Source organism: Sceloporus occidentalis, unplaced genomic scaffold (genome assembly GCF_023333645.1).
Source record: "Sceloporus occidentalis isolate IW3139 unplaced genomic scaffold, rSceOcc1.0.p SCAF_2, whole genome shotgun sequence".
NCBI classification, from domain to species: domain Eukaryota; kingdom Metazoa; phylum Chordata; class Lepidosauria; order Squamata; family Phrynosomatidae; genus Sceloporus; species Sceloporus occidentalis.
In genome coordinates, this window is record NW_028316982.1 from 112173793 (window position 1) to 112243323 (window position 69531).

A 69531-nucleotide genomic window follows, 5' to 3' on the forward strand; every position below is an offset into this window, starting at 1 on the left:
CACACAGTTTCTAAATTGGTCAAATCCTCTCGGTGCATTACAAGTTACCTCAAGAAAGCAGGTCAATGTTAATGAACAGGGCTTGAAAGTTATAACATATGCAGGAAATGATTTTGCAGTCCCAATAGAGGGGCTGTATGGGCTTCAAAATTGGTTTCAGGAAAAAAGGCTCCTTGAATGAACTGTCAAATACTCTTTCCCATTGGTCTGCTCCTCTTCCACTGCTAGAGTCTTTTTCTGTATTCAGTGCTTAGAAAAGCTGTTCATGCAGCTCCCAGAACCCACCAGTCAGTATAACAACCACGCTGATGCATATTTGTATAAAAAATAAACATTACAAGCACATCGTAAGTCTCCCATGTTCTCCAGGGCCTCTCCAATACATTGGCAACCATGTATGGAATAAACATTGGCACATAAGATGGCATTGATAATTAAAAATTTCTTTCAACATATGTGATGGAACAGCATCCTTCATTACAGTCAAGGACAATAGGCTACCTTAAGAGGTAAAGGGCAGGCCATGAATTACACACAGCTCTGCCCTTCAACACTGCATCACTGCTCCTTACCCCTCAACATCTCCGGCTTGAGACAGCCACTTCATAGTGCTTAAAAGAAAATCTCAGTGGTCAAAAGGAAACTCAAGTTGATAGTGTTGCACTTAGAAAAATATGATGCTCTGGGAAGTGAGGATATACATATTATATTGTTACTCACTCTCTTAGACAAGTACCATTTCCCAAGAAGCAAAATGTTGAGGAGCAACATGAATTGGCTTTTATTTTAATTAAACACTGATTTCAAAGGGAATGGAAATTACAGTTACCTCCATATCTGCATAAGAAGAAGAAAAGACTTGGATTCAGCATAATCATGCTTAGACAGACTGATATCCAGTGAGCCATGATGGAATGAAGTCTCATTGTTTTCAATGAATCTAAGCATGAGTAAGCCTAGAGCCAATTCTATGTCCTCTCCTTCAAAACTGCCTGAACAAAGAATGATATGCCATACTGGTGAGCTGGTGAGGATATGAGGATATGAGGTAGGGCTTTCTCAGCCAAATATTCCACAAGGGTAAAATAGTCTTACACTTTCAGCATTCCACTCTTAATTGAAATCTTATTCTAGTGATATGATTTTGCTCAAAGAAATAGTATTCTGTTATATGTTTCAGACTACAACTCCCATAATCTCTTACTGTTAGCCATGTTGGCTGGGTATTCTAGGAGGGGAAATCCATATTTGGAGAGTCCATGTCTCCATGCACAGAATATTCACAGGGGCTTTTCTCAATAGGTATGAACAAGCGAGACATGTTGTAAACATTATAGGAAAATGATCTACCAATGTACTTATCTTTCTAAACATAATTATATCAGAAAATAACTTAGCCTTATGTAGACAGGAGATTCTTTACTGTTACATTCCCAGAAGCATTCACTCCTCCAAAATGGTTTTCTGATTAAAGGTGAGTACATACTTCTCTGGCTTCCTGGGTAATGATACCTATTGAATTTAATAAACATGTAATCCCTCCCCTGACATTATTCCTGATCCAAAGACACAATACAGATTCAGGACTCAGAGCTGGTCAGTCTCAGTTTATAATCCTGTATGTTCTTGTTTTGAATTGGCTGCTGTACGTCTACTGAGCCATTCTGTGTATTGTCCTCCTAATCCTTTTCTGAATATATAAGAGGCTTAAAGTATAGGGGGGGGGGGGAGATAAAGAAAGCGTTGTTTTATGCTGACCCTTGACTACATGGCTTTAATCGTATTTACATTTATACAATTCCTCATCGGCTACGGAGATTCCCTCCACCCCATTTTGAGATACAGCAACCATGGGCTGCTTTTCTCTTTACTTCCTCCCACCCACTCTAGCATGGCAAGGCAGTAATAGTGTCCCCAACAGGATTAGTTTCCCTCCATTTTCTATTATTAATCCCATTGCAAAGCCAACTTCATAGGCCTCTCATGACCTGCAGCCTGAGAGACTGTGGCCTAGTTCTTGGTGTGGTGGCAAGCTTGTGTGTGTGTGAGTGTGTGTGCAAATCTTACAAACAACTCTCTTCAGTTGGAAAACTAGGATGGGACAGAGAAGGCCAAGGCAGAACCCTTCTCTCTGCTGTTCATATGTTGTACTCACTGCATGGACAGGTTATATTCTGGTTTTCATTCTGGAAAGATTTTCCTTTTGGATGGAAGGGTATTCAAACATGCCAGTTTAGAGATGGGCTAGAAATTTTTACATTTCAGTCTCACACTTTTGAACTGCTATGCAGATAGAAATTCACTTTCCTTTTATATTTACACTTGTCTGCATTTGCAAGTGAATTTTCCAACCAAAATACGCATATGAAAATTACATTCAAAATGGGTATACTAATGAAAAAGAATGTTAAAAAATGCTATTTTAGGCAAACTACTTAGAATATTTTAGCCCACCTTGCATAAAATGCATAGTTGTACAATGATGCATATAACTTTCCAAATTAACTTCCACTTTAAAAAAGTTACCAGGGATAAATTCAATGTTAATCCAAACTAGAATAACTTCTTTGAAATTAGTGTGATTTGTGATTACCAAGGCCCATTCATTTCAATGGATTTACTCTAGTTGGGACTAACATTTGCTTTAGCCCTGAAAGCTCAAGATGAACTGAATTTAAGATTGAGAAAATTGCTACAGTTTGAGAAGAACTAAGCTTAAGATATAATAATAATAATAATAATAATAATAATAATAAAAAACCCAAGAGAAAAGAATTCCATCAATTCCTATGTCAGGTCCACCTGTCTGAAATGGTATAGCCTAGCCATAGGTTTAAGACCTCATGCTTATACACTAGGAGTGGCAATTGTGTGGATCTTCAGGTGTTGTTGTGAATTCCAGGTAATGTTCAGCTAGAATCTAAGCTCAGCCGGTCTCTTTTCAAAACCAGGAAGCTCCTGGCTTTACAAATCGGATGGCTGAGCTTGGATTCTAGCTGGATGTTACCCGGGATTCACCCGGTCGGTGGCATCAGTGGCAAAACATATGTGATAATATCACAATACATCCCGAATTAGAACTGAATTTGTCAGCAGTAAATTGCTTTTTTTAGCTGTATGCTAAACTCCTTAGTGACATGATTACTATCTGCTGGACCACAGTGATATAATCTGCATCATAGGCTTTCCATACTGTCCACAGTATGAACAGCAAATCTTCACTTGACTCATCTTCACTTAGCTCAGAATCCTGCAGCTCTGTAACCCCCAAAAGGAATATTACCAAGCTGTGGGAAAGACCTGAGGTGATGGGTGACATATCTCCCAACATCTGACACCAGCTTGAAAACATGAAAACAAAGTGGCTTAGTACAGCATCAGACTTCATTAAAATAGTAAAATCTTCAGGGAGACTACTAGACTGAGACATCTTAAATCTGTGTAAGACATGATATAATATACACTTATTTGATGGTGTTGGCTTCTGAAATATCCAGTTCAGCATCAGATGTCAGTGGAAATAAATGGTACACACCAAGGAGCAGCATGTCTCAGAGAGAAATTCCTGCTTTAACAAACATCCATTTATGCAAATAGAAAACACAGACACAAGCATATGGCATAACAATACTGGATAACTCCTTTAATCTCTCAATAACCCAGAAATACCATATGTACACATCAAATAGAAATCCTTTCTATCAGTCCTTACTGGAGTCCCTTGGTGTTTCATTTTCTACCGTTTGTTTTCTGACATTTGCCCAATTTGTCTACCCTCCTCCTGCCAAAGGCGCTTCACAAGTTCCAATTTATTTGCGGTGACATAGAAAATGAGTCTGACATGGGCTCACAGAGGGTGGAGGCAGCTCATTTGACAAATAACACATGACAGGTTGAAAGATAACTGCAACGGTTATATCTGCATGGCATCCTTTCAACACTACAGTAATTGCTGGCAGACAATGCAAAGGGAAAAAATGTTTCCAGTGTGGAACCACAATCAATTAAGTTACAGAAAATGCACATGCTTTCTGCTACTGGTTGCTTTTGGCTGTGTTATGCCTGACTTAATTGAGAGCTATTTCACCCATTACACAGCAACAAACCTGAATTCAATACTGTGTGCACACTCTGTAGGAAGCTGCGCTCAATGCCAGTTGTATGCTAAATGCATCTGTAAGATATCACCATTAAAAATACCCATTCACATGTTATCTTTTAAAGTGTACACAGAAAAACCCCCAGACACAACTAAAATTAATGAATGTCATGTGCGAAGAGGCTCTTAGCTGAATGTTGCCACAAGTTACTTAGTTTTGTTATCAACTTCAGCTTTCTCGATCTTCTGTCCTGTGAGGAATTGCCATATTCCCCCTCGGTAGTTTTCATTCCCTAGGGCATAGATTAAGGCATTCACTGCTGGTGAAGTCTTGGCAATTACAGCAGGAATCTGTTAGGAAGTACATTTGTTAGCATAAGATTAGTAAAGGCTCATGCTTCCACAGTGAGAATTTCAGCAAAGAATGAAATGCATTAGGTTTGGATGTCATTCTGACCTGCAACTGTTTTTTTTTAATATGAGTCACATTCCTAAATGAGCATGGTCTGATAAGCCAGCAATAATAATAATAATAATAATAATAATAATAATAATAATAATAATAACTTTATTACAGCCATTTGGCCAGCATAAGCCAGCAATATTGGCTTTGCCCATTGCCCTACATGAGCTGAATCACAATTAAAAGGCCAGTTGAACTACTTTATTTTCAGTGTAAACAACAACCCTTCATTTAAAATAGAATCCCCAAACATGGTACCCTTTATGCAAGTGGCATAATTGTCACTTGCTATTTGATGTTCTCTTGTTGCCTGTTTTATTGAATCATTTCCTGTTTTGCTATGTATTTTATATGTATTATCCTACTAGAAAGGCCTCTTCCCCACCACCACTCCCTTTGTGTCGTGTCTTTTCAGATTGTAAGCCTGAGGGCAGGGAACCGTCCAATTAAAAAGATTGTATGTACAGCGCTGTGTAAATTTACAGCGCTTTATAAATAAAGGTTAATAATAATAATAATAATAATAATAATAATAATTTAGAAGTGTTGGACTACACTTTCCATGATCCCAGACCAGCACGGTCATATATCCAATTTACACAGTTTTTGGGAACAGTTTCCCACAATATATGATTTTTTAAATTTTCTCTCTAATCTTCTTTGTAATGATTTTCTCTGAATGATTCCCAACCTAAAGTACTCAGATGTTATTGGGCTTCAACTCAAGGAAAACCCTAGCCAACATGACCAGTGGTTCGGAATGCTGGGAACTGTAGTCCAACAGCATTGGAGGTCCCAAGTTTGTAAATGTATATCATCTTTTTATCCTTTTGTGGGACATAATATTGAGCAAAATGTGAATCATGAAGGATAATTGAGTTTTGCTTTTGTATATTTGTTCAGAAACTGCAAGGTAGGCAGGTTAGCATTAAAGTGAGTGAAATGAATGTTACTAACACTCCTGACTATGACTGGTGTTGGAACAAAATTCATCTTCCACTTTTTTTAAAAAAGTAATCTTGTTCAATTTGACAGAAAAGAACTTTCCTCTGAAACAAATTTAAAAGTGGAATTTTTTTTGATGAAGTTCTTTGCTGACAGGGTGTTTGGTTTTTGTGCTTAACATAGTTATGAAGTAGCTGATGGCTGCTCATGAGCCTTTCTTCTTTCACCGTTGAATCATGTCTCCAGTGGTCTGCAGTCTCCAGCTTGCCACACTTCAATAAAAGTATAGGGGATGATAGTATGAAGTGATTTCTCCAATGGGGCTTAATCAGATTGGAAAGTGTGGGCAGCTAGTGAGGCTGAAGAGCAATGAAGAGATAGAAAGAAAGCTCCTAGCTCCTTTGGCTGCTTTAGAATAAAAAAGTAAGCTGACAAATGCCGCCAAAAGACATTCTAAAATACTGCTAGAAGGAGGCAGAAAAACAGAAGTGAAGTTTGGGGGAAGGGGGGAAAGCTTTTTTTTTTTTTGAGAACGCAAAGGACAGGAAGAGTACTACATCAGACTATTTTTACATACCATTAAGATTTTGGGTGAGATGAAAGCCACACTTTCAACTGCAGCATAGAAGCATAAAAGTGAGTAAGGTCCCCAGCAAATGACCAAAGATTTCACTGGCAAACCAGTGTTAAACTGGAAAAATAAAAATAAAGAATAGGTTAGTATCCTATTTATAATTCATATAAAATGTCAGGAAAGATACAATCATCAAATCTTTGGGGGTTTTTTGGGGGGAGGGATACAACATTTTGGACTTTTTCAGATGGGCAAAAGGGATAAGAGCAGAGTGGGATGCTCCCTTCAGTGTCGTGCAATTCGGTGAAGATTTTCAGATGACGTTGTGCAATGTTGCGATAATCCCATTATTATTCCGTGAACAAAGATGAGTTTTTCGGCTGCTTTTCATTCATGGGACTTTCCCGTGCATAAAAAGCAGTTGTAAAACTTTATTCCCAGGATAACAACGAGTTTATTGCGGCATCACACAACATCTGAAAATCTTTGCCCAATTGCGCGATTCTGACAGGAACATCCTGCTATGCTCCCATCCCTTTTGCCCATCTGGAAATCTCCTTTGTTGTTGTTGCATGCCTTCAAGTAATTTCTGACTTATGGCAATCCTATCACAGATTTTTCTTGGCAAGATATGTTCAGAGGAGGTTTGTCATTGCTTTCTCCTGAGGCCGAGAGCATTTGATTTGTCCAAGGTCACCCTGTGGGTTCAATAGCTAAGGGGAGAATCAAACCCTGATCTCTGGAGTCATAGTCCCACATTCAAACCACTATGCCACACTGGCTCCCTTAGCCAGTAAGATTTAGGAAAAGGAAATCCCACCTTTGCTACATTTTTTGTTGATTTTTATTTGTTTTCAAAGAATCCCTCTCAGCATGGGTTTTCCGAAAGTGAGGTTTTTCCCATTTCTTTTTGGAAAACCAGTTTGTTCCTGGGTCCCAGCAAATGTGAACTTGTACCCAGTCATGATCAGGGGGAGGGATAAAGGTCAGAGAGTAGGCAGTGGGCAGAACATGCCTCCCCTCTCACACCGGTTGCTTTGCAAGCAGCATTTTTTGTGTGTATAATTTTTATTTTGTGACAGATTATGTGAATGCCTGTGCTACACTGATAATGTGTATGCTTGTGCTACATATGTTTTCCTTTCAGCAAACTGATAGAAATGTGTGAATGCTTGTGCTACATTTCCCTTTCGCTTGTTCTTCCACAAGTTACCCCCCTCCCATGCTCCAGGGAGGGAATGGTGGCTGTCTTGGGGCTCCTGAACCCCTCAGCTCCCTCTCCAGGCTCCCGGCTCTCATCTGCCCTTGGTAGCCTCATTGGCAGGGAGCCTGGCCAGAGCGCTCCTGAGTCCTCCTCTGCCTCCTCCTTCCTCCAGCTGAGAGAGTGTGACTTGGCCAGAGTGTGTGCCTTGAACCAGTGTGGCACGGTGCGGTGGCACTCCGTTTCCACCCCCCTTGCCGGCTCTCTTCCTTGCCCGGGCCTCCGTTTTCCCTCCCCTCCTCCTTGGTCTGGCCCTGATTCAGCTCCAGGAGGGGGAAGAAAGCAATGGAGAGGGAGGGAGAGGAGTCAGGAAGGTCCTCTGGGGATCTCTTGCTAGCTGCTCTCCTCTCTCCCTCCCTCCTCCTAGAGCTGAAGTGGGGCCAGAGCAAGGAGACCCCAGGCCTGGATAAGGAAGAGAGACAGCAGGGGAAGGAGGAGGAAATGGAGCACTGTACCAGTTCAAGGCACACGCTCTAGGCAAGTCACAGCCGGAGGGAGGAAGAGGAGGAGAAGGAGGCCAGGCTCCCCACCATCACATCTGCATTGACCCTGACCCTGGGATGAACTTCCAGTTTTCCCCATGTCACTTTTTGCTGGGATGCTGGTGTTTGTTTGTTTTTTTTTTTTTTTAAATTGCACACATTTACAGAATATGCGAACGTTCCCACTAAATTTGTTTTAAAAAAGGAGAAGGCAAAACACCCATGCTGTTGACGAATGGCTGCAGCAGATACATGACACATCACCATTGACGACAGCAGAAGTGAATATGCAATTCATTTGACTGACAACAGGGAGGCTCCATCTTAAATTGCTACTTTTGTGAGGTATCAACATCAGTGGGGTAAACTGAACTGGGGAGGTTTGATCGGGGTAAAGGTAGTGGGAACTTCTTTCCAGAGAGATTCAGTATGGGGATTACCGGCTCTGCCCAGATCTACCCAGGGCAAAAGGGCTAGTGGGAATGGAGCCGAAAAGTAGGAGAGTGTCAGTTTCCCCATCTGAGTCCTTTCCAGGGTAGTCTGAGGCTTGTTACAGACAGGCCAAAATAAAGCTGCTTCGAGTCACTTTGGAGGTATGGTATTTCAATGATGCATGCGTCCTAAGAGTCCAAAAGCTGCACCAAAGCTGCACTCCAGTCCTTAGAACTGGAGTGTGGCTTTGGTGCGGCTTTTGGACTCTTAGGACACATGCATAATTGAAATACCATACCTCCAAAGTGACTCGAAGCAGCTTTATTTTGGCTTGTCTGTAACAGGCCTGAATTCTCTTGTGTTCAAACATTCACCTTCTACTGCCTCTTGGGTTGTGGGAGGCTCATCACTCTAAATCAATAATCTCCCTAACAAAATGAGATCTGGTACAGAGTACATGATTGACCAGTTCTTTCTCCTCTCAGTTTAAATTCATGTTCTCTTCAAGCTGTGTGTATTTTTAAAAATGATGACAAATGATGTAAGTCACATTGTCTTATTTCAGCATAATATACAACCAAGCTCTCTGAGATTCCTTCACGAACAGGCAAGGTAGTAGCATTCAAAGCTTTGCTCAGAAACTCTAAAAGAATTTGCTTTGGAGGGTTTTCTTACCTTCAACTGTCCAGTTTTCTTGAATTTGTGATCAATAGATTGGTAGGCTGTTAGCATGATGAAAACTGGTATCACAAAATTGAAAAGGGCCAGAGGAATAAGGTATGTGATATAGTTTCTAAGGAGCAAAGAGATATAGAGATGCATTATTCTGTGTAGTAACTGTATATGTTTGACATGGAAAAAAACCACTCCTCATAATAGAAATAATACACTGAATTAGATTTAGCAAAATGGCTTAAAGACTACCATTCTGGGTAATACTGTAACTTTCAGAAGTTTTGCCCATTTGTCTGTATGCTGGGGGTGGTGGTGGCAGAGAAAGATTGTTGAGTTAGTACAGGGTGGGGGCACTTTAGTTTCTGGGCCACAAGAAGAGAGGTGATATGAGCAAAGTAGAAAGCAAAGGACTGTACTACAAAACAGTGGCATCTCCCAGTGTGGCAACCACAGACTTCTCTACAATAGCATTAGCAAAAGGCTAATTTAGGATCTCCCATGGAATTAGCAGAATAATAATAATAATAATAATAATAATAATAATAATAATAATTTATGGTATTTATACCCCACCCTTCAGTCCTAAAGGCTCTCATGTTATGACATGCCAGCCACAGAGGCACAGAAGCAAGGTGCTACCTGGTCCTTTCTGCCACTGTCTTGTAGAAGGCCTGGTTGTGCTTCCTTGGCAAATAACAACAAACAAAAACACTAATTAGGGTTGCCAGAATGAAAACTGAAGAAAGATCCTATACATTTAATGGTTGTGGACAAGAGGGAAAATCAGCAAATGTCGCTGTGAAAAATGGGAGTCCCTCAATTTGATCAGAGCCTTCTTCCCAGATAACACACAGGAAAGACTGTGGTGGTAATGAGTAGAGTCAATGGCATGACACCATCACTGAACTGCAACAAGAGGCTAACACACAGAAGAAGAAACACTACCAATGAAGACTCTAGAACGACCCAGAGAAGAAACAGCAACGTATTCCAGTGCCAGCACTGGCCATGGGAACAGAGACTGGGAAGATGCTTGTTGATGTGCCCAGAGGAAAGGAGGAACAACTTCAGACACCAGCAAGGATTGTTTCTGCACCTGAGCAGATATCACTTTCCATCACGATGCAGCAAGAGTCTCAAGCAAGTCCTTCACTCCAGGACAAGCAGCTGGTTCCACTGGAGTTTCAACAGTTCCAGAAAGAGCAGAAAGGAGACCAGAGTCTACAAGCTATATGGAAGATGGTCTCCTGAACTGTTAAGTAGTCCGTATTTGTGATAGATACAGGTCACCTAGACCACAGGCATGGTTGAAAAACTTCTCACCACAGAAGGCTCATTCCATCTGGCTCCTGTGAATATCCTGGGGCTTTCCCCCTGAAAGACCACTAAGAAGAACAACTGGATCATTATGCGATTGTTTTCCAACACATCAGTAATGCTGGACTGACAATCAAGGACAAAATTTGGTGATCTGTTTTACATGTGTGATGTGTGACAGTACAGTTAACTTGTAGTGTTGTGTGCTACATGTCTGTCTAACTTTTCTTTCCTAGGTCACAGGATGAAATCATAGTCAGTGTGGTTCCAGCTTCTAGCTGTTCCCAGAACAGCTGAAATGTGTGTGTGTTTGTGTGATAATGCATGTTGGTTTCTCCCTCTCTCTCTCTCTTTCTTTCCTAGGCTGGAGGACAAGATGGTTCTTCATGTAAGAGATAACCTTTTGCTATAGAATTTCCTTACTTAGAATAAAACTTTTTTCTTTTAAAGCACTCTATCTCTCCTGCACTTCTTTCCATGTGCCTTGGTTTGGCCCTGTTCTTCTCTACAGTTGGCAAGAGAAGTGCCAGTGGAATTCCCAGCAATGTCCCAGTGTGTTGCTAAAGTGGAAGGAGTCAGTCATTGAGTGGTGGCAATGAGTTCTTCAGACAAAAAGTGACCTCCAGAGGTCCTGTCCAGCTCAGGCAGGAAAAGGAAGGGGGACCCAGAGAATACTCACACTTGCTGGTTATCTAGGTGCATGACAAGCAACACATGCTGAAATTCACTCTTCTACACAACCATTACAGTTAGAGGAGTCTTTTGCAGTTTTCATCCTGGCAACCCTAAAAGGCATCATTACATCATATGTAATGAATAAACAATTTTAACAATTTTTTTAAAAATAGTTGCTGGGTATCCATGATCTGCCCTGGAGATTTTTGATATAGGATATAATATATGTGTAAATAAAAAAAAGTATTCTAGCTCAGAGGTAGGTAACCTTTGGCTTGTGGGCTTAATCTGGTCCACAGAGGATCTGAATCTAACCTATGCAGGTGCCCAGATCATCCCTCTCTTCTGATCCCTTCCGCCTCAAAACCCCAGCCCCTGTTACGCCAGATTTCCCTCACCTGTCTCCTTTTGTATAGTCCAATGTACAGCAGGTTCTCAGAGGCTCATAATCATATTCGCCCCAACCCAGCAGCGGCATTGCAGCCCAAAAGGCAGAAAAAAGCCATAGAAATATTGCCATGGAGATCACAGAACCCCACTGCAGCTTACTTCCTGCAAATGAGAGAAACATCCTCTAAAGTTGGAAGCAGAATGAACAAAAAAGGGAAATGGGAAGGATATATCCATGCAATTTGGAATGACTAGGGATTTCTATAGGGTATGTAATTATTGCTTAGAGAAGAGAATGGGTACTTGTGAAATTTCTGTTTAACTAGGAGTTTCCTGTTTAAAGTGTATGCTGGGAGGAGAGAGAAAAAAAGAGAAATTATTTGAGGTATAGCTAATATTTGGATGTAAACCCCAATAAGGAGTGCTTCACAATAACTCCAGCTAGGTATTTGGAACAGCTACTTGGCTCTTATTATATACATTCATGACCGCCAGCTGAATCCATTTTAATGTAGAGATTACAACACTGTCCTCCTTCAGGACCACTGGTCAATGACAGGGGTGGGAAGAGTTTGCCTTACAGTCTATATGCAGCCAACCAAGCTGTTTTTGTGGTCCTAACACCCCCATTCTATTTTTGGGGAGATAGAAAATGCCCCCACCTATGAGCAGCATTTCCGCACTGAGTGTCACCCAGTGTACGTGGGGGGGGGGGGACTTGTGGGGGTGAGGCTTTCAGAAGGTGGGACTTCCAGTTGTGGGAGTTCTGGGGGCTTCTGGTGGGTAGGGCTTCTGGTGAGTTCTAGGGGCAGGGCTTCCATTGGACGGTGCGCGCTTCCTGTCCCTGTGCTGGAAAATGATGGGATCTGGAGGCAGCAGCATTCCTGCATGGGGTATTTGACCCCTGCCTATGCTGCTCAATCTCCTCACGTGCTGCTTTGTGCCCCCCTGCACAGATTGCTTTATGTGCTGCATGCACTCCATCCGTCATGTGCAATCCTGTCCTTTTCCTCATCAGGAAAAGGACCGGACTACATGTGGGGGACAGAGTGCATGGGAGACATGGAACTGTGCACATGGGGGGGGGTACAGGGCAGCACGTGGGGAGATTGAATAGTGTGCATGAGAGAAGGAGCATAGGGATGGTATGGGGGGCTGACTAGATGTCACCCTCTTCTCGGGTGTCACCTGGTGCAGCCTGAACCCTCTGCACCCCACAGTGACACTACTGCCTCCTAGTAATGACTAATAGATCCTAGAGTCTAGGAATGCAAATGTAGTTTGCACTCAGTTGACTCAGAAGAGAGGAGAGGAGAGGAGAGGAGAAGAGAGGAGGGGTAAACCCTTGCCCTTTCCAGTTGGATCAGGCAAAAGCAAATTGCTTTTGCTTCTGTGAGCTTGCATGTTCTTCCCCATTAATAATTTTTGCCATCTTGATCACACTCCAGTGTTATCTGGCCACAAGATGTCATGGTTTCCATCCATGAAATCTTGGAGGTTATTCTGTCATCTTGTGTATTGTGTCCAGTTTGCTTCTTCATTTGGGATGGAGAAGCTGGGGAGGACATCATGTCTTTCACCCCAGTAAGCAAACATCTAGAGCCAATCCCAGTACACTGGTATTTCCAGTACACTCTGCAACATCATTGTATCAGACGTTCTTATTATTTCCCACAATAGTCAAGATTATCATATATATCAATAACCAGTTGTCTGAGTGTCAGTACACATTATAGCCAGAAAAGCTTCAATAAAAGGAAAGCATTTATCAACTTTGGGGAACCCTATGTATAGATGCAAAAATATTTAGGAACAGAAAATTAGAGGAGGAAAAGACCTTTCCCTGTAAAAGGCCAGTGAGAATCATAGAATCATAGAATCATAGAGTTGGAAGAGACCGCAAGGGCCATCCAGTCCAACCCGCTGCCATGCAGGAAATCACAATCAAAGCATCCCCGACAGATAGCCATCCAGCCTCCGTTTGAAGACCTCCAAGGAGGGAGACTCCACTATACTCCGAGGGAGTTTGTTCCACTGTCGAACAGCCCTTACTGTCAGGAAGTTCCTCCTAATGTTGAGGTGGAATCTCTTTTCCTGCAGCTTGCATCCATTGCTCCGGGTCCTAGTGAGGGTGATAACTGACTATTGTGTGGGAAGAAGAGCTTATTGTAAGTTTCTTTTTTGAATCAGAGATACCACGATACCCCAGGCAGCATGGACATGTGTAATTGTGGAACTTATTGTTTGAAAAATAAACTTGTGCAAGCTCTGGGGAAAATAATTGAAAGCATGAGAGCAGGATGGAACTTAGTGTCAGGAGTACTTCTACACTTGTGCAGTCTGATCTTCAGCTGCTTGGCAATAATTATCCGTGGGTTTGACCTTACCATGAGGGTAGGTATACAAAAATGATAAATATTTGAAAACAGTCAGCAGTTTCCAGGAAAAAACACACACTAATGACTGTACATTTCTTATATTGAAATAATCTTGGGTCACAAGCTGCTAAAGCAGCTTTGCTTCAGTGAAAGCACTACTGTTGCTTTTTCTTTTAAAAAGAAAAAGAAAAGCAAAAAGCAAAAGGAAAAACTGTTAGTGCCTGAATGGATAGGATGACTTTAGCTGTTTTCCATAAGTACTGGGGAGCCACTTTGTCTGAGAGAAACAAGTGGGAAAGAACTCAGTGATCTGATCCTACTCACACGGTTAGGTTGCTTATAGATCATTCTGTAGTCTTTCACAGAAAAGGGGCTCTGAGATAAGAAGGGTAATGTTTAAAACAGGGCTGGGGCACCATAAGAGCTTCAGATTTTTGGACCAAGACTTTAACAATTCTTTAGCACTGGTTGTGCTAGGTGGGGCTGAAGTAGGCCAAGATGGCTATAGAGCCCTTGGGTTCCTCTTCAAGTTTCCCATCCTCATTTGAAGGAATCATCATTACACTTTCAGTGTACCAATGCAGAGCCAATGGAAGGGCTTAAGAGAAGACTTTGAAATATATACCACATGGATCAAAGGAATAGCTGCTAATGCCAAGCTGTACTTGCTTGCTTGCTAGATCCAAAAATATATGATGTGAGAATTTTGTACATAAGGATACTTGATATCTTTGTGTGTTAGAAAAAGCAACCATTGAGGTGGGTCTGATCTGGAGTAGGATCATGACATGCTTGGGAGTAGGATCTAACCATTTTCACTCTAGTAATGATCCATATGTTAGTGGGCCTCTTTGAAGCTGCAGAGATAAAAAACTTATAACCAAACTTGCAAGCAGAGCTCAGAATTTTTTTTTTTATGGTCACATCTCTCAGAAATTGCTGGAAGTAACTTTTCTGAGCTCTGCTTCTAAGTCCTTAAGCTTCTTCCTGGTGCACAATTTAAGTAGGTGAAGAGGTCCAGAGGGTTAGATTTCCTGGTCCCAAACATCAAGGGAAGACAATATGTAACTGTAGGTTACATGCACCCCCAGCAGCTGCAGTTTGAACTAGGTTTTTGCTACAGAATTTATTGGTGAATGGCACTGCATAAACATGGGCTCAGTGAATTAGCTTTGCTAATACCAGGTTGAGTAATTCTTACAACATTTCTCAGATGCTTTGTGTTGTTTCTTGCCAACTCAGTTCAGTCCCTACTTATGGGGCAGAGGAAGCATGTGAAGCAAGAGCTGTTGTGGCTAATTTATGGGTCAGTTGAATATATTATCTAAGACAGTGGGATGCCTCTTTGAGATCTGTCAGTCCCTATTTTTGTTGGCTCTTTTTTGAGTGGGGAGAGATGCATTACATGGCTCTTCCATTTGGCTCCTATGATGGAGTCCTCCTATTGTCAATAGCAGGTGAAGGAGGAGGTAATTCTAACAATGGCCATGCAAAAAGGTTAAAACACCCTGTTTTTTACACATAAGAATCTTGATCTGGCTCTTTCCTCCTCTAGCTGACTTTTTTTTTTTTAAAGTGGAGATGCCAGGATAGACTGTAGGTAGACTGTATAACAAACGTTATAACTAGTAGATAGATATTAGAAATTTATTTTAAACATAGTTGTTGAGATCCTGCATCAGAGGCTATGATTCGTAACTTTACAATGTCATAGCTACATCCTTGACAGGACATACTACTCTTCTAGGGAATTGCAAGAGTGCATATCAGGGAGCCTTGCATAGCAACCTGCTGTGCAATGCTAGCCCCCATTTTGCAATGAGTCCCATAGCACTCTGGTGCCCATTGCAGAATGAGTCCCATAGCACTCTGGCTGCATCCGCACCAAAGAAATAATCTGGTTTGACACCATTTTAACTGCCATGGCTAATTCCTAAGGAATTCTGGGAACAACAAATTATAGTTCCCAAAATTCCATAGCATTGAGCCATGGCAGTTAAAATGGGGTCAAACCAGATTATTTCTGCAGTATGGATGTAGCTTCTGATGCCCATGATGCAGTGGGGCCAATGCTGCAATGACCATATTGTTGGCTTCATTTGTTCAATGGTCTGGAAACGTAGCTGGCCTTTGTTCCTCTGCTGAGAATGCAAGCATTACACAGTGTTACAATTCATCTCTACATGACTTGAAATCAGTTTGCAAGGAAACAACTATCTAACAGGATACCATCCAGTGCATTCTAAGGTTTCCACATAGTTCATTACCACTATTAATTTTCTGAAATAATAACTAATTCCTTTCCTGTTTCTCAAATATAACCAAGATAGTTAATTATTAGTCTTTTTTAATATAAAAAGGCCTGAATGGCCTAGAGTACAAAATACACACTCCTTCCATTTCCCTCCTTGCTACCCTTATCTTTTAAAATTGTATTTTATTCTTTTATTGAAGTTGACTTGTTTTAATGCTCTCTTTTTGTATATTTTTAATTGTATTTTTTTTAAAAAAACTATGAACCACTTTGAGTCCTAATTTGGAGGAAAAGTGAGATATAAATGCAGTTGGCCTTCTGTACACATGCGAGTTCCATTCTGGACCCTGGTGCCAATACCCAAAATTGTGGGACCTCAAGCCTCATAATTCTCTATTGACCCACAACATGTGCGTGACTGCATTAGTGTGGCTGCATGCATGTGCCATTATTGAAAATAATGTGGTGGGGCTATTTGTTGATGCTCCAGCCTGTCGATGGCTAGCCTGCTGATATGGAGGGTCAACTGTAAATGTTGTCTTTGTGTGCCTTCAAGCTGTATCAAGTAATTTTCTGGGACTGTGTGTATACGACTTTCCCAAGGTCATCCAGTGGGTTTCGATGGCTAAGCAGGGAAGCAAATTGTGGTATCCAGCACTCACACCACTACACCATGCTGGCTCTAAATTATGATTATGATTAGTGTTCATGAGCAGGTGCTTGAACTCTATGATAGTCCTCCTCCACCATTTAGTGGGGCCCACATCCCCACAACTACAAAAGTAACTAAAAGTTATCATTACTCCACAAAGGGCTGCAGTTCTTTTCCTTAAAAATAAACATAATGCAATGTAATAATATACTTCCTTATTGGGAAATGAAATAGTGACCTCTCCGAGTTTGTCCTTAAGTCTTGGTATGATTGGGTAGTCTTTTAGATCTGGCACAACACACAAAAGGCACAATCAAGTTCCATTGTTTTCAATTTCCATTGAAAAACACATTGTAAATTCTCCCATTGAAGTAAATGGGCCTTAATAGTGTTAAATATGAGCCATGCTAAAAGTGCTAAATATGAGCTATGACCTGGTGGAACAGAACATGCATAATGTGGTTTGAAGCTCCCAGCTGCATTCCTCAGCATTTCTAGGTAGGATTGGAAGGGGCACACCCTAATTCTATGTATTGGTTCAATACAGACAATACTAAATAAAATGAACTAAAGTTCTGAAATAAGGCAGCTTTTGGACCAATGTACCACTTTCCAGCATGAATACAAAAAGATTAATTAAACATCTTAAACTTTTTTGTCATGTTCCCATATCATATTTTATTCTGTACTTCTACAGTCATTCTCATCTTTGTGTACCAAGCCAGATCTCATTGGTAAGCATCAATATTTAAAAACAGCAAACTAGGTAGGAACTCTTACTAGTGCAATATTGATGATGTCGGTCCCAGGCAACTGCAGCTGCTGAACTAATGCTATTCAGTGCTGTTAAAAACCCATGGAATCCATGAATCTGACAACCATCTGATCCATAGGGCCAATATCTGAAAAGAGACAAGGGAAACAGGGGACTATCCATTGGGTGGGACAGTAGGAAACCCTCCCTCAGACATAGTCTTGATAAACAGACAAAGTAAGCATCAGCATCTGTGCAATGCAGGCTCCCTTAGCTGGTGCCCATGAGCTAATGCTCAGAGATTATGGGAGTTGCAGTCCAGCATATCTGGAAGGCATCAGGACAAGATGATATAGAACATCATCAGGAGATGGCTGAGGTTGGGTTTTTGTTGTTTTGTGTACCTTTAAGTTGTTTCCAACTTATGGTGACCCTAAGGTGAACCTATGATGGGGTTTTCTTGGCAAGATTTGTTCAGAAGAGGTTTGCCATTGCCTTCCCCTGAAGCTGAGAGGGTGTGACTTGGCCAAGGTTACCCAATGGATTTTATGGCCAAGTTGGGAGTTGAACCCTGATCTCCAGAGTTGTAATTCAACATTCAAACTACTACACCACACTGGCTGTCTTGATCAGTTATTCAAAGAAAGTGAAAAACAGACACCAGTGACTGGTGGTTTCTATCTTAGTGAGATGGTGAACTCATTGCTAGGTTTCAGTTTGAACTTTTATGGAGCTTTCCAAGAGGCTGAACTTATTTGGGGGATAGGTTTCTGCCCCTGGGTTAACTCATTTAGAGTTCAGACTAGATTCACTACTTCACCAGACACTACTGAAATTAGGAAAAATTATCAATGGGGAAGGGATAACAAACTCTTCCCCTATGACAGATGTTCTTGAAGATACATCCCTCATGCTATCTTAACTCATTTTAACTCAGGCAAGTTTCGAGTATCACAAGTATAGTGGGTGGGTGGAAAATGTTCTCCATGGAATGACTAAAAGGATAGACACAGTAAATGTTAAACACCCATACCTTCCCTCTTGCTCATCTTCTCCTCTACAGATTATCTTTGCAAACATGGCTTTATGAGTATGTATTTGCCCTAACAGGGCATAGCTCTAACCAGAAGCAGCTTGTGTGTCCCATATTGGTGGGACACTGGATCTGCTCAGGGTTTGGATATGCTCTGCTCTGCTCTGCTCTGCTCTGGACATTTTGTGTGCTGAACTCCAGCCACCTCTGTCTGAAAGGATAGTAGCTGTCTGTCTATACTGGAGCTTATTCCAATCATAAAAAATACCAGTTAAAGGAAGTTTCACTATTTAGATTTATAACTCAACCTGTTCAAACACTGTAGCATCCAGACATATTTTACTGTGTATCCTATGTGTGAACAATATCACTTTCATATAGCAGAAACACACAATTTTATTGATAGTTAAAATAAAAAGGATGCACAAATTACATGTATTTATTACTATTGTGTGGGGGGGAAAATGGGGAATAAATTGTCTATAGAAAGAAAGAAAGAAAATGCACCTTAAAAAACTGGAGAACGCTGCAATGAAAGCGTTGAGGCAGATTCCACAGTCAGATAAGGCAAGGTTGAAAACCAGAAAGTTACCAGGAGTTCGAAGTTCTCTGATTTTCCAGAAAGAGACAATGGTCAACAAGTTCAGAGAAAATCCAAGCAATGCTGAAAAGAAACACATTCTGTATTCAGTTTTCGTTACCATTGTTGTTGTTTTTAAATCACAAATCTAACTACCATTATTGTTGTGTGCCTACCATTCACCTCTGACTTCTGGCAACCATAAAGCAATCTTACCTCAGATTTTTCTTTGGCCAAATTTGTTCACAAGGGGTTTGCCACTGTCTTCTTCTGAGGGTGAAAGAATGTGATTCACCCAAAGTCACCCAGTGGGTTTCCATGGCCAAGTGGGGATTCAAACCCTGGTCTTTCTGAGTCCTAGTCCAACATTCAAACTGCTATACCATGCTGTCTTTCTAACAGTGGCAGTATTCATCTTTGTTGTATATAAACTGGGAGTAATCCCACTCTGAATGGTTTAGGACCTTATTCCTTGAGGGAGAGCCTTTTTAAAAATATACCTGTTTGAGGAATGCTGTGACATTGTTTTAATGATATAAGGTGGGATATAAACATTTTAGTTAGTTAGTTAGTTAATCATATTCCTCACAACTTCCTCCAAGCCAGAACACCTCTTTTCAATCTCTTTCTCTCTCTTTGGCAAAAGGTAAGAAAATAAAACAATTTTTAAAAACATTTGTGAGCTGGTTATAATAGATCCAATTTCATTATTTTAATATTTGTGTTTCATAAAATCATCCAAACATATACAATGAGAAATGAATAACCATTCCTTATCTCAAAAACAAAGCCAAAACGGAGCTGGAGAATATCGGCTTTCTCCTTCCTGCATGACCTTGTAGTCCTTCAATTCTCTTCCCATGGAAGATGGTAGTCAAGGCAAGTCATTCGCCTAACTGAAAAAAAAATCATTTGACAAAAGACATGCTTTCATAACGATGTGCCATGGGAAGTGAACTGAAGTGCTATAACATCATGCGGTAAGGCAAGGAGGGAGCTGCTATTCCGCGGTTTTGTTTCTGCTTTCTTTTCTCATGCAGTAAGGCTTGAAGTTGATCACATGGAAAAAGAAAAGTAAAAGGAGTATACAAATTAGTTGAATGAAACAGTTCAACCAAGATTATGGAAGTATTTTCAAAGCACATTGCTAAATGACTCCCAGAAGAAAAAACAACAACCGTGAATGAATGAATGGGTCACAAATTAACTTTTCTACAATTACTTGCCAGTTCCCATTAAACAGTGTCATGCAGTCGAAGTGGTTGTTAAGTATACTGTCTTGTCTTTAACTCAGCTGGGAACTTCCACAACCTGAGATTAATCTGACATATACCTTCAAAAACTGAGCAAACAAATGGTATAACTGAAATCTAGGGAAATGAAATCCTTCATAAACATTATTTACAGTTTGTTACAGGGGTATCAGGTATCAAGAATCAGGGGTCTCCCAAGTTGGCTATAGCCAACAAGAATGTCCTGTCTGATTAAAATTCAAAAAATGAAATATGCAGGATTATTGGAGGCAGCCCTCAGTATAAATTAGAGGAAGTAAAGTACCCTTTATATTAGATTTATTTGGCTCAGAGGCAATGCAGTTAGATTGGTGTTAATATTTTCCAGCCAAATATCCCTATTAGCAATTGTTTTTCATATAGTAGAATTTGATAAATATAAACGTTTTATAACATTAAAAATCACCTGATATGTCCAGTTTTATGGAACAGATTCAATTTCTTTATAGTTGATATGCATGGTTACTGATTTGTCCTACTTTATTAAGAATCCTAATCAGGGCAAGAATTATTAGTTCTCACAATTTATGAACTGATGATAATGGGTTGAACCAAATCAAATAACACCATATTACCAGTACATTATTTGTACTTTATAGTCTCTTTTCACCTAATATCTAAATTACACCTGATTTCCACAGCTAAATTAAACAATAAATGAGAAAACAGAATAGAGCATTGGTTATACAGATAGAGTATGGTGTGTGCCTTGGCTAAGAGAAACTCTTTAGGTCATGTTCCATTCACAGTCATCTTTGGATGAGGATGATTGCACACCAGTCTCAACCAACAAATAGTCTAATCCTAAGCATGCCTTCTTAGATATTAGTTCCATTCTCTTCATGGGGCTCATTCCCAAGTCAGTAGGTACGGGGCTGCACCATTACAAAGACAGCAAAGAAATTTTATTGATGTAATACAGCATTAATTCCCCCCACCAAACTCCACAAAACAGTTTATTCAATCTTAATACTCCGTCTATATCTATTGAAATATAATTCCATATCGATAAAGATTTTGACTAAATAACCTTCTGAGGTGCTGAAATAATAAAAGTATATACATCTTTGGTTGATGTACTATTATTTACATATCTACATAACTTGGTCTATGTGGAGCATTACTAACTTAATGTTTGCTCATCTGTCTCTAGTTGACAACTGAAATTATCTCAGTTGTATTACTTTCCATCTCCTGCGACAGCCCTTATGTAGTGAACAAATGGAGGAGGGAGTGAAGATCAGCCTTACTGGCTCCACTGGTAAGGATGTAATTCCACACTAATTTCATTCTCAAAGAAAGCAATGAGTGCTATTTGAAATTTTCTTGCCTCTGCAAGAATGTCCCTGAAAATTTGCACTTCAGGTCTTAATTCTGTGCAAATTTCACATCTGGATGTTTTGCACAGAAGACAGACTTTTCTGCACTGGGAACAGCATTTTCTGAGCAGGAAATAATGGCCTGTTACAGACAGCCAAAATAAAGCTGCTTCGAGTCACAGTGGAGGTATGGTGTTTCAATGATGCATGCGTCCTAAGAGTCCAGAAGTTGCACCAAAGCCACGCTCCAGCCCTAAGGACTGGAGCGTGGCTTTGGTGTGGCTTCTGGACTCTTAGGATGCATGCATAATTGAAACACACTACCTCAACTGTGACTCGAAGCAGCTTTATTTTGGCTGTCTGTAACAGGCCAAAATTTCTGTGCAGAAAATGCACAGCAAATGCTGTTTACTGAACAGCAAATGCTGTTTTCTGCTTTTAAAAAAATACATGCAAATTTTGCCCAGAATAAATTCTGAATTGCAAAGATTCTTATCAGTTCAGGAATGTTTTCATTACAGTTTCCCTACTTTAGAGAAGTACCTAAGGAACTGAAATAGCCTCAGAAATCTTACCAGAAAGGTATCCTCTGTTGGTGTTTTCCTTGTAGAGTGACTAGCACACAAAATTTTATCAGTTATTACATTCCCAAATAGTATACTCCCAGATAACAACTTGGTCCAGCCTTTTAAAATATAGATGGCAGCTTAACACCATGAACTTTATTAGAATTTGGAGTGTTATCTTTCCTATCCTAATAATGTTCCTTTATAATGTTTTCCCAACAGTTCTTTCTTTCAGAAGAGCATATACAGGCAACAACATTTACAGGAAGAATAAGATATAACTCTCCCTTAAAGATATATTTTGGAAAGTTCCATTATATACTTTGGGACAAAACCAAATGAAACATTCACTTTTGCAAAAGACTGAATTTCATGCACAGCTTTTCAAAGCCTCATTATTTTACAACAACCAAAAAACCAAACAAAAACAAAAACTGAACATCCAATTATTTTCTAAACTCTTCTTTGGAGCAAAGCCCATGAGCTTGATTACATACATCTCATTTGAAAGAGCCAAAAGATTGATATCATGGAAGAGAATTTGCTTGGTCAAACAGCCTTTCTTAAAATCTCACACTTCTTTAGACCAATCTGAAAGGTTGTGGGTATTCAGATAACATAAAGATCAAGTTCATTACACACAGGTATTTCTTCAAAATACCTTCAGTGGAAAACCCAACATTTGGAAGAAAAGTATTATCCGCCAAGAAGAAAGCACAATAAAAGATTATAATAATATCTGATAATATATGTCTGTAATGTAATGAGAGATAGCCTCACTTCTCTTGCAACCTCTCTCTTATCATTACTTTTATGATCTATAGCACAACCCAGTGTTTTGGAGCATTCTTATATTTTTAAGAAGAAACTGAAAGGCTACTATTTTTTGTAATTTTTCTCTAAAGGAAAAACTGAGTTAGCTTTTAAAATCGCAATCTAGTGGTAACTTACTGTATTTGGGGGATCTTGGAGCTACAATTACTATTTACTTATTAAAAGTTACTTTCCAAGTTCTGACCACTGAATACTTGCTATTGATAGATCTATAAAGAACTGTGGCATTTTAATACCTAGGGTAAATGTATTAACATTAATCATTCTCCTATTTGTCTGCAAGCCTACATCTTCTATAAAGCCCTAAATGGCTTGGGCCCAGGGTACTTGGAGGACCGCCTCTCCCCATATAATCCGCCCCGCACTCTCAGATCGGTCGGGAAGCATCTGTTGAGGGTTCCTAAGGCGAAATATATCTCGTCTTCGCAAAGGGCATTCTCCTTCTTGGCTCCGCAGACCTGGAACTCCTTTCCCGACGAGCTTCGCTCCGTCGCCTCTCTTGATCTTTTTAGGAAGAAACTGAAGACCTTTCTCTTCCGACAAGCTTTCCCCCATATGTCCTGATGTTATGCGGTTCTCCCCCCTGATATACACCTGTTTATCCAGCTAGTTTTTGTGTGTGTGTTTTAAGAGGTTGTATGTTTTATAGTTTTTTAAATTGCATTGGGATGTTTTTAACATGTTGTTGGTGATACTTGTTAGTTAAGTCTTATATTGTATCACTTTTGTTGTACACCGCTGTGATCGAATTTGGAATTTGGAATAGCGGTATATAAATAAAATTTTATTTTATTATTATTATTCTTTCTGCATTACCAGATGTATTCAACACTTTAACAAACACAGTTCTATGCATGTTTGTTGCTGTTGTGGTGGTTATGTGCCTTCAAGTTGTTCTTGGCTTATGGTGACCCTGAGGTGAACCAATCATGGCGTTTTCTTGGCAAGATTTGTCCAGAGGAGGTTTGCCATTGTCTTCCTCTGAGCAAATGTAACTTGTCTAAGATCAATCAGTCACTCTCAATGGCTGAATGGGAATCTCAACTCTGGTCTCCCAGAATTGTAGACCAGTCTTCAAATACTACACCATGCTGGCTTTTGTTATGCATGTTTATTGAGAAGTAAGGCCAATATGCATAACACTGAAACCTTAGAAGGGCCTTAGTGTGGTTAGGAACATGGAAATACAGTATTGTTGAGTCTGACTGGCAGCAATCTATTAGGTTTCCAGACAGGATTCTTTCTAACTGGAGATCCCTGATAATATCTGGCAGTCTAACATTCAAATACTAATTAATCTGGATGCTGTTTAGCTTATAAAATTATATAAGGTCATGTGTGTTCAGACTGGTTTGGTGACATGGATCTAGACATACAACTGTCAGAGATCTGGTAACATAAGAAAAAGGGGAAATGATTGTTGCTATTCCCTTCTCCCACACCTGCTGAAAATCTGCTTTAGACAGAGGAGCAGCATGGGAAACAGCATGGGGAGCAAAGTGAAATCAGCACAAATTGTCTCCCTTCCTCTGGCTAAATGTCTCCATTGAATCTTAGACCATTGTATAAATGGAAGGATCCAACTCTGTGTCCAGCTGCTGATAGGCATTTAGTCCCTAACACATGATTAGTACTTCAGTGGGGATAGCAATGCAAATAATTTACAGCAAAACTGCAGCCATGCCTGCCCAAAAGGAAGTCCCATTGCTTAAATGGAGTTTATTCCTAGCAAACTGTGAACAGCATTGCAGCCTTTCTCCTATGGCAATCAGTAAATAAAACTTTTATTCAATTGATCAAAGCCACATTGATGAAAAAGCATCAGAGGTGGACCAAAGACACACACTGCTCTTTTTTCTTAAGCGGATAATTCCATGAACAGCAACAAATTCACAGTGATCAGTTCTTCAGTCATCTATCCCATTTCATTCCTGGAGCTAATTCTACTCCACCCCACAACAAAATAATCAAGCCGTTGTTCTTGACAATTAAAATGTGCTCACATTATATTTACAGGAATATTCTCAGCTTAAAATAGATCACCATAAGTTGGGAACAATCCAGCCAAATTTAAGAAACCTATGGTTTATTATTATTATTATTATTATTATTATTATTATTCCTGGATTTTTACATTTCATTGTGAACTAAAAGTGTGTTTAACTTAGATCAGGATTCTTCTCTTTTCAATTCAAATGTAACAAGTCTGCAAGAAAAATGTGTTTTTAATTAACAACAGTGAAGGACACATGACAAGAAGACAACTGGAACAAAATTTTCTACAGAAAGACAAGCCATTCAAAACATGAAACACAGAGAAAAAGAATACAGACTTGTGGAATGTCTCCTCATTTACTACATGCGAAGCTTAAACACTCAGCTATTTTTAATTGAACTATGAATATATTGGAAAAATGCATTCGAATTTTAACAATACTTGCTATCAATGTGATGCTAGAAAAGCAATAAAATTAGAGAAAGGTCTATTTAGCTACCCTTTTCAGATTGACTTTCTTTGATAAGAAAGACATGTTAAAAAAATCTAGTGCTACCTTGTGATGTATTCCCTTGCCTAGTCTAGATATTTGTATATTACTGCCCAAACAGGAGGTGTGCTCTTATTTAAAACTGCACATTATTTGGAATAAAATGGGAAGAATGGGAAAGCAAGGAGACCGACTTGTAGAGTAGAAGGCCAGAGAACTATGTATGTAATTGTTGCAATCTAAAGGCAAAGTTGATTGTTAAAGTCCATACAGAATAAACATCACAAAGATCTTTAGTCTCTGACTCTTTCCAACAACAACTTGCACATCTCAATAGTCTAGTTACATAAGATGCCTTGCAAACAACCTCTGCCCCATTTTTATAAAGACATAATGAACAATGGCGTAGCCATAGTAACACAATTTACCCTGAAGCCTATACTAGTCTATTGCAAATGTTGAGGGATTTTTTTTCCATGTTGTCAAAAGCTTTAGAGATCTTCCCTTGCTCTTCTTCAAACTGCAGCTTTGCTTGAACAACAAAAAAACCCCCAAGAAGATCTGATCCAGTCTCCCATCCCTTACCACACTCCATCCCAGCTTACCTTCTGCCATCATCACAGTGCCAAAGCCAAATACTTCAAGTTCAGTGAAACCTTCAGGAAGAGGGTGTGATGTTGCCATCTTGTCGTAGCAGTAAGGCCAGACTAACCTAGGTTCTGCCTCATGCACTAGCAAACTGTCTGTGACAGTCTCTCTCTCTCTTTTTGGCTGGATTGTCTGCCTCTTCCAAAAGCCCAAGGCAGCTTTCTTCTTAAAGGGCCAGTCTGTGAATGGATACTGACCGAATATTATGAGTAATAAGCTCTGTAATGCAACTTTTCCCAGACTTTCCTTCGTAAAGAAAATGACAGCAGCCATCTGCCTGTAGGTTTGACAAAATAACTACGTTATGGAAGTGAGGGGGATGCATTTAAGGTCTTTACTAGGTACTGCATAGACATAAAAAATAAATGTATGCCTGCCCTAAAGTCAGTCTCATATGACTTTAGAATGGCCATGATGCCATGAAAGTATCTTGTTGTCTCTTATACACAATACACATTTCATAGGATCAGCTCTGTAGGCATTTTGCCCCCAAATAAACCTTGGCAAATATGAACTAATGTAGGATTTGAAGAGCATATGACTAGCCTCACATGCTGAAGGAAGTTTTGGATGTCTATTTATCAATTAGCCCTTGTGGACTTTGGGCTGCATTCTGGAAGAGAGTGAGGCTTAGGCATAGGGTGGGGCCATAGAAAAGTAGGATGGGGCCAAATGTACTTCTTTCTAACTTGGGTTAAAGCACAACTCATTTCAATGCATATCTGTGTTGGAATAAGGCCTGTTGCAACAGCCTTCTGGATTCCAAAACTTAGTTGAGATCCATACCACATAAGTTACATGCCACATTTTCCTAGGCTTTGGATGGATTCTTATCTCTGAATTGTGATAAAAAATAATAATAGAAAAAGTTCAAGGGCTGGATGAAGGACCCACACAGGATGCCTCCAGCATGTGGGTCACCATTCCCTTTATCTCCTTTAGAATGTCCCACTGAACTCTCTTGGACTTACTTGCAAATAAACACAGACAGGATCAAGGGAGATCTTCATCTGAGAGTGATCTTCCATCAGCCCAGGCAATGGAGATGTGCATCTATCCAATCTGCTAACGTTCATTCTAGCTTTTTTGAGACAGCAGAATGCATCTCATGATGTGGATGCAAATATTTGTGTCCATCTGAGACAATAGTATGTAACTCAGATTAGATCAAGGCCATTGTGTGCTGAAAGTGAAAATTTCCTGGAAATCATCTTTGCACTATGTTCTCTGCTGAAGCAAATAGATGTCTCCCATTGTCACCACTCACTGATTTGAACCCCCCACTTAATTAGTATTGCAGTGGGAAATTACTGAAGGAAACTTGGCTTGTTTGTGCCTCCACCATCTCTTCAGGGGGCATCTCTCACACACAGATGGAGCAAAAGATATGATAAGCACATTTAGATGTTAACATGTTACAAAATGGTCTAGACCATTTTTTGCCAAGATCACAAAAATAAACATAATTTCCCTGACACGTCTAGCTAAAGCAATTTTCCTGTTCTACTCACAAACAGATGTCCTTGGATCTTGGATGTTTCTGGATGCTGAATCTGCTTTCCCCAGCTGTTAAATAGAACAATTCTCCTAAGGCCTGACAAATATTCTGTAATAAAGTTTAACGGCTTTGTTTAAAGCAAAGAACTGCTCACTAAAATTTACTGATGTATTTCCTAACTATTTGATCTACTGTTTTAAGTATATCTTGTGTTGGTAGGTTGCTGCACACACTGCAACTTACCTGATCTCTTTACTCAGTTGTGTACCTCTATGATTCAATTTCCTGAGAGGTGTGTGATTTGTCTCTTGTGGCATAATATGTAAAGGAGATGGTGGAGTCACCAGATATAAAAGAAAATGCCCGGGGAAATCAAGTGCAGCAAGCACGAACCTCCTGGGGTCAGCTTACTAGCGAGTCACATACACAGGCTAAGGTACCAACAAAATACTTCCATAGTTTTTTGTGGGTTTATCAGGCTATGTGACCGTATTCTGGAAGAGTTTATTCCTGATGTTTCACAATTATCTGTGGCTGGCATCTTCAGAGAATGCTGGCATGGAAGTGAATGGGGTATATATACTGTGCGGCCCTTGGTTGAGAGGAAGTGATTTACATGTTAATCTGTGTATTGTTCTATTGTTGAATGCCAAGGCCTCAGAGTGTCTATTTAATTAGTGATTCATTGTCTGCCTGGAAACCTCCTCACTCTGGGTAATTTTCATCTGCACATTCTGAGTCTTGAATTTGGTGTTTTTCAGGACTGGTAGCCAAACTTGGTTTACTTTAAGGGTTTCTTCTTTCCTGTTGAAGTTGTCTAGGTGTTTGTGGATTTCAATGGCTTCTGTGTGCATTCTGACCTGATAGTTCTTGTCATGATCCAGAATTTCAGTGTTTTGAAATAGAATTTTATGCCCTGGGTGGTTTATAACATGTTCTGCTACTGCTGATTTTTCTGGCTGTAGTATCTCTCGTGTTCTTTGATATGTGTTTGAACGCTGCATTCGGTGGTCCCTATGTAGACTTGTCCACAGATGCACAGTATGCGGTAAACTCCTGTGGCCGTGAGAAGGTCTCTCTTGTCTTTCTCTGGGCGCAATATTTGCTGGATTTTCTAAGTCAGTTTGTAGATCATTTGGAGGTTGTGCTTCCTCACCAGTTTTCCTATTCTGTCTGTGACTCCTTTGATGCATGTTAAAAAAATACCTTTCTTCTGTGTGTTTGTTTGTCTTCACTCCAATGGGTTTTTCTGGGTTTTTAACCATACATGAAAGGCGTTACAGACAGAGTAGGGAAAATAGAAATGAGTGTTTTAGAAAAACGTGGGGAAAAAACCCTGAGATCAATTATCCTGGGTTAAGTGGAGGTTTTTGGCACACGCCACCCCAACTTAACTGGATGCATTCAAAATGCATGTGAACAACAAAGATTCAACCCACATTCTACTGGGATTATTTTCGCCATCTGAATATCCCCTTAGCTGGAGGGAAATCTTCTCTTTTGCCTGGTCCCTGTGAGATATGTGCACACCCAAAACTAGCTCTTCTCGTTTTCATTAATTATTCCTTGTTTTAAAAATGTTCTAGAAACTTGATGGGCCATTTGTACTACCAGCACTTGTCCTGCACTTTTCTTGCTCTGCTTGATTTATTGCTGAAGTCACTTCATCACTGGAAATCACTTTGCTCAGGAAAATCACATTGCAGCCACTTTGCTTGAAATCATTTGCATCTGTGTGTGGAATCTTGCAAGTGGATTTTTTATTTTTGGCAGAACCTGGTGTTTTAACCACAGAGCCTTGTTAAAGCAGTCTCCCAATGCATTCAGCCCTGGCTTGCATTGATATTGAGTGAGAGCATTGATAGCTTTGCTGTCTCTAAGCACTCCCTTTTTATCACCTTAGGTTCATCAGTTGTCAAAGCAATGAATTACATACTCCCTTTCTCAAAGGTTTCTTTCCTTGGAATAGGTGTAGGGAGCTGCCTTGCACCTCAGCTGCATCTACATTCTCCATCTATCTATTGAGATCCTAGGAAAACTATATTTCAGAATTCAATTCTATCTCCAGAATTCAATTCTATATTCTGAAAGCATTTTCCTTCCATATTCTAGCTTCTGTCTCTTTATCCAGTTTTTTTGTTTGTTTGTTTGCATGCCTATGTGCGAGATTCAGTCTTCTCTGGACAGTTTCATTCTCACATGACTACAGCAATTCTTAAAGGCCTTCTGCTTCAAGTTGTCAGTCCATTTACAAACTAATCTCTCCATAGTATGCCCTGGTTCATGAATTTTTTTTATTGTGTTTACTTAATTCTATGTTGTATATACTTGGGATCCATCAGACTCTGTCTATGAGCTAATTAATTCCCTATTAGACTTCATATAATTAAAATAGTAATTCCCAAATAGTGTGCATAGTTATGACAATCAAATAGTTGCAACATATGCATCAGTTAAATAAAATTCCCCTGTGCTTTATGCAACCATGCCTTAGCGTGAGAAAACTAAACTGAACAGCTACTTGAAGTAAGACAATAGTTTACTTCCTTGTTAATTTGGGATGCAACAATATGCATATTTTTGGTAGTAGAAATACAGAGAAAGATGCTCAACTCACATTGAAATAATGGCTTATCTCAGATTGAAAAATCCTAATAAAACAACATCATAATCTTATTTGCACAATAAATAATAATAATAATATATTTTTTTATTTCTATCCCGCTTTTTGCCAGGCAATCAAAGTGGCATACAACAGGTTAAAATACATCCATATATACATAATACCCCCCCTTAAAACAAGATTAAACAATGTAAGATTAAAAACTACATATTAAACCCGACTAAGCTAAATAAAGATCATCATGGGCAGAGTTCACTGGATGGGAAGTCTTATTTGTGGCCGAGCATTTTATTCCGGGAAGGCTTGCCGGAAGAGATCCGTCTTAATGGCCTTTTTAAAGCTCTCTAGATTGGTAATTTGACGGATCTCGTCTGGCAGGCCATTCCATAAGTTGGGAGCGGCTGCAGAGAATGTCAAAATATCAAAGGTTAATTAAGAGTTTAAACCAGAGATATTTTTTGTTAAACATGGTAGATGATCAAGTGAAAAAATTGTATTTTATTTTATATGTTAACAGCTGCTAGAATGGTTTATCCCAGGTGGTGGGAAAAAGAAAAAGTGCCAGACACGGAAGAATGGGTCTTAAAACTTTGTGAAATAATAGAGATGGTCAGGATGGCTAGGGGAATACAAAATGAAAGATCAGATAAATAGCTCAAGGATTGGGATAAAGTGTTAATATATTTGGAACAGAAATGGGAAAAGTTAGCAACAAAGTTATTCGAGAAGAAATAATAATAGGTCAAAAATAACAATAAACAGATAAAAGCAGTGAATATTGAAATTAAGAATTAAAACTTTAAAAAAAGAAGAAGAAGGAAAAACAAAAACAAGAAAAGAAAAAGAAAAGCAAGGCAGCATGAAAAACCAGCTGGAAGGTAAACAAGGAAACAAGAAAGAAGTTAAGAAAATAAAGAGGTATAGACAAATAAGAGTTAAAGGTTAGACTTGAGGACCATCTCATATATAAAAATATTGTTAGAAAAGGGGAAAAAGAGATTTACTGCTGGTACAGACTGACAAAAAGAGCCAGCTTCCCAATGACTTGGGCGTATGCATGACCCACACCCCCAAGATGCCGGGAACATGCCATGAAGCCGCCCCAAATAATCACATGGTGGCAGCATTGAGACATTTTGGCAGCATGGCATTTTGACTCCACATGCTGCTGAAATGGGGAAAAACTGCCACGATGGCGGCAAAGGCACCTTTTTCCTGCTACTTTCGGCTGCTTCTTTTTGCACCGGGAAAATGCCGGATTGGGGCTGCAGTGTGTGGTTGCCATAGCCCTGATCTGGCACTGGAAGCCACTCCTTTGGGGCAGTCTGTTTCACTCCATAGTTACGAATAACAAAGAAAAATGAGACAAGCAGAAGAATTATTCAATGAAAGACAAATTACATTTATAAGCTAGGAAAAGAAACTGGAAAGACTATAAGAACAGGAAGTAACAAGTGAGGAATGAAAGTTAAGTTAAATGGATGAAAAAGATATGATAGAGTGCATTGATGTTATAAATGTTATCAAAATGTGTATTTTTGTTTGTATATTTTTATATACTGTCTTATAAGCATTGTGTATGTTTGAGCAATAACTAATAAAAATCATGAAAAAATAGAAAGTTCATGTAATCTTAAAATGGTAGAGAAAACCACTAAAATCTAAAACAAACAGGACCTATGTTACTTTTCCTGTTTACAGACCTAAGATGCTTTAAGTGTACAAGTCAAATTTTAAAGTATGAACAGCTGCAGACAAATTTTAGTAATTGTCTATGTGTATCAAACACATGCAATGATACCTGATAGAATGTCAGGTCTATTTTCAGTGGCAAACACACATAGTGTGTGATAATCAGCACTTATTAAAACATACAGGCGGGTTATAGACCGCCCATTTGGGGCGGTCTGGACCCGCCCCTTTCCCTGGAGTATCGGGGCCTCAGCGGCCAGAACGGCAGCCGCTGAGGCCCCGATCCGCCGCTTTTCAGGCTGTGGGGAAGCAGCAAAACGCCGTTTCCCCGCAGCCTGAAAAGGGGTGTCCCTGGGGCTTCAAGCCCCAAGGACACCACGTGGCGGCGGGGAGAAGAGAAAGAGGCCGCTTGGCCCCTTTCTCTTTTAGTCCGCTGGGCGCAGCCATCTGAAGGCTGCGCCCAGCGGACTAAACCAGGAAGGAGCTCCGAAACGGAGCTCCTTCCTGCTCCGTGTTCAGGGCGCACTAAGCGCCCTGGCGAGGAGCAAGGATGTCACATCCGCGCCGCCCCATCTAGAGGCGGCGCGGCCGTGACATCCTCACAGCGGTGGCCATATGGAAGGGCCGCCGCCATTTAGTGCGTGACATGCACGCACTAAAGTGCCGGTCTGTAACCGGCCACAGATTGAGATTCTGCCTCAGAGGCTAAAAAGTGTAACTATTTGATGAAATACCTCCATCTCTGACATGATACATCATGCTTTAAGTTAATTGTGGCAATGCATGTTGGAGCACCACACAATGTCTTGTTGTCCCATTGTGCAATGGGACCCATAGTGGAACAGAACTGCTATTCAGTAATCATGTTGTGAAATAGTAATCTGCTTGTGAAATAGTCCTGATGGTGTAGCTATGGGCCTGAACAGACAGGCCAAAATAAAGATGCTTCGGGTCACTTTGGAGGTATGCTGTTTAAATGATGGATGCGTCCTAAGAGTCTGAAAGCCATGCCAAAGCCATGCTCCAGTCCTAAGGACTGGAGCACGGCTTTGGCACAGCTTCTGGCCTCTAAAGATGCAAGTGTCATTTAAACAGCACACCTCCAAAGTGACTCGAAGCAGCTTTATTTCTGCCTATCTGTTCGGGCCCTATGTCTCCTTTTCCCTCCTAGGAATACAAACATTGTATAGTGTCATAAACTAACTGTACAAAAATGTAACTCATTTACAGTGATGTGGCCTCACAACTGGATATCATCCATAGTTTGAGCACCTTGCAACAGGAACAAGGCACAGGGGTCGTACCTATATACAAAGTGGGATTGGCTACGAAAGGCCACATATCTTGTTTTTTCTTTCATCTACGCACATTGGCAGGCTACAAGGATCTATTAACTGGGCAGCCTGATTGCTGACTAGAGATGTAAAATTTTCAGAAATATTGATGCCTTGGGAAGAGAGTGGGAATGGAAATTGATAGAAGATTCTTTAAAAAATGGAATATTAAAACTCAGCATTAATACTCAGATTGAAAGTCACTTTGGCCTGTTACAGACTGCCAAAATAAAGCTGCTTTGAGTCTCTTTGGAGGTATGCTGTTTAAATGATGCATGCATCCTAAGAATCCAGAAGCTGAACCAAAGCTGCCCTCCAGTGCGACCGCCGGACTCTTAGGATCCATGCATCATTTAAATAGCACACCTCCAAAGAGACCCGAAGCAGCTTTATTTTGGCAGTCTGTAACAGGCTTTAGTTAGTTTAGAAATATGAAACACACTATGTCTAACTTGGCTTGGCATAAAAGTGTATGTTTACTATATTAAATGTATAATTTATTCAAGAAATAATTACAAACTGAGTTTACTCCAGCATGCATATTTTAAAAATGCTATTGTTACAAATGGAGCTAGAAGGTCCTGAACTGTGAGGAACAAATAACCTATAAGGAATCTCTTTGTTTTTGCCAATTTATGAGGTGAAAGAAAAATCATTGAAGGAGAACAAACCATTTCCATTAGTAGAACAAAGAAAATGATCTTGTTTCCCCCAGTCTTCCAGAATGCCAAGCAGACATAAAAAACGCATTCCCATAAAAAGAACAGAGAAAAAGAAACAAAGATCAGGAATTATAATGATGTCAAATACTTTCTTATATAAATGTTGCTAGCAAACTCTGTATACCCTGCACTGTATTTAGGGTCCCCATATTTTCATATTTTGTACTGTCTGCTCTCGGCATATGCACCCTCGCCATATATGGATTTAAGCTTCTGCAGACAACGAGCGGTGAGAGACACGATGGCTTTAAATCAATGGGACTCCAGCATACGTAAAATTTGCCTTACATGAGGGGTTCCAGAATGGATCCCCTGCATATGGCAGGGACAGACTGTATCTGGAGCTAGCATGTTCTTGAGGAGTCATAGTGACTTTTAGAGATACCAGGGAAGATACTGAGGAGAAAACGAAAGAAGACCAAAGGCATGTGGATGGTCCAGGTAATAATAGAATCAAGGCTAAATGGATGTATTAATTGCTCCTTCCTTCCCCCATGTCCTCTGCATTTCCTCTGGCACCAAGAGACAAAAGAGGTCTCATTGCCCCAAAGTTGTAAGCCAGTTCTCTCTGTCTACTCCCTGCCCCGCTCCCTGCCACCCTCTCTGTCCAGTCACCCTGGGATTGTCCTGATCCAATTACTGTTTTTGTCACCCTAAAGTTTAAGCCATTAATCAGTCCAGAAATCCATTGCTGATTCATGGGAAAGAACATCAAACCTTTGTTACCTTGTAGGATTGCACATCCCCAGAGGCTAGTATTCAAGTATAAATATTGATCTCAAAAGCCTAGCCTTTGTGCATACAGTACACATTCAGTTCTCCTAGGCTGTGTTCCATGTATGTCAAACCACTTACCATGGTCTATTCTTTGGACAGGAAAAATACCATCTTTTTAAATCCCTCTAACTCTGCAATTTGTTTCCATATTTCCATTTTGGTTAACTGTGAATGTTGTGTCTGTTTGAATTGTTATTGTGTTTGTGTGATTGCCCTTTACATTTTTCTGAATAAAACCTTCTTAATTCATCCAAACCTGGAGTTCTTCTCAATTATTACTGGCATACACAGGTGCCAATGGCCCTAAAGGTTATCCAGCCTCTTGTAAAGCCAATTTTCCAACATTCAAAGTAGTGCTGACATACTTGGTGGGGGACCCCAGCCCCCCATCTTTCTTTGGGTAACAATGTTTACTTGCCACATCAATTTTAGAAATAATGAGGGGGGGGGGAGGAAAACATAAAAATATCTCATCTTAAACATCTGAGCCATCATTCTGAAACAACGTATTCCATAATCCATTTCCACTCAGTTTTTCTTGGAAAAAGACATTGAGGAAAAAATTGGAAAATAACATGTTTCCCCTCGATTTTTTTCTGAGTTTCCAACCCAGGTCTTCACATCTCTTTCACTGCTCATTTTCCCCATCACAGCTCAAAGGAATGACTGAAACACTGGGTCCTCTGTAGTATGAAATGATTGAGTATGCCCTCTTTCAAGCTGGGTTTGCATAGGTTCAAAGATGCTATACTGGAATCTTGAATGGTCACTCTCCAAATCTCTCTAGGGCATCTTGCAGCGGGAAGCTTTTCTACCATTATGGATCCAGCAAATACCTCCAGCGATTGCCGTCTACAACTATTAGCTTGTGGACTGCATATGGGTTCCATCACACTTAGGGCTGATACAAACATCTCAATAGGCTATGTATTTTTAGCAGCTGCTTGAGCCCTAGCCCAATTAGGCTGAACCCAGCTAAAGAGGCTCTATAGACAACTGGGCTGAAACAAGTGTGAGAAGCTATCTGATGCTCCTCCTTCATTATGCTTGCACAAAAAGATGAGGCTACTGTGTTTAAAGTGACCTGTAAATTCCTTTAACATTAATAGTACTTAACTGAAAAATGCATTAAAGTTCAAGGTGAGTAGACAAATGGATGGATAAATAATATTAGTATGATTAATAGGAATTGGCTTGCAGTAGCAAGTACTAATGCTTACCCATATAGGCCTGAAATAATATTAACTATAATTAGTTTATTTCTTGGCTAATTAACTCTGGTTTTTAAAAAAGAGGGACCTGCAATGAATCCAAATTTAAATCTTATCACCATATTGTCAGTTCTTAAAAGCTGGCCTATTTGGAATATATATATATATATATATATATATATATATATATATATATATATGAGAGACAGTTCTGCATTACAGCCAACCTCCAAGAAACCTCTAGAACAGAAGATAACGTGGTTATCGTAACAGCAATAACCTAGTGTTAGGAATGTAACTTTTAGCTTATTTCATTCTCACACCGAAGGATGAAAAATTCTAGTGCTTTTCTCTACTGGGCAAGATTAGGAGAGGATTTGAGCAATTATGCAAAAATTTCATTCATTTACAAATAGTAATTTGTGCAACCACAATATATTTTTGTGCAAGAAGACTGTAATACAATATGTTTATACAAACTATTTTTTTTTTGCAAAAAAGCTCTGAAATATAAACTATAAACTAGCGTATAAAAATACACAACATCTCTTATAATGCATTGAGGCATGTTGAGGTATCCCTTAATACCAAGAGTGAGACAGTTTGTGGGTACTTGTCTGGCATAGTATTCCATTGCAAGAATTTCTTCCCTCTCCAGTCCAAACTATCCAACATTTCCCTATTGAAACAGAGGGACATTTTTATAACTGTGCATGCTGGAAGCTGTAGTCCAAAAAGTAAGTTTTCTAAACTTGGCTTTCAGTGGGTACCCCAACAATGTCTGTTAAAACAAAACTAATTTGTCAAAGATAGATTTGTTGTTGTTGCGTGCCTTCAAGTTGTTTCCAACTTATGATGATCCTAAGGTGAATCAATGAGGGTTTTCTTGGCAAGTTTCTTCAGAGAGTGTGTGACTTGCTCAGAGTCCTAGTCCAATGCTCAAACCACTACCCCACGCTGGCTCAAGGACAGATACCAACAAATAAATTTTCTAGTAAGTGGAGATGTTTAATTGTTATTTCCATCTGAAATTCTTTATGATTATGTTGATTTGAAATTGCAGAAATAGCAGGAGAGAAGCATCCTGCTGTGACAAATGACTCCATCTTACCTTCCACCAGCAAGGCAGTACCAATGACAAACACTTCTAATTCAGTGAAGCCTTCAGGAACGGGATATGCTGTAGTAACCATATTTGTAGTAAAAATGCCGCCTATTTTGGGCTCTCTGCTATAGCCAGCTAACTGTACTTATTATTTCTTTACACTAAATTCTGCCCCTTTCCTTCAGTAGCCTAAACCCATCACCTTCTTAAAGAGGCAAACCACGTGGAGACACATGAAAGTTCTTATATAAAAGCTTTGGGGCTTTAAATCCGACCCAGCAATCCTTAGAAGAATGCCATTAGTGAAATGGACAGACCCCCCCTCCCATCCCCCTCACACTTCCATCATATTGCAAACCATGGCAAAAGAAAAGCATTCACTAAATTTACAACAAGGCCTTTGTGGGGACAAGGTTAAGATCCCTGTCCACCTAAGTCTGTAACACTGCAAAAGAATTAAGAAAGGTTGGAATGGCTGAGGAACACAGTAGTATGTAATTGGGAAATGACCTGGAAAACAAACATTATTCAGTGCCTAATTAGGGGGAAGGGGACCAAAGGAATTTCTAGTGTTCACATTTCTTTATTATTATGAAAGGAATGAAAGGAGCATTTTTCCAATTATTATGAGTGAAACTGTTCCCCTGCCCTCGCGTTCCTGGTCCTGTTTTGTAATTTTGTTCTTCATAGGTTTGTAGAGGAGCAAATGAGTTACATATCCAAGTTGCTCACTGAGATGAAGTAGGTCAAAAAGGCTATGGAACTTTGTAATCTGCATTTTTTGGTGCAACAGGGTAAGTTTTAAGATTACCTGAAGTTCTCTTTTACACATTCCTTTAAGTGAAAAGCTACCAAAAGATAGTTGTATTTTTAAGGTGTCCACTCTTTGAAGGGCTGTCCAGTCAAAGTCTAATTGAAAAATAAAGACCCATAAGGAGGAGACAATAGATCTTTAAGATGCCCTTCAACAGGTCGCACTTGGACAGCGACTCAGATGGCACAAACAAGAAGCAGTCTTGGCTAAGATGTAATCTCTATGTTTAAAATACTCCTTATTCCAGTAAAGTGGAATGTGATTTGGTCGCACATGATTTGCAGGAGTCTGGGCTTTTTTCACCCCCTTCCCGCAAAAGAAAACCCTCATTAAACTTTGCAGAAAAAATCTTCATGGTTTTTACTTGAATATCTGGTGAAATCTGCAGAAATGTTCATTACAGTATGTGTGGTCGTCCACCTGCATTTGGATGGCGGCACATTTTCAGCAGAGGAATAGATGTGAACAGATGTGAATTTGTGAAGACAATTTACCATTAATATGAATCTGCAAATGAGCACCAATTCACATAGTACTCGTACATGTAGACTAGTCCTAAAATGTATTTCTGTTTAAATCATTAAAAAAATCATTTCTAATTTTGTATCTGTGAATAGAAATTACCACAAGCCATTTTATACCAATTGGTATCTAAAATGCTGTTGCCATGTATCAAGTTCCCTGTCTCATTGAACTCACTTCCGTGCTGTGACATCATAAAGTTTGGAATTTTCTATTCCTCTCTCCATCACTGGCAGCCAGTGGTGTGCATGCTGGAAAGGAAATGAGGAACACAATGATATCTGGATATGGGAAACTTCTGCAAGATTCTACAGAGGGAAGCTGACAAAACAGAATTGCTTGTTTTGATCCTGAGGCACAAAACACCGTGATTTCAAAGTGTGATGTACATAGAGGGAAAGAAAATAAATGTGCTGAGTTCACATTTCCCTACAAGGCACCACTGTATGTGGCCTTATACAGTCCTGAACTCTTATATCTCATCTGTTTTTAGAAGGTAAGTATGGATGGCCTTTGTTAATACTTGAATGGGGACAACCAGTCAGTTCCGGAGAGCTCAATGTAGGGTGCAGAAAGAATCCTGCTAAACCTTTCAGAGCATTGACGATTTGAGCTGTTAATAATAAATTAGATAAACTAGTGGTCTTATTTAGTATAAGGCAGCTTCCTACGTACAGAAAATAACCTCGATATCCATATTCTTAATTTCCTCAGCAATTCAGAAACCAGACTTTAGTGCTAGAGTATTACTAACTCTGTTAAGGATGCTGATTGTTCCACATAATCTTGGAACATAGGATAATTCTGGAAAAGGTAACAAATTCATATATGGTAGGAAATGCATATTTTGTTGTTCTTGTGTACCTTCAAGTCAATTCTGACTTGTGGAAAGCCTGTTTTAGGGTTTATCCATGGTTTATTCAGAAAAAGTTTGCCACTGTGTTCCTCTATGTTAGAGAGAGTGTGATTTTCCCAAGATCACCCATTGGCTTTCCATGACTAAGTGGGGATTCAAATCTTGGTCTCTGGGTGTCCTAGTCCAACTTTCAAACCACTATACCATGCTGGCTGTTGGTGGCCTATTACATTATGAAATTTAGTAGTCTTAAGTAAATCAACCTCATTTCTCTTGGTTAGTAAAAATGTATATGCAATTAATACATTTCAAACAGATGGAAAAACCTCTAAAACTTTATTGGTAAGTACACAGGAAAAGTGATAATAGTAAACTTACCCATTAATATTGCATTATTATGAGCTTCATTTTTCCTACCTTTTCTTTCTGTTGGATCATAGCTTGCATGACTGTATTCATAACAAATACATTCTCAAAAAATAAACCGTATAGACAGGGCCTTTGTCCTTTGTTTACATTCACAATAAAAGGGCTTCAGGCTTGATTCCTTTCTACTGAACATTCAAGCAGAAACACAGATCTGGAGACTACAGCCTATTCAACACCATCCACTTACAGACCATTAAAATGGGATTATGAGCCCACCCTGTAAAATCTTTTTCAGTGTCCCTGTTGTGGATTTCTAAAGGGCTTTTCCCCATTATAATCTTCACAGAAAAGGAAAGCAGGCTGTTCCAGTGAAAGGACATTACCTAAAATCTGTCCTTTTCGGCATCGCTCGTGTGCTCTTTTAGCAAGGTCCAAAAGCATCTTGTTTTGTTTTCTCCTGAGATCACACAGTGAAAGCCTCATGGGCACAATTTATCAGAAAAATTATTTGGTCTCTGCCTTGTGCATGGCCCCTTGTGTTCTCACGTTTATTTTGATGGACTCCCAGCTGGAGAGAGTTGTTTGTGTTTTTTTTTTTTTTGGGGGGGGGAACTATTATTTTGTTGTTCTTGTGTACCTTCAAGTCAATTCTGATATGTCAATAAAGCCTGAAAAAATACAAAATTAAATGAGCTGTCAGGGTCACATTTGATGCCTAAGATCCAATGTATGGGGGCTAGAAGAAGAAAAGGAGACTTGAGCTTAGGTCCCCATTTAACCATGGCTCTGAACTTGTCATTTTTTCCCATCCTGACCAAACATCTCAAGATGGTTATACTTCTAAAGCAGGACAGACACTATTACTCCTTAGAATAGGCATGGGGAAAATGCAGCTTCTGGGTTGCATGTGGCCCCAGACTCCACTTTTCTGGCCTCAACACCTCCCTTTAAATTTACCCGCAAAAAACTGTCAGGTGATTGTCACCCAGATAATGCAAAATGTGTCTCCAAATGCATGCAAACATACAAAAAAGCCCTACTCCTAGAACCTTACCCCCTCAGATACTGCCTTTTCCCTCTGCCGCCCCCCCAAGACATTTTTTAAATCTACATTTTGTTCCATTGCCATTTTTGGAGAGGAAATGGATGAGAAAAGAGGGATTTTGGCACAGGGTAGGGGTCAGAGTAAGTTAAGGGTAGGGGTCAGGGTGAAAAATCCCACCCCTCAATTGCCAACCTCTGCCTTAAAGAAACAGGAGAATGTGATAATTAATTAGGTGTCTGTATGCATTGTACAAAACACTTTATCAGTGACAATACCAGCCATTCATCGAAGGGGACATGGAAGAGCAGGAGTTGGATTTTCCCCTTTCTTTATGAATAGATGCTCAGTACTGTTGGTAATAATTTAATAGGTATTATATACATGTAGTTAGAGCTGCCCAAGAAACCTTCATACCAGACTGCAGTACAGTTTTCACACATTCCTTCCAAAAAACTGAATTTGCCCTTTCCTCCCTGTCCTTTCCTAACTTGCCTGTTGTGCAATCAGAAAGAATTTATGGTGCGTGTGTGTGTGTGTGTGGGGGGGGGGGGAGGAGAGATGAAAATCAGCACTATTGTGTTAGATAGAGCAATAGTAAATAAGGCTCAAGAGAAATTAACATTCAAGCCAAATGAGATGCAGGAGATCCAAAATAAGGCTCTCCCATGGCTTGTACTTCACAGAAACATAATCTTCATTCAGCACCCATCTCCTTCTTTCTTCTACCTAAACAGTGACTTTGCAGAGGGGTGAGAGAAATGATGAATTCTCCTTCATTGGAAGTTTTTAAGCAGAGATTGGATGGTCCCCTCTCATGGCTATTTTAACTGTGGATTCCTGAACTGATTGCATATTAGACTGGATGAGCACTGGAATATCCTTCAACTCTATTTAGCTTGACTAAGGGTGCTTTCACCACTAAATGTTAGGCGCAGTACAGACCATCCAAAAATAGTGGTCTGCAGGCACCCATTTTAATTCTGGAGGGACGCCGCAGCCACTAGACCATGCGACATCCCTCCGGAGTAAAAAGAACCCAGTTTTTCTGGGTTATTTTACCGGTGCCCAGGTTATATCGTGAGTGCTTCAATAGTGCACTCGTGACATAATGGACGTACTGCGATGTATGGATACTATGCGTCCGTTATGTGAAAATGGAGGTGGCTATGCGGACAGGACGCTGCCATCAGGTTGCCACCATTACATACTAGGATTCTGGACTGTGCGATTGCTGCGTGGTCTGGAGCCCTAGTATCACTGCCGCCACACCCCTTTCAGCCCACCTGTCTTGGGCCTAAGTTAAGAAACGTCTCCTAGAGAATTAATCCTCCAGTCTTCACAGAAGCTGTGTAAGAGTGTTGTTTACTGAAATGAAAACCATGGGAAATCCTTCTAAGATCTCTACTTGTGCCTTATGAAAGTGAGAGATCATTTCTTTCAAAGTGAGAGAAAATTTCAAAATGAGATATCATTTCTAAAGTGAGTGATAGAGATATCTCCCCTGGTTTTTATTTCATTAATCAACATCCCAACATACCTTTCCCCGATTCCCCCCCTCCTTAGGGCTAAATTAAGCAAAGAGGAAAGGGAAGGAACTCTGCAACTAGAGCAAATTGTTACCTTCTCAGGTGCAACCAGTTCCAATATATTCCAGGAAAAAAGAAAAGCAAATCCATACCCAAACCAAAGCCATTCCTGAATATTCCTTTGCACTTTGATGTGGTCAATAAACAGAACTCAGAACAAATTATTGAAAGGGGGAAGAGGAGTTACACAGACAGGAGCAGCTTGAATTCATTGGAGTGGCTAGGGTCAACAAGGGAGAGGAGCAGATTCCACTTTCACTGCAGTGGTGTCCTCAAATGCACCCCCATTCCCTTTTCTAATCAATGTAAGTGGTTGCTAGTTAAGCAGGGGTGGGGGTGGGGATGAAGAGTTGTTCTGCAGAACACAGCTGAAAAAACAGATTTTTCCATGACACAGGGAGAGTATTGCATACATACACCTCTTCTAATGTAGCTGCTATTCCAAGGGGTACAGAAGGTCTTTCCTAAAAAGGTACAGTGGGACTCAAATTCCAATAGGGCTTAGCACAGCTGATGAAGAGGGATTATGGGAGCTACAACTGAACAAAGGATTGGGAGCTGAGAGTTGCAACTCACCGTTATCTGGAGGGCCAGATCTCTGCTGTCCTCTGACTATCAGAAGAATGTACATAAAACATTGGCTGGTCAGTGGCATGCAATCATTCTCTACACTGTGCATTCGGATAGCCTGTGAAAATGCATAAAGAGTCATCTTGGTAGCTGGTTTCATGTGGGCCTGTATGTCCTGGAGTTTCTCCTTGAAGTATTGATTTCATGTTCTTTCAAAACATACTTTATTTGCAGTGAAGAGAATTAACGCAAGGAATGTAGAATGCTGTGAACTCTGCCCCTGTCATGATCAGCAGACCCAAACTTGAAGAACCAGGATAGCATATTAGTGTAAGTTAACTAATGCTTTATCCAGAATCCAAGATTGTGGTTTGCTGCAGATGTGGTAGTGTCAAATCTGAATTGTCCCCAAATCAGCCATCATTAAGGGTTCTCTCTCCAACCCCCCTGTCCCAGCTCATAGTCTGTGTGTTTCTCACCATATCAAAGGGTTTTTTCAATCTGCCACTTTTCCTCCAACTCCCCCATCTCCTGTATCAATTCATCTCTCCCAGGAAGGAAGATTTTGTTTTGTTTACCATCTTCCCTCAGGAAACCAACAGGGCCATAAACTATGACTCTCCCCTGCCATTGTCCATTTGTTCCCGCTTGGCATTTCACTCAGATTACAGCCCTCTTTGTTTCTTGCCTCCCTCCTTTCATGCTTCTTTCTAGTTAACTATAGCGCTATTTCCCCACATCAAATTACTTTTATTTCACTATATCAACCATTACTACATCCCTATATCCCCTCCTATTTCTTTTCATGCCAGATCCATAATGTCTGGTTATGACAGCCACATGGATGTATTAGTATTCAGATGCATCTCTCCTTGTCCTTTCTTTGGGCTTACATTCATCCCATGGGTTACCATAACAGGTTCTACAAGATCACACAATTTCAACAGGAAACACTGGCAGACTTTCCAACAGCCAGTGGCACTCCCATGGCCTGAGCACATACTGAAATTGTAACATGCAGACGTGAGCCTTGGGTTCATGTGCTTCCCCTCACTATGTGTATTTTACAATAATGAGGACTTATACAAGTAAATAACTACACAGATGCTCCTTGCTTCCATGATATATACCCCCCACTTTCACGTTGGAGGTTAGTCTATATGGCAGGATTCAGTACAGAGTGTGGGATTTGTGGTGGGACTCCCACTCAGGCCTCAGATAGAGGCAAGGAGTTGAATAAAACACATGTTTCCTTCAACATCTTCTCCCCATAGCTTCCAGGCAACCAATCAAGCTCTATACCAGGGCCAACGGGCCATGAGGCACATGTGGCCTGCCAAGGCTTCCAGAGTCCTCCTAAGGCTCCCCAAAATAAAGGCCTCCAAATTAAGAATTGCATCCCTTAGAACAGGAGATGTGGTGGATCAAGTGGTTAAGATGCTGACTCTGTTGATTGCTAGATCACCAGATTGGCAGTTTGAGACCCAGGTGTTGCATGATGGGGTGAGCTCCCATCACTAGTCCCAGCTTCTGCCAACCTAGTTGTTCGAAAGCATGCAAATGCAAGTAGATAAATAGGTACCACTTAAGTGGGAATGTAGACAGATTTCTGTGCAATCATGCTGGCCACATGACCACAGAGTAGTCTCTGACAACGCTGGCTCTTCGGCTTAGTAATGAAGATGAGCACCACCCTCTATGGTTGGACACGACCTGACAACCTTGTCAATGGGGAATACCTTTACCTTTACTTTTTATCCATTAGAATCCTCAGTGGGGTACAGTTGTTCAATTCAAGGTTATTTTGGCACATCTAGACCAATTTGAAACCACACAATGTGGTCACTTCTAATTTTGAAAACAAAAAGAGCTGGTTTGGTCCCCAGGGATTCAGGGTGGAGCATGGTGGCAGTATAGCTCTGAGATGCCCTGCAGTTGCCCAATCTGTTCTGTAGGAATTTATGTCATCTAGTCACCTTTAAATCTGTAAATACTGCCTTTCTAACAGCCTGTCTTTATTTCCTGCTGTGATCCATTTTCTGTTTCTTCTCCAGATCTCTCATTACTGCCATGTTCTCTGAGATAAGGGAATATGCTTGCATTGCCTGGAATTTGAAACCAGGTTTCTTTCTAGCATTTGAACCAGACAGAGTTTTCAGCTAGAATCTGGATCTCAGAAGCATACTGTTAACACCGAACATTAATCATTTCTTAAAATGATTGCAAAGGAGTGTTTATAAAAGCACCAAACTTTTTAACTTCTGGCTTTCTCAATGTCTGTTGGAATGGGAGTGATAAACAGCTTCCAGTGGCAGCTATATACTTCCAAGGGTCAAAGTATGGAAAATAGCTGGACTTGGGTCTAGTTTGCAAGCAGGCAAACACTTTATCGGTTTGGCTAGATAAGGCTCCTCAGTATGCTGTCTAACCCTCCCATCTTTGCTGCAGTGGCTATTGAGTCTTCTCGGTACTGGACTCTTATTGATAGGGATCAAGATACACGTTGGTAGGTGTCACCATTAGCAAGGTCTCAGATCTATTCACTTCTCTCACCTTTGTAAAGTTGAAGGCTTTCATGGCCGGCATCCATAGTTTTTTGTGGGTTTTTCGGGCTATGTGGCCATGTTCTAGTAGAGTTTCTTTCTGACGTTTCGCCAGCATCTGTGGCTGGCATCTCTCACCTTTGTTTCTCTAGCTCTTGTGTGTGTGTATGAGCTTATGTGTCCTTGTGTATGCTGATTATTTTCCCTATTGAATTTGCCTCATTGAAAAGTGCAAAAGTAGTTTGTAAATAAAATGTCTCAGGGATGGTGAAGAGAGGAGGGCGTGAGACCTTGTCCCTCCCTGTACATTCAGGTAAAAGCAAACTGCTGCAGCCACTCTTAGCTTGTATGTTTTCTCCATTGATAGCCATTGTCATCTTGACCACAAACTCATGTTGCATGGCCACATGTGTCCTGTGAAATGTTGGAAGGTATGCTTCCATCAGCCTGAGACAAAGCAGCACATGGTGAGGGACGCTGAGAATGTCTCAACTTTCCCTCTGAAGGCCACACATTCCCCACCTCTGTTCTAATGTGTTTTTTTAATAAAAGTTTAATTGCCATGAATATTGAGAACTGTAGTTTGAGTGAAGTGCTTTGATCCTAATTCTCTTCCTGGAACGCCATTTCCCAAGGGTCTCTTAGAATTAAGAGACCATAATAATTAAATCTAGACAACCTTAGTCTAGATATGGGCTCACATCTCAAAAAAGGGGGGGGAAAGGAAGAAAAGACCAAAATGGATACTAGGATCTGATGCAAAGTGGTGAAGATGGTTCTAATAATCCATGATCCTAGTTAAGTATTAGGGGGTAGCACAAGTAGGGTATTGTCTAAAGGTTCCTGATTTAACCTGACCTAACTTAGTTGGGCTGAATTTTCTTACACCGGTTGAGAATCTGTTCAAAGAATTTTATGTGCATGTGATTTTGAAATGAAAGACAGAGATTATAATAACCTAGTACAGACTCTTTTCAAATTAATAATGTCAGCCCCTTTACACATTCTGGCATCTTTTTAGTAATAATTCCAGTCAAAGTAACAAGAACTTTAATGTGCATGACTAATCTAATTTTCTCTGTGAATACTTTGCAGGATAGCTTTGAGGCAGAAATGACAGCAAAAACATTTGGAAATTGTAAGGTCTAAGAAGTGAGCTTTAATCAAGGACAGGCAATTGCTATCTCACTGGCTGGTACAGGCTGCAGCAAAGCTTTCATCCACCATTTCACTGGGTAAAGCAAAGAAAATATTTTTATGTTGAAAAACAATCATCACTTGAATTTCACTATCCTCTTTTTAAAAAAATGTTATACCAATACTGAGCTAGCTATAACTTTTTTCACAATGATTTTAGCATTAAAATCTCAGCTGTCAAATTTGGACAGCATGTCAAAAATGGTAAAAGAAACGGGCAGACACTTATTGGAAAACACAAAAATATTTTAAGTAATGGTGCAGAGTACTATTCAAAGTTCTAGAATTATGGATTCAGGATCAGATCTATGTTGGAGGACTTGGGGCACCCAGTGATATGCATAGTGGGATTGCCCAGTTGTCAGTTCATTTAGGGATCTAATAATTCAAATACTGTACTCTTAATTACTCTGAAGAGGCCCAAAGAATTGCAGGTCACATGGCTATTAAGCCATTCTGAAGAAGATAACACTTTTTTATACAAAGATTTTGTGAAATTCTGATTGGAAATAGAGGGCGGAAGAATGTTCTTGCCTATTTACTTTCTGTACGGTATAAAAAGATCTGGTTCATAGCCAAAATGGGGGAAAAAAATATCATAATATTTTATTGTGTAAAGAAAAAGCTATTCAAACTAGCATCCCTTAATTAAAAATGTTTACAATGAAAATACAAATGTTGTAATTTCAGATAAATACAGAGTAGAACAGTTATAATAAGTGCAGTATGTAAGGGGACAAATAACATGGATATTCAGTATCTTTTATGAGACTTTTATTATTATTACAATAATATAATTAATATGATGATAGGATTTCTGAGCAGGCATAAATTCTACAGCATTCTTATGTTATTGTTGTTGTTGTTGCTTTAATTCCTAAACTGGATGGGAAGGGTGGTAGTAGGAGAAAGGGTCATTTTCATTTGAGATGATTTAAAATTCAACGAATAAAGCTGTAAATCTCCCCAGCCCCCAAAACTGGGTCATGTGAAAGGAGGCAAGGATTTTTCAGAGGATGTTCTTTCCAACCAGATGGCCCAATATTGTCTTTGAAAAAAAATTATATCCTATGACAAACGTACTAATTTTTTATTCTTAGTGAGAGGAAGGACATACATTTCACAGAATACAGTCAGAACTTGTGTTGCTAAGAAACACCAGAGAGTGGTCAATGACAAGTTACTAATGAGGAACAACTCACAAGCTAGGACAGGTTGCAGCAGTTTGCTTTTACCTGAGCCTATTGGGAAGAATATGATTCAGTCCTTTCCTCTCTTTTCTCCCCTGTTGAGCTAATTCCATGCATTCCATGCATGAAGTAAGCAAGGTAAAAGGGAGAAAGTGGGAGAGAGAGAGAGGAACTGGGACATTTTAAAAACAGCTGAAAACAGAGACAAGAGAGAGTAACTGGGTTGCTTTGTGCCAAGGAGACGCCTTTTTTAAAAAATGGAAATGACTCAGTACCAGTTGGCTTCTTGTTTTAAAAAGGGCTTTCCTTACTCTAAGGCCCTATCTGCATGGGCCAAGATACTCCAGGGGTTGCCCAGAGTATCCTGGCCTTGCAGCTCCCTGCAATTACCTGGTTCTCTGTTCCCATGCCAACATGGCTGTCTACATGGATGTTCCTCTGAGTCACCTGGCACTTCCTCTACCACCATTGGTTGTTCATGCTGAAACAAGAACAAGGTGGCCAGCCATGCGATTATAGCTGAGCACCTCATTCTGATCTCAGAAGTGAATTACCAGTGGGGGCAAATGTGCTGGGTGGCTCAATAGGACATCCATGCAGACAGCTGCAGTGGTGTGTGAATTGAGGACCAGGGACAGGCCAGGGCAGCTATGGGGTTAGGATACTCCGGGTTATTCCTGGAGTATCCTGGCCCATGCAGGGTTTTAGGAAAGACCTTTTTAAAACAAGAAGCCAACTAATACTGAATCATTTCCATTGAATAAAAAAAGACCTCTCCTTTGTACAATGCAGCCCAATGGACCTCTCAAAATACATAAAATTTTATCTTCACACCCCTAATATGTGTGTGTTTGTGTGCAGACATTTTGGACCAATTAAAAAAATCAGGCATAACAAGGCATGGTAGGGTAGTTAATGTAGGGCTACAGTGCAGACCTTCCCAGCCCCTGGCAATTGCCTGCCTCTGCTGTTCAGATGGACATTATATTTCTTTTTAATGCTTCATGTGACTATCACCAAGGGAGGGGATAGCATGGGTGGTCCTGCTCCTTACTTGTCTTCCTAATTCCCACTATAGTGGAGAAGAAATTCTAAAGCTGGTGGGCCTGCTTAAGACATTTTGATGGCTGAGGCAGAACAGCAGTTATATACCTCTCCTTATGCTTCTAAGTCAAGGTACATAGGTGGATTACACACCGCCATTTAGTACGCGCTCTGTGCATCCTAGGGTTAGGAAGGTTCTCACCTTCCTAACCAATTTTCTCCCTAGGACGCACGGAGCGCATACTAAATGCCGCTGCCATATTTATGTCTAATCTACTAAATATGGGCGCTGCCATATTTACGTCTTGGACGCACAGCGTCCAGACGTGGCGTGGCAGAAGTATGCTGCGAGTGCGCGCCTTGCGCCTCACAGCGTCATTTCCGGCAGCCAAAAAGGAGCACCATTTCGGCGTTCCTTTTTAGCTGCGCTGGGAAGTCTTGCGGTCTGGCCGCTAAGGCTTCTCAGCGCAGCTAATGGAGCCGGCGCCAGACTGCCCGCTTTTGGGCAGTCTGTAATGCACCATAGTATCTCAAACTAACCAAGCTATTCTTTGTACATGACACATAAGATCTCACAACTAGTTTTCTCATTCCCTGGCAGTAAAAATACAATAATGACAAAGAGTAAGCTACCTATTGCCCTTTTTGGCAACCTAAATCCTCTGTGGCAGCTACGTCATTTGCCTAATAGTGAGATGGTCTTGTCATCTGAGGGCTTGCTATACATGTGTAGGCTCCTTGTACAATTTAGAACCAGGCCTTGGAAAAATTTCTTGCTATTCCTAGATGCCACGCTGACTAGGTGAGTTCCAGCCAGTTGTGGTTCAGAAAACAAACTTTTGAGCTCTGCTAAGAACTGTGTATGATCGTATTCTTGATACAATTATATCTGCAAATTCTCTGCATCAGTATATGAACAGTGGTGGGGACAGGTAACAGGACCACAGTGAAGGGCATTCCCAGTCTTCACTTGGAATAGTGGCTGCATGAGGAAGTGAACACAAGAATGCAGCTGAAGTTGATTCGCTTACTTGCTTGCTCCAATGAATTTATGACAAAGCTCATGCAGAATGAGGCATGCACTGTCTCTTAAGCTGAGGTGACCCAGCAGGGCTTAGAGTAATACTATTATGGTCCCAATCAGAATAGATGGATTTTGCATAAAGTGACGTACAGGAAGAGTCTGGTGTCATTTCCAAATAAAGAAAAGAACATTCAGAATCAACAGCAGCCCATTGGCTTAATTTCATTCTATAGTTTCCCAAAATATTTGCCTCTGGCTTGTATGCTGAAGAAAATATGATTATGTTGTGTCTCAGAATTCTGGATCAGGCTTACAAAATATACAGGAAGAATTGAGCTCTGTGCCATCTTTCCTTGTATATCTTCCAGCAATGCATTCATTTCCATCCAGGTAATGGTGCTGGTGGGGAGTGGGTTAAGTATGTGTTTCTTTGATTTATGACTCTATGCCACTCTGAGGCAAAACAAGCCTTCTGATAACAGACCACAAGAAAATCCAGGTATATTAAAATAGCAAAAATGTCAATTGAAAACACAGTGGGTTGTACCCATTGATGCCTTTACCACAGTGGAACTCTACATTTTTACATCCCTAACTAGGGATGGGGATAAATGCATTTGATTCACATTTTAATACAGATGTATCTAATTTCCACTTCCTGAACCAAAACACACAACAGAACACTGATCTGTTTTAATATTCACATTTTCCTGGATTTTGTGTCATAGGGCTCCAGTCAAAAAGTGCACAAATAGATGCCTGTATTGATGAAAACAATGTGCTAAATTGCATTAAAACCAGAAAAGGTTCTTACAAATATTCATATATATGTCTTCTAACTATATCAGTTTGACAGGGGCAGTTCCAATTAATACTTTATTGCTTCACCTTTTCAGATCATTAAAAAGGTCCTAGTTTCTTTCTCCTCCTCACACCTTCCCCTTTTGTCTTCAGCTTACTACAGTTGCTGCAAACTGAGTTCAAAGTGCAAAAGGAGTTTCCATTCAGTTGACTCAACAGAGGATAGCAGACAGAAAGAGGCAGAATCTTGCCTTTCACATAGGCTCAGCAAAAACAAACTATGGCAGCCTCTCCTAGGCTTGTATGTTCTTCTTCCTCATCAATAACTTTTGCCATCATGACCACATTCTGATGTTACTTGGCCACATGTGTCCCATTTTTCATCGGTAAAATGTCAGAGGTTATGTTATGTTAAGGAAAAAGCAACATGGGATATACAGTGATTGAAATAAAACTTGTATGTGAGAGTCAGGGTGACTCAGCAGAAGCAAATTAAGAGCCACACAGGTGTATAAGATAATACAATTAACAAGTCCTGAAAGCCAAGGACAGAAATGTAAAGTGGATAATTGAACACACCTGAGAATTGTTAAGTGGTCAAGGCTGAGATGATGAAATCATCAATTCTGGGTAGAAATAAGAGAACCAATGAGAATGGATGTACACGCCCACTGGGTGGATACTGACAAGAGTGGGTGGTATGATCCAAGGACTATAATAATGGCTATGATTCCTAATGTATTTTGTGGGTAGTAGTGGATAGTAGTGAGGAGTTGTATTGGATAGTTTTGGAGCTGTATATAGTAGAATAAAGTAGATCTTTTATATAAGACTACTGAGTTGTCTGGTGTCTTGGGTGAAGATACAAGAGCCAGCTGGATCCTGAAGAAGTGGGAAGACTTCTGTGGAAGCAAGAGTGAGAAGGCTTGGAGAGTTTGTCAGGGTCTTCAGCCTATTCTCTGTAACTCTGCTGCTTTAGAGCAAAGCTTTAACCACTGACCAAAACTGGTCAGCGCCGGTGCGTAACAAGGTGGTGAGTTCGAGCCAGAGGTGAAGAGCTACAACTCCCATCATCCCTAACAAGGGTTACGGGCCCAGGTACTGCAGCACCCAGCATCCACAGAAGCTGAAAGTTCCAGAGAGTGGAAGACAGATCAGAGCAAGCTGTTTGCGCTGCACTGATAAGCTCCGTGAGTAACTCCTCCTGTGTTTTGATTAAGCCCGAAAGGGGTCAGCTGTGCATACTCAGAAGGACTGTGTCAATTGAGTCACTGCACAAATTAAGATGGAGACTTTGAAGTTTAGTAAATTGAATAGAAGCAACTACTCCACCTGGAAGATTTATGCCCAGTCTCTACTAGTAAAAGAAAGTTTGTGGGCCACAGTTGAAGCCGGGCTGCCAGCAGACCCTACTGCAGCCATAAAAGAGAAAGATAACAAAGCCAAGGCTTGTCTTTTTCTAATGCTAGAGGAAGACTTGATTAATGATGTCAGAGATAAGGAAACCGCCAAAGATGTGTGGGACACTCTGCAGAGACTACACACTCCTTCTACTGCCTTTGCGAAAATGCTATGGTCTAAGAGAATTTACAGGCAGAAGATGGCAAAAGGCCAGTGTGTAGTGGAGCATTTGAAAACGATGCAAGACTTGTTTGTGCAGGCTGAGCTAAGAGGAGTTGAAATAAGCAGAGAACAGCAATGCTACATATTGATTGAATCTTTAGACCCTTCTTGGGGGAACATTACCAACAGTTTGCAAAACTTACCGGAAGCAGAGTTGAATAGAGACTTAATTGTGGCCAGAATTCTGGAAGAAAACCAGAGGAGACAGTCTGAGAGAAATGACGCAGCAACTTCCAAGAGTGTGCCAAGTGAGCAAGCCAAGCCTGATGTGCGTGGGCTGGACAAGGCAGCTTCTTCGAGGGAGCAACGGAGATGTTTCTATTGTAAGAAGATAGGACATCTGCAGAGGCACTGCAAGCAATTGGCTGATGATAGAAGCAAGCAAGAGAGCAGATGGCAACCACGGCACGGCCAGAGGCAGAAGCAGTCCAAGCCGCCATTTTTGAAGGACAATAGAAATAATAATAAGGTGTTTGCCACCATGATCAAAGAAAAAAGAAATGCAAACTCTAGATGGCTTGTAGATTCAGGAGCTTCGTCCTCCATGTGTAACAACATTAATTTAATTAGTGAAAGAAAGCCAGCCAATGTAAATGCTGTAGTTTTGGCTGATGGGAATGAGCTCAGTACTGTAAATCAAATGGGAACAGTTTACATTCCAGGGCTGAAAGAAAACTTTAATGATGTTTTGCATGTAAAAGAATTAGAAAACAATTTGTTATCAGTGAGCAGATTAACAGACAGAGACTACATAGTCACATTTGAAAAGAACTTGTGTAAAATAACCTTGAATGGGGAACTGCGTGGCATAGGTTTGAAAAAGGATAAGCTTTATTTCTTAGAAGAAAATGTTGATAATTACAAGGTAGAGAATGCTAACAATATTGATAATGTTCCAATGCACAAAGACTGCATACATGAGCTCCATAGAAAATTTGGCCATGCAAGTTTTAAGTGTTTAAAGAATTTAATAAGCATGTGTCCAGATCTAAAAGTGGCAGAATGTAAAAATTATTTAGACTGTACTGTTTGTAACCAAGTGAAGGTCAGAGCTTTTCCAGTAGCTAAGAAATCCAAGAGAATTGCTCAAAGACCATTTCAATTTGTACATGCTGATGTAGCCCAAGCAAATTGTTTGTCTCTAGGAGGAAGCAAGTATTTCCTAGTAATTGTGGACAGATATTCAAGATATGCTTTTGTAAGAATATTGAAAAATAAGTCTGATGCTGGGCAAAGTTTGAAAGCATGGGTAAGAATGATAGAAAGACAATTTGATAGCAAAGTAGGAACAATTGTTACAGATAGAGGTGGCGAATTTTTAAATAACCAACTGTACAATTGGTTTCAGAAAGTGGGGATAAGACATGAAACCACTAACCCTGCTTGTCCAAGTGAGGATGGTTTAGCAGAAAGAAAAATCCAAGACATTAAAAGGATTTCTGCTTGCCTGATGGCAGATGCAGGAGTTGGAGACAACTTCTGGGGTGAAGCTACACTGACTGCCATACATATAAGCAATAGGTTGTTTCATTCAGAGATTGAAGACATTCCCTACAGGGTCTTGTATGGGAGAGTGCCAAATTTCAAATATTTAAGAGTATTTGGACAATATGCACATGTATACATACCTACTTGTTTTAGGAGGAAAGGAGAACCAAAAAGCAAAAGGCTAATGTTCTTGGGATATTCAGGGAATAGCTACAAATTTCATTTGGGAGGAAGAGAAATACAGTACTCCAGGTCTGCAAATTTTGAAAGACATGCTGGCTGGGACAAGCTGCATGCCAATAAAGAAGTGTTCTTAAGGTTAGGTAGCTCAAGTGAGCAAGAAGCCCAGACTGAACCAACTTCAGGAAACGGAGGGGTTTCAGTCAAGCCAGAAGCCTCTACTAGCAGTAGTGGTAGTACCTCAGATGGGGAGACACAAACAAGACCAGTAACCACTAGAATGACAGAAGACAAAAGATTTAGCAGAAGGACGACAACTTCTAGTGCAGACAGTGATGAGGAGAGAGGCAGATCGACAGAATTCGTACCCAGGCGTAGTCACAGAGTTAGGAAGTCACCAGATAGGTTTGTTGTGACACAGGCAAGAGCTTGTACAGTAGTAGAAGAGCCTGAGAGTTTTGAAGAGATAGAAACCTTTTCTAGGGAAGAACAGGAAAGATGGTGTGAAGCAATGGATAGTGAATTTAGTTGCTTGGTGAACAAAAATGTGTTTGAAGTTGTGGATAGACCCAAAGATAAGAAAGTGATTGGTTGTAAATGGGTGTACAAGAGAAAGGAAATGCCTGATGGAAGTATTAAGTACAAAGCAAGATTGGTAGCTAAGGGTTTTGCACAGCAGCAGTATGAGAATTTTGACAAGACTTACTCTTCAACAGCAAAGCCAGAAAGTTTGAGAATGGTGTTAGCTGTAGCAGCAAGAAGGAATTTAGTTGTGGAACATTTTGATTTTGAAACAGCTTATTTAAATGCAACTTTGGATGAAGAATTTTTTATGGAACAGCCACAAGGTTTTGAGGAGAATGGAAGTCAGAAAGTTTATAGATTGAAGAAGGCATTGTATGGTTTAAAACAAAGTGCCAGAGCATGGAATTTGTGCATTAATGATGAGTTAGTTAAGTTAGGATACAAAAGAAGCGTAGCAGATGCTTGTGTTTATACAAAAGGAGACATAGTGCTAGTGATTTATGTGGATGACTTGTGTGTAGCAGCAAAGTCAAAACAGGAAATTGAGACAGTTAAGAGAGAATTGTCTGAAAAGTTTGTTTTAAAGGACCTAGGATTGTTGAAGTCTTATTTAGGCATTAATGTTGAATGGACACAAGAAGGACATTGTTTGTTAAGCCAGAGAAAGAAGATAGAAAACTTGACTGAAAAGTGTGGACTACAAAATGCTAAAATAGTTAGAGCTCCAATGACAACTGGTTTAGTTTCTGAGCCAACAACCAGAGATTTTGAGGACAAGATTTTTTTCAGGAGCATAATAGGATCTTTACAATTCATTTCTTGCCACACTAGACCAGACATTTCGTATGCTGTGAACGTTTTATCTAGAAGACTTTGTGATCCTAAGGTTGAGGATTGGACAGCTGTGAAACACTTGTTAAGATATTTGAAAGGGACTCTAGACAAAAAGTTAATCATCAGAAGCAGTAATGCGGATTTAGATTGTTTTGTAGACAGTTCGTTTGCGTCAGAGTTAGAAGACAAGAAATCAGTCACAGGAATGATAATCAAGTATAGTGAAAGTCCCATAGTATGGAGAAGCAGAAAACAGACTAACGTAGCATTAAGCACATCTGAAGCAGAATTTGCAGCTTTCAACGAAATTGTGAATGAGGTACAATGGATTGAACAATTGTTAAATGACTTGAACGAAAATTTCAGAGTACCTGTAGAAATTCAAGAAGATTCGCAATCGTGCATAGCAATGGCTGAAACAGAAAGTTTGAAAACAGAACCAAATATGTGGGTGTAAGGTACCAAAATGTACGAGACATGGTTCAAAAAGGAGAAATAGAGTTGAGGTACATAGAAACACAAAATAACATAGCAGATTTGTTTACAAAAGCTTTAACAGTAGAAAAACATGAAAGATTGACACAAATGGTTGGAATGACATTGTAAGCCACATACAATATTTTATTTCGGAGGGGATTGTTAAGGAAAAAGCAACATGGGATATACAGTGATTGAAATAAAACTTGTATGTGAGAGTCAGGGTGACTCAGCAGAAGCAAATTAAGAGCCACACAGTTGTATAAGATAATACAATTAACAAGTCCTGAAAGCCAAGGACAGAAATGTAAAGTGGATAATTGAACACACCTGAGAATTGTTAAGTGGCCAAGGCTGAGATGATGAAATCATCAATTCTGGGTAGAAATAAGAGAACCAATGAGAATGGATGTACACGCCCACTGGGTGGATACTGACAAGAGTGGGTGGTATGATCCAAGGACTATAATAATGGCTATGATTCCTAATGTATTTTGTGGGTAGTAGTGGATAGTAGTGAGGAGTTGTATTGGATAGTTTTGGAGCTGTATATAGTAGAATAAAGTAGATCTTTTATATAAGACTACTGAGTTGTCTGGTGTCTTGGGTGAAGATACAAGAGCCAGCTGGATCCTGAAGAAGTGGGAAGACTTCTGTGGAAGCAAGAGTGAGAAGGCTTGGAGAGTTTGTCAGGGTCTTCAGCCTATTCTCTGTAACTCTGCTGCTTTAGAGCAAAGCTTTAACCACTGACCAAAACTGGTCAGCGCCAGTGCGTAACAAGGTGGTGAGTTCGAGCCAGAGGTGAAGAGCTACAACTCCCATCATCCCTGACATGTTATGCATGAGAGTCAGTGTGATGTAGTGGTTTAAGTATGACTCTGGAGACCAGGGTTCAATTCCCTGCCTGGCCCTGAAAGGTATTGGGTGACCTTGGGCAAGTCACATGCTCTCAGCCTCAGGGGAAGGCAATGGCAAACCACCTCTGAACAAATTCTGCCATTGTAAAACCACTGATCAAAAAGCCCTCCCTTGACCCCCTGATGCATAACAATTATCGGCCTGTCTCGCTATTGCCTTTTCTGGGGAAAGTGATCGAGAGGGCAGTTGCAATCCAGCATCAATTGATCTCGGATGATACTGATTATCTGGACCCATTTCAAACCGAGTTTCGGGCGGGCTATGGAGTTGAGACTGCCATGGTCACCTTGGTCGATGATCTTCGTCTGGGCATCGACAGGGGTAGCGTGTCCCTGTTGGTGCTCTTTGACATCTCAGCGGCTTTCGATACCATTGATCATGGTATCCTTCTGGAAAGCCTGAGGGAATTGGGAATCGGGGGCACTGCGCTCCAGTGGTTCCGTTCCTACCTCTCAGGTAGATTCCAGATGGTGCACCTGGGAGACGTGTGCTCCGATAAGAGGGCCCTGACATCCGGTGTCCCTCAAGGAGCCATTCTGTCTCCCATGCTATTTAACATTTACATGAAACCGCTGGGAGAGATCATCCCGAGACACGGGGCGCGGTGTTATCAGTACACTGATGACACTCAAATATGTTTCTCTGTGTCTCCGACTGATGCAGTGACCAGGGATGGCATCTCTCCTCTAGATGCCTGTCTGGACTCGGTAATGGGCTGGATGAGAGAAAACAGACTCAGTTTGAATCCAGAGAAAACGGAAGTACTTGTGATAGGCTCCCCCGGCCCAGGACTGGATGTTTGTCCACCTGTCCTGAACGGGGTCACACTCCCCTTGAAGGACACTGTTCGCAGTTTGGAGTGCTTCTGGACTCATCGCTCCACCTTACATCTCAGGTGGATGCGACGGTCAGGAGCACCTGTTATCAACTTTGGTTGATACACCAGCTGCGACCCTTCCTGGGCAGGGGGGAACTTGAAACAGTGGTACATGCTCTGGTAACCTCTCGGTTGGATTTCTGTAATGCGCTCTACATGGGGCAACCCTTGTACCAAACTCGGAAGCTGCAATTGGTCCAGAATATGGCAGCTAGACTGGTCACTGGAGCTTCCAGGGCCAGTCATATAACACCAGTACTTAAAGATCTTCATTGTCTGCCTATCCGCTTCCAGGCACAATACAAGGTGTTGGTTATCACCTATAAAGCCCTAAATGGCTTGGGCCCAGGGTACTTGGAGGACCGTCTCTCTCCATATAATCCGCCCCGTGCTCTCAGATCGGCCGGGAAGCAACTCTTGAGAGTTCCAGACTCAAAATATGCCATAACAACGCAGAGGGCCTTCTCTATCTCGGCCCCAAAGCTCTGGAACTCGCTTCCCGTTGAGCTCCGCTTGGCCACCTCTCTTGACCAGTTCAAGAAGGAGTTAAAAACTTACCTGTTTCAACAGGCTTTTCCCCAGCCTTCCCCGATATAGCCCTCCCCTCTCTTATTGTATGTGTGGAGGTATCTCGAGCTAGCTAGATTTTGTAATTTGTAATTTTTAATTGCTATTGCAATTTTTAATGTAATGTATTTGTTGTTTTTATTGTGTTTTATATTGTATTGCTATGCTGTACTGGCATGTGTATGTAACCCGCCTTGATCACAGGAAAGGCGGGCTAGAAATAAATATTTTATTATTATATATTATTTAAGAAAATCCTATGAATGATAGGTTCACTTCAGAGTCACCATAAGTAGAAAATGACTTGAATAATAATAATAATAATAATAATAATAATAATAATAATATCTTTATTTCTATACTGCTTTTCCTGGGAGATCAAAGTGGTTTACAATTTCAAAACAGATGTACATCACAAGAATTTACAATATAAAATACAATCAAAAATACATTTAATTAAAACATCATGTAAAAGCAGTTTAAAATCTCAGAATCACAAATTAAACATCCTTTGAAGGCACAAGACAACAAACTACAATAATATACATATATTATTAGCATATATAGAAATGTTAACAAAAATATGCATGACTTATCATGCTAACTTTGAAAATCAATTGGCAAACTGAAGTGGAAGTAAAAAGAAATTAATTTAAATCCAGGAAACTAGAAATGAAATGAAACCAAAATGATGTGAAATTGATCTGTCCATCCCTGTTCCTGATTTTTGAAAGACTCCCTGGAAAATAACAGGATATGAGTTGAAGGAGATAAGAGTTAGATTGTGAAAAGTCAAGTCCTCCAATTTGGGAACAGAAAGGCCTCACTATTGGGTAAAATGTAGTATCAACAAACAATCTGCATCAAAAGCAAGGTTAAACATTTAAAGGTATTTTAGTTGTATCTTTTTTAACTTTTAACCTTTGTAAAGTATTCCCAGATTCAGCAAAAGGTGTTATTATAATAATGATAATGATAATGATAATGATAATGATAATGATAATGATGATGGTAATAACAATGATAACAACAATAAGTAGCAGCATACTAAGACAGATGAAATGCCCTCAGCTAAAACAAGTGATCCTCAATATTTCTTCATACAGTCCAAGGAACTTCTAGTTGGACAGATGAAGTTACTTTTGGCATGATATGAGCAAGAGGTGTCACAATACCCCACACAGTGATATGGATGAAACAAATTCCAGAAGAATGTTTTATCTTAATTACACTTATATACTGCCTCTTCTCTAAGGAGCAGAAGGGGGCACAGATGGCTTTCTCTTCTTTCCCACTTTGTTCTCATAGAATTCTGTTAGGTCAGACTGAGAGATAATAACTGACCCAAATACACAAGTGATGAGATGCAAGTGAAATGGTTCCAAATTCCAAGACCCAGACAAACAATATAGCCACGAAAATTTGGATGACCAGAATGGCCTTAATATTGGGTAAAATATAGTATCCAAAAGAGGCTAAGAATATCACTGGATATAAAAGTTCCCTTCTTTAAAGGTAAAGATTTCCCCTTTGACATGCCTGACTGTAGGGGGAGGTACTCATCTCAGTTACGTAGCTGAGGGACCCAGTGATGTCAAAGATGACCTGTCATCGTGTGGCCAGCATGACTGCACAGAACACTGCTACCTTCCTAGCATGTGGTATTTATTTATCTACTTGCACTTTTACATGCTTTTGAACTGCTAGGTTGGCAGAAGCTGGGACTAGTGACGGGAGCTCACTCTGTCATGTGGCTCTTGGGTCTTGAACTGCCAATCTGCCAACCTTGCAATCATCATGGGCCAGTGTCTTAAACACTGAGCCACTGCACCCCTCTTTAGACAGTGCTAAAAACAAGAAAAGAAGAAAGGACTAGAAAATAAAAACCATGGATTGTATTTCCTCTTCATGATGTATGAACCAAAAATACCATCTCTTCAGCAGTGAAGTCTGAACTACACATTCCAAAACATCGTGTAGCATAGCCCTTCCTGAGTGCTGACTATACCATTTCAGACCAGAAGTGGACATTCACGTATTGCATTGTTTCCTTATGGTAAAAACTCTTTGTGCATAGAAACTGTCATCTTAAAGAGGACCATTATAACAGATCCTTCTGTAATATGTCGATTTGCTTTCATACTACTTGCCCATCTCATTACTACCATGGAGACATCACTTTTTTTACAATCAGTTGGGAGCAGAATTAAGGTCATGCTTTTACGTGGCACTCAATATATCATGGTGTGGCTGGCAGTGATGTTGTGTTGGCCAAGATCAGTTGTAATGCAAGCAGTAGACCACCAGGAGGGGCACCAAAGAACCAAGGAGAAGCAGCAGTGGCAAGCCATAACACAGAAATGAAGTGCTGTGCTCACAGTCTAGAGTGCAATTGTGCATCATTTTTATTTAAACCATTCTCAGCAATCTTCAGACACTAAAATATGTTGACTAGCTGAGCTCACTGCCACTCTTCCTGTGCTGGTGATGGAGGTAAAAAAAATGGATATTTTTGATGTCAAAACTGAGTCCCTCCCATAACTTATTTTTAAAAAATTCCCATTTCCATGGAATCAATTCATATACTTCCATGGAGCTAATTCACCTTTTCTAGACAAAAAAAAAATGGATGTTCCAGTGCATCTGGAAGAACTGAGGGCTGCAGAATCTGCCTTGGAATGAGAATGCTAGGGTTCTCATATTTCAGTCGCTTAAAATTAGCCATGCAATTTGCATGCCATGCAAATTATTCTGATGCATTTAATTTGCATTCTAATTATGTAAATCCAATATATTAATCACTGCCTTTTTTCTGCCTTTATGTGTCAAACATGGGACTTTTTTGTTTTTTAAAGACTAACTACTGTTCTGAAAGAAACAGTATAAAGCAATATTTATCATGCTGGATTTGGAATGCTTGATCATTGAATTTACTGTGTAACCCTGACCCATCACTACTCACCAAATCCATTTTACAGGGTTGTTGGTATGATTAATAGGCAGAGGGGAACCATGTAAAGTGTGTGTGCTCATTCCTGATATAACAACAACAACGGCAACTTTTTGTTGTGCATGTCTAATGTTGTTCATTATAGTTTTTGTTTGTTCCATCAGTGTTTTTTTTTAACTGATGGCAAAAAGTTCAGATCAAGAAAATATCCATCAGATTCAGAAAATATCACAGGAAGCCCCTAAGAGTGATCACCATCTGATTCACAGGAGAAAATGCTTAGCAAAATAAGAACAAACGTACAAACTACATCTTCTTCCTTTGTTCTTTGGCTCACCTTGTATCTAATTCTATTGCTCCGTGCATCTTCCCCACTACACTTCTTGACCTGTCTTCCCTTCTTTCCTCTGCCTCACCTCATGTCTTCAGTGTCTCCTTCCTTTTCTCTGCAGCTGCACGAAGAAATCTTCATGAAATATTTGCCCCAAATCCTGATTTTTAAAAAATCCATCCACTGAGCAGTTCCAAGACTTGCTTTCCCCTTCAGTGCTGGTGTTTCATGTCCCCTCAGACTCACTGTAGATACACAAGTGTCCCATAGAGATGGGTGAGAATTGTGTTCTCGTTTATTTTTGGTAAGAAATTACTTAGAGTTACTAATGGCTACATATTCAGGATAGAAAAAAATTCAGATTTACATTTTTGGAGAAGTCAAAATGAATATATTCATTCATCAAGGCTTTGAGAGCTTAACTCTTTAAACCCTGAATCTCTGTGTATCAATCAGATAAATTCAGAATTAAGGTTACTCCACTCCACTTCACCTGAGGGACACCTCATCTTTGCACCATGTTCTTCTTCATACTGGAAATACCCATACCTATAGAATTATGAATTATAGAATATAATACTATAATATATTATACTAAAATAGAATAGAATAATGCCGCTGCAACTAGAAGAGATTTTTTGTTTCAGTTTATTTTTGAAGAATGTCAAAATTACAAATTATTTCATATTAAGAAGAATATAGGAGCAATATGTGGATTAAAAATCTGAATGTGGATGAAAGTGGAGTTGATTGATTTACTCATTCTTAGCACTTGCTTTAGATTGCAGTCTTTCTCTACTCCCCAATTTATGGATATAACAACAACAGCAACAACAGTGAGCCTAATGATCAGATGCAAAGAATGAGGGAAAAAATAAAAATGGTGGTAGCTCATCAGTCAACTAAAAATTTCAGTTAAGTAGCTTTTAAGTCCCACTACCCTGACAAACCAGTTCTGAGAGGCTTTAATATTCCATGCCAAAATACCTCAATGTTTCCTTTATTTCCACAGTACACCTAGTAGTTCTACTTAATGACTTAAGTCCTATAGGTCTGGAGGAGCTTTCTTCATCAGCCTTAAGTGCAAAATCCAATTCCAGATGACACAATGCATTAATGTGTGCTCAGGCTTGTATCAGTGAGGAAGGATTTGCCACTTTTCAAGATGTGTCCTTTCAGAAGCTTTGGCATGATACACTTGACTAATGAAATCATTTCAGCAGCCAGCTGCAATGTGCTCATTTTTATACCAACGGAGACTCTCACTGCTTTTCTTTTGTTTCAGGAGTTTTTTTTTTTAAAGTATCAGTGGTTTCAACTGTCATAGTTAAATTAATGTTACTAATTCTTACTACTACACAAACTGGAGTAAAGCTGGTGTTACCATTTAACAGCTGCCCCAATTGGCAGATTCTGGAAGAGGGCTGTACAGCCTGGTGGACAGTCATTCTCTGTGGAAGATGATGAGGGAATACCTTTTCCTTTATCTCAGCCAGCAAATTTGGGGCCAAACCCCAAACTTGAGATGAATTACATTATGCCCACCATCTCAACCACCAGGACTTCTGGTAAAGCTAGACTCTGTGGCTTATGGGCTGCTTACAAGTCTTGAGTACTTGTTTCAAAGATCCGTTACCTTACCATGTAGATAAAAGAGCATAGGGCATACATATGTATGGCTGAGTAAAATTGGCCTCCCAAAATCTGTTGTCATTAATTGCTGTGAAGTTGACTTTGACTTATGGTGACCCTATGAATGAGAGACCTCCAAGTCACCCTGTCATCAGTTGCTCTGCTCAGGTCTTGCATACTTAGACCTGTAATTTCCTTGATTGAGTAGGTTTTCCCCTTTTCCTACGGCCTTCTGCCTTATCAAGGTACCTTATTGTCTTTTCTAGTGAGTCTTGTCTTCTCATGAGTATGACAGTCTGAATTTAGTAACCCTGGGTTCTAGGGAGAATTCAAGATTGATTTACTCTAGGACCCATTTATTTGTCTTTTTGGCAGCCTATCGTTTCTGTAGAACTCTCCTCTAGCACACATTTCAAATGAGCTGATTCTCTTAACAGCTTTCTTCACTGTCCTGCTTTCAAAACCATACATAGAAATTGGAAATATAATGGCATGGAAAATCCTGACTTTGGTATTCAGTGATATATTTACACTTGATGATCTTGTCTACTTTTTTCATTGCTGTCCTTCCAAATCCTAGACATCTTCTGATTTTTTTGACTGCAGTCTTCATTCTGACTAATGACTAAAGTTATGGAAAATCTTAAACTATTTAAATGTCTTCATTGTCTGCTTTAAAGTCATATAAATAATCTGTGTCCATTATTTTTGTTTTCTCAGTGAAAGAAACATACACTGAGTGATCTGACCCAGTCAGATAGGGGAGGAGAAATAGAGAGACAGATAGACCCTTCTTATTTCTTTATAGATCTATCTGTAGATTGTTACACTTAGGCTTTATTTTCTTCCTAATTTCACTAAGGTCATTTCCCTTTTCTTCTGGGTACAGAGAAATAAACAGCACATGGAGTTTCCACAATGACTGCAGAAATAGAACTTCAGGCATAGAAGTGAGCATTAGGAGCTTCTACATCAACTCTATTTATTGTTTTATTTTGCTTTCTCCTATCCTACCCTTGATGGATTTCTCAAAATGGTGGGTCTTAGCCTTTGCTCCTCCAGATGTTTTGAACTTCATCTCTCAGAAGTCCCAGCTAGTATAGATAACACTACTTTTATCGTTTTAAGACAATGGTTCTCAACCGTTGGTTCTCCAGAAGTTTTGCACTACAACTCTCAGAATTACTGAACATTGGCAGTCATATACATTTGTCTTATCTGGGACTAAACCTATTAAATACATCCCCCCCAACAGAAATTTGTTAGCATGGATGGTAGGATGACCAAATAAATCTTCTGTTTACAAATGCTGACCATATCAAAGCTCGGATTTCATTTTTGTTCTTTCATACCAGCAGTGATGTATGAGAAAGGGAATGGGGAGAGTAGTGGGATTATGCTGCGATTATCTGTACTTAGGGTGACAGTAAAGATGCTGGAAACATCCATTAGTGTGTCCATATGCTGAGGCTGCATGGGTAGTGGTGATGATCAGTAATCTCAAATTTCAATATAATGCACACACGTCACAATCAAAAAGTGCAGTCGTAGTTGATGTGTGTTAGTATTTGGCCAAAAATGTTGTTATCCATACTATCCCATGCAACTATGTGTTTCAGCTCAGCTGCATAATGAATTACTATTTTAAATATATCGCTATATACCAATATAGCCATTTAACATGAACACACACTAGCATCTAGCTTCAAGAGCAATGCTGTGGTTGCCATAATGACTTCTGAAGCCAGGCTTTCTGGTTTGAAATACTGTGCCACAATAAAGTCAACTAAGTGTGACTGTATGATTTTATCACAGATATGTTACCTTCATGGTCTAGTTCCTTCCAGACATGATTATGATAAGACACTCTCCATAGAATTGTTCTTGAAAACTGTTTAGAAACATCAGCTGATACAGAATGCTGCCACCAGGTTGTCATCTGGACCCAGAACATATTAGTCCAAAATGATTTGATTTACATGAGTTAGCTTTGCTTCTATACTCCCCAAAAAGGAATGTTAGAGCCGGATATTATGCAGCTTTAGTAAGATCTATGAGTGACATTTACATAATTTCTTCTCTTAGTTTTTCCTGTGTTTTGTTCTTAGGGGTTTTAAGTGTTTGTATTTTTCATATTTTAATTTGAGCTAGTTTCCTTTTTCCTGTTAAGTCTTGGTAACTTTTTGCTATTTTTAATTGTTCCGATTAATTGCTATTCTGTTTTAGTTTATGATTTTTTAGACAGTATGTGTTGAATTTGACAAGAATGTCAGGATTAAAAACAAGTAACTAAATTCATTTTTTCCTAAATAAAGTTCACATAGGAACAGAAGTGAAATGCATATTTTTTGAAACTGTGCGAGGTCTTGTTCACAATTATAGCAGTATGGTTCCACTTTAATTGCCATGGCTGCATCCTATGGAATCCTGGGGTTTGTAGTTTGGGGGTGAGGGGGTAGTAGAGGAGCTCACTAAGGCGCGTTACAGACCGCCTAAAAGCGGCAGCCTGCCTCTGCCCCTTTCCCCCCAGATCAGGTCCTCAGTGGCCAGAGCGGCAGCCGCTGAGGCCCCGATCCACCGCTTTCCAGGCCGCGGGGAAACAGAAAAAGGCCACTTCCCCAAGGCCTGGAAAGGGGTGTCCTTGAGGCTTCAAGCCCCAAGGACACCCCGCGGCAGTGGGGAGGAGGAGAAAGGGGCCGCTTGGCCCCTTTCTCCTCTGCGTCACTGGGCGCAGCCATCTAAAGGCTGCACCCAGCGACGCAAGACCAGGAAGGAGCTCCGTTTCGGAGCTCCTTCCTGCTCCGACAAAAGGGCACACTAAGCGCCCTCGCACGGCGTGACGGCATCACGTATGCGCCGCCTCGTTTGGAGGCGCCACGTTCGTGACACCATCATGGCAGCCCCCATGTAGATGGGGCGCCACCATCTTGTATGTCCTCAGGACGTATTAGGCTTGGGGGCATCAAGAAGTGACACCCCTTTTTAAACCTAGGACGTCCTGAGGACGTCCCTTATGGCGGTTTGTAACGCGCCTTTGAATGTGAAACTCCCCTACCAAACTACAAATCCCAGAACCTCATAGGCTGGAACCATGGCAGTCTAGGTGGAATCATAGTGCTATAACTATGTGGTGTGAAGGGTTCATAGGCAAAGCCAGTGAGCTTTAATTCTTAATTATTTCTAAGGCTTCCAGATTATACTTCACTCACCAAAATCGGTTCTAGACACAGCTTTACACATTCAATAAAATACACAGTAAATATCCATCTATAAAATTGAAAAGAAACAAAACAAAACTAATCAACCTATCAAAAACTGCACAAGCAGAATAAGCTACCATATATATTTGGCAATAAGTCAATCTCAAGTATAAGTCAAGGGCAGGCTCTGGGGCCAAAATTATGGATTTTGATATGATCCATGGATAAGTCAAGGGTAAAACTTAGGGGCATGTATCAAAGGATGTGAAGGATGAAACAAAGGAAATAGCTGCCAAAGAACTTACAAAATTCTGGCAGGCATAGCTGTTTGTGCTTCTTAGGACACATGCATCATTTAAACAGCATACCTCCAACGTGACCTGAAGCAGCTTTATTTTGGCCTGTCTGTACATCTGTTAGGTATCTTATATCTTATTAGAAGTACCATCCATTCCTCTGTTTCTGCACACTGGCGTAGGTGTGCCCTCTTCTCCTGTAATATGAAACCCTTTGTCTGTACCAACTAATTGGTTGCTTAGATAAAGTTCTGTCAAAAAAAGATAGAAGAAAGTATTGCAGATTTCAGCATGAAAAGTTTAAACCTTATTCAATGAGAAAGTAATTTAAAACATAATTGGATTAGAATCTGGCAAGTGCAAAGTTCAATAAAGTGCAGTGATCAATCAAAGTTCAATAAAAAGAATGCCAAGTTCCTCATTATTCTGTTCAGTAATAATTGATATTTTTAAAAAATTTGTACAGAGCAATGATGTAGACAGGATTTTCAGAAGGTAAAAAATACCATGTATTTATTACAACTTTATTTTTCCTGAATTAAAAAAAAAATTGTGTGCTGAGTTGTGTGAGTACGGACTTGTTGAACGGGTAAACAAGTTATAAAAATCACTCTTCAGCAAGGCAAAGTTCCACCATGGCTGAAATAACAAGACATTTATTTTATTGTTTCTTTTCTTCTTCTTTTTTAAAAAAATTCTTTTTGAATCCCACTGTACTTGATAATTATTGCCAATTTCTAGCATGCCATTTTGGGACAAAGTGGTGGAACACATAGTAGCATCTCAGCTTCATGCGTTCCTGCAGCTATGGGGCTTATCTACAATTGCCAGAATATTCTGGGCTGCCGAGTTCATAATGAGAAACCCAGGCATGCAATCAAAGCTGGATGTCTTGTTCTGACCTTAGAATGATGGCACAGAGCAATGAATTGGGACCGTGAGTAAAAAGACAGCCACCTGTCATCGCTGAAAACCCACAGCAAAAATGAATGTTTAAAATGCAGGTTATGGGTAAGATGCCACTAACTGGGTGAAGGCATTGTGAAGACATTCTGGACCAGATTCAAGGGTTTGGCCTTGAATCATGCAAGCAGGAGACTTTAAAATCTTTTGTATACAGAATGTTTTAAGAGAGAAACTGGACATTTTTAAAGCAGCAGAAAAGTTGGGCAACATAGGATTAATCCAGACTGTCCTTACCAAATTGGGATAGATGGGGAGTATGGTACTGAGTCAATTTAGAGGGAGCACATGGCTTCCTTGTTACAGCAAGCTTGACTGGCTACTAGTGAGTTACTCAGCCCAGTTAAAATCCCACAAAGCCTACATGTCTTGGGTATGGGTTATTCAAAAGACCATATTTTTCTGCTATCACCAAGGCTTTGGAATGTTTCAAGAAGGCTCTGTTCTTGTTCTGTTATTTTTACAAACACATTTCAAGATACAAGAGAAAGCCTTTTTGTTGGTTGTTCCCAGTCTCTGGAATTCCTTTCTAAAGGAGGCTTACTACCTTGCTCTTAGCAGGCAAATACTTATTTGATTCTGGCAGTTTTTTTCTTTTAACATGAAGGCCAGTAGAGGGGAGGGTTGGTCCAGTGGTTTTTGAAAACAAGTAATTTTACTTTGTTATCTTCTCTCTCAAAACCAAATATACTCTCATCCTTTATAAATCTTTCTTTAAGTTGAATATAGTTCAACCAATTCATGTGAGGACTTATTCTAGTTGCAATTTCATTTTTCGATCTTAAGTTGACGTTTCCTTCATTATCATGGATCAATATATCTCTTTACGTGAACCACTTCTGGCCTTTCTCCCATTTGCCTTTGTGGAGATACCCAAAGGGGAAGCCCAATGTAAAACATTTTTTTTTACATTTAGCTAATTATTGATTAATGTTTTTCTTAATAAATGTTCATTAAAGACTTTGTCCCGTTTATACCCATCATACCAGACATTTGTGTATTATATTAATGGATGAGGAAGAGAAAAAGTTATTAAGCAAAATCTATATTACTGAAAAGATCTTTAGAAGAAGTGGAAATCAAGGACTCCATGATAAAATGGGCACAGGAGTTGGGGTACGGCATAGACTTGGAAAATGGGAAAATGCAAGATTAAAAACAATTTTTTTTACTGTAGCACAATCATTAAAAGAAAACTATTTTAAAGTTGTAAATAGATGGTATCAAACACCATGCTTGATAGAAAAAAATGATAAATTAAAAGATAACTGTTGTTGAGGATGCCAAAAGGAAATGGGTACATACTTGCACATGTGGCGGCATTGTCCATGTATAAAGCCTTTTTGGGTAAAGATTCATTTGGAAATTAAGTTGATGTGAAAAATTGATTTTGATTTACTGCCAGAAATATATCTGTTAAACATTTCTTGATGAAGAAAGGAAATTTTGGGAAAATATTATTATATTTGATATCCGCAGCCAGAAGGATAAGAGCAAAGAAGTGGAAATTACCTTTCACCCAACTATAGAGGATTGGCGAAACAAAATACTTGTAATGGAAGAATTAGATAGATTCACAGCATTAGTAAACAAAAAAGATATGGCTAAATGGGAAAAGGACTGGGAAGCCATAATACTTTATTTAACTGCTGCTCAGTAATGGGTTGTAATAAATGCCACTCCTTTTTGTGTCGGCAAAAAGACAGCTTTTTCTACCCCACCACAGCTTTATTGAGCTCCAGTGGCATGTGACGTCTAAATGCCATGCCGCCATAGCACCCAGAAGCCTGCTGCTGTGTGGGCAGCCAGGCGGTGTGAATTCAGCTTCTAGGCATCATGGGAGCATGTGTCGTACGTACACCACGCCCCCAAGATGGCTGGAACTGACATTTTATGCCAATATGTACTGGCCCTAAGTTCAATAATATAAATACTGCAATAAAGTTTTTTTAAAAAATTTAAATCTGTTGGGATACTTTTCTTTCTAAGCCTGTTAATATGGCATAAAACCTGTAATTATTATCCTACCAACCTAGCA

General features: G+C 40.0%; 1 protein-coding gene across 2 annotated transcripts; it reads right to left on the reverse strand.

Annotated features, from left to right (window-relative positions):
* Positions 1-3624: 3624 nt before the first annotated feature.
* On the reverse strand, positions 3625-37232 carry LOC149318883 (RPE-retinal G protein-coupled receptor-like). Of its 2 annotated transcripts, none has more exons than XM_089507907.1 (7): positions 37078-37232; positions 18892-19048; positions 17378-17499; positions 11322-11475; positions 8932-9049; positions 6085-6198; positions 3625-4450 (listed from the first exon to the last, which is right to left on the reverse strand). In XM_089507907.1, the coding sequence occupies exons 1-7, from the start codon at positions 37157-37159 to the stop codon at positions 4307-4309; spliced, it is 891 nt and encodes a 296-aa protein (XP_089364033.1). In that variant the 5' UTR covers positions 37160-37232; the 3' UTR covers positions 3625-4306. The 2 variants fall into 2 exon arrangements, with proteins under 2 accessions (XP_089364033.1, XP_089364034.1); XM_089507908.1 differs by lacking the exon at positions 37078-37232 and adding an exon at positions 26067-26236.
* Between the last annotated feature and the right edge of the window lie 32299 nt (positions 37233-69531).

Coding starts and splice junctions, on each gene's coding strand:
- LOC149318883 (XM_089507907.1), bottom strand. CDS start 37,159: ATGGTTACTACAGCATATCCCGTTCCTGAAGGCTTCACTGAATTAGAA. Junction 19,049..37,077: donor TACTGCCTTGCTGGTGGAAG/GTAAGATGGAGT, acceptor GTTTCTTTTCAG/CATTGCTTGGATTTTCTCTG. Junction 6,199..8,931: donor AGAAAACTGGACAGTTGAAG/GTAAGAAAACCC, acceptor TTATTTTTCCAG/TTTAACACTGGTTTGCCAGT.